Here is a 72089-nt window from a genome sequence, read left to right on the forward strand (position 1 = left end):
CGCCGAAGACAGCACGTGTGGATACTTCCGTCAGTGTGTGGTCAGACAGACAGGGAGATGACGTCAACGCGTTTCGTCCCGTCACAACTCGGGACTTCCTCAAGACTATCAGAAAATAGATGACAAAGTCCAACATGCAATGTAATTTGTAACATTTTGGTATTGGATGACCATTTTGGGGGTAGCGAAAACTTGGCCCCCGGGAATCATATGTCTACATGTGGCACATCCAATGCATTTAGTACATCCCGGTCACTGAGTTAGAAGCCAGGTATTCTCCTTCTGGACTTTCTGTTGTGGAGGGTGCATAAGAAACTGCTTCAGATTTTTACCCCTCATATAGGCCATCATAGGGGGTTTCTAAAATAAATCACAAATATTCTGGTCCGATTTCACAATAGACCAATGCTTCCTGATTAATTTGGCCACAGAGGTAGACATACCCTCATATTACGTAACAGACATCATATGATTTGTGCTTTACTGTGCTTAGCTGGCCATATTTTACAGGTACATGCTCTGGTGGGGCACCCTCTCAATGATCTTCCTGTTACAGCCATGTTGCAAAAACCAATCCTGCACTTCAAGCAATTGATGTTCAGCAACCAATGGATTGATGTTGTTATGTAACGCCTTCATAGATTGAGAAATCGTAAGATGGTCTTTCAACTTTAGAGGATGATTGCTAGTTGTATATCTCTTTATGAAATAATGAGGTGCCCAACTTGAATCCTTAATGCATTACAGTAATTTAAAGGAAATTGATAAACTCACGGCTACAGATACCAGTGAGACATACAGTGCAATCCAAATTATTCAGCTCAAAAAGCATCAAATTAAAATCTTCTTCGGTATCTTGCCAAATCAAAAACATATCATCAATGAACAGTTTATAGCAAACAATCTTTCCTCCATATCTTGGCATGATATTATTAGTAGACTCATATTCATGCATAGAGATACAAGCATAGGTTGGAGTTACATTTGAGCCCATTGCAGCACCTGATGCTTCAATATGATACACCAAAATCAGATCCATTAGCTCAAGTATAAATTCTGTCAGTGGACCAAAAATTCTCATACTGCACAAGAGCTTTCTTACTGAAGCAATGGCTAAATCATGAGGAATAATCATGTACAAAGATGAAACATCAAGGGTTGCATGCAACATATTATTAGATAGATCACCTACTTAATTTTATCAAAGAAATCTCCAGTATCTCTTAGAGATGAGCGGGTTCGGTTTCTTTGAATCCGAACCCGCACGAACTTCACTTTTTTTTTCACGGGTCCGAGCGACTCGGATCTTCCCGCCTTGCTCGGTTAACCCGAGCGCGCCCGAACGTCATCATGACGCTGTCGAATTCTCGCGAGACTCGGATTCTATATAAGGAGCCGCGCGTCGCCGCCATTTTCACACGTGCATTGAGATTGATAGGGAGAGGACGTGGCTGGCGTCCTCTCCATTTAGATTAGATTTAGAAGAGAGAGAGAGAGAGAGATTGCTGTGATACTGTAGATTAGAAGAGAGTGCAGACAGAGTTTAGTGACTGACGACCACAGTGACCAGTGACCACCAGAGACAGTGCAGTTGTTTGTTTTATTTAATATATCCGTTCTCTGCCTGAAAAAAACGATACACAGTCACACAGTGACTCAGTCTGTGTGCACTGCTCAGCCCAGTGTGCTGCACATCAATGTATTGTATATAAAGCTTACAATTGTGGGGGAGACTGGGGAGCACTGCAGGTTGTTATAGCAGGAGCCAGGAGTACATGATAAATAATATTATATTAAAATTAAACAGTGCACACTTTTGCTGCAGGAGTGCCACTGCCAGTGTGACTAGTGGTGACCAGTGCCTGACCACCAGTATATTAGTAGTATTGTATACTATCTCTTTATCAACCAGTCTATATTAGCAGCAGACACAGTACAGTGCGGTAGTTCACGGCTGTGGCTACCTCTGTGTCGGCACTCGGCAGGCAGTCCGTCCATCCATAATTGTATTATAATATATACCACCTAACCGTGGTTTTTTTTTCATTCTTTATACCGTCGTCATACTAGTTGTTACGAGTATACTACTATCTCTTTATCAACCAGTGTACAGTGCGGTAGTTCACGGCTGTGGCTACCTCTGTGTCGGCACTCGGCAGGCAGTCCGTCCAACCATAATTGCATTATATACCACCTAACCGTGGTTTTTTTTTCATTCTTTATACCGTCGTCATACTAGTTGTTACGAGTATACTACTATCTCTTTATCAACCAGTGTACAGTGCGGTAGTTCACGGCTGTGGCTACCTCTGTGTCGGCACTCGGCAGGCAGTCCGTCCATCCATAATTGTATTATAATATATACCACCTAACCGTGGTTTTTTTTTCATTCTTTATACCGTCGTCATACTAGTTGTTACGAGTATACTACTATCTCTTTATCAACCAGTGTACAGTGCGGTAGTTCACGGCTGTGGCTACCTCTGTGTCGGCACTCGGCAGGCAGTCCGTCCAACCATAATTGTATTATAATATATACCACCTAACCGTGGTTTTTTTTTCATTCTTTATACCGTCGTCATACTAGTTGTTACGAGTATACTACTATCTCTTTATCAACCAGTGTACAGTGCGGTAGTTCACGGCTGTGGCTACCTCTGTGTCGGCACTCGGCAGGCAGTCCGTCCAACCATAATTGTATTATATACCACCTAACCGTGGTTTTTTTTTCATTCTTTATACCGTCGTCATACTAGTTGTTACGAGTATACTACTATCTCTTTATCAACCAGTGTACAGTGCGGTAGTTCACGGCTGTGGCTACCTCTGTGTCGGCACTCGGCAGGCAGTCCGTCCAACCATAATTGTATTATATACCACCTAACCGTGGTTTTTTTTTCATTCTTTATACCGTCGTCATACTAGTTGTTACGAGTATACTACTATCTCTTTATCAACCAGTGTACAGTGCGGTAGTTCACGGCTGTGGCTACCTCTGTGTCGGCACTCGGCAGGCAGTCCGTCCATCCATAATTGTATTATAATATATACCACCTAACCGTGGTTTTTTTTTCATTCTTTATACCGTCGTCATACTAGTTGTTACGAGTATACTACTATCTCTTTATCAACCAGTGTACAGTGCGGTAGTTCACGGCTGTGGCTACCTCTGTGTCGGCACTCGGCAGGCAGTCCGTCCAACCATAATTGTATTATAATATATACCACCTAACCGTGGTTTTTTTTTCATTCTTTATACCGTCGTCATACTAGTTGTTACGAGTATACTACTATCTCTTTATCAACCAGTGTACAGTGCGGTAGTTCACGGCTGTGGCTACCTCTGTGTCGGCACTCGGCAGGCAGTCCGTCCAACCATAATTGTATTATAATATATACCACCTAACCGTGGTTTTTTTTTCATTCTTTATACCGTCGTCATACTAGTTGTTACGAGTATACTACTATCTCTTTATCAACCAGTGTACAGTGCGGTAGTTCACGGCTGTGGCTACCTCTGTGTCGGCACTCGGCAGGCAGTCCGTCCATCCATAATTGTATTATATACCACCTAACCGTGGTTTTTTTATACCACCTAACCGTGGCAGTCCGTCCATAATTGTATACTAGTATCCAATCCATCCATCTCCATTGTTTACCTGAGGTGCCTTTTAGTTCTGCCTATAAAATATGGAGAACAAAAAAGTTGAGGTTCCAAAATTAGGGAAAGATCAAGATCCACTTCCACCTCGTGCTGAAGCTGCTGCCACTAGTCATGGCCGAGACGATGAAATGCCAGCAACGTCGTCTGCCAAGGCCGATGCCCAATGTCATAGTACAGAGCATGTCAAATCCAAAACACCAAATATCAGAAAAAAAAGGACTCCAAAACCTAAAATAAAATTGTCGGAGGAGAAGCGTAAACTTGCCAATATGCCATTTACCACACGGAGTGGCAAGGAACGGCTGAGGCCCTGGCCTATGTTCATGGCTAGTGGTTCAGCTTCACATGAGGATGGAAGCACTCAGCCTCTCGCTAGAAAACTGAAAAGACTCAAGCTGGCAAAAGCACCGCAAAGAACTGTGCGTTCTTTGAAATCCCAAATCCACAAGGAGAGTCCAATTGTGTCGGTTGCGATGCCTGACCTTCCCAACACTGGACGTGAAGAGCATGCGCCTTCCACCATTTGCACGCCCCCTGCAAGTGCTGGAAGGAGCACCCGCAGTCCAGTTCCTGATAGTCAGATTGAAGATGTCAGTGTTGAAGTACACCAGGATGAGGAGGATATGGGTGTTGCTGGCGCTGGGGAGGAAATTGACCAGGAGGATTCTGATGGTGAGGTGGTTTGTTTAAGTCAGGCACCCGGGGAGACACCTGTTGTCCGTGGGAGGAATATGGCCGTTGACATGCCAGGTGAAAATACCAAAAAAATCAGCTCTTCGGTGTGGAGGTATTTCACCAGAAATGCGGACAACAGGTGTCAAGCCGTGTGTTCCCTTTGTCAAGCTGTAATAAGTAGGGGTAAGGACGTTAACCACCTCGGAACATCCTCCCTTATACGTCACCTGCAGCGCATTCATAATAAGTCAGTGACAAGTTCAAAAACTTTGGGTGACAGCGGAAGCAGTCCACTGACCAGTAAATCCCTTCCTCTTGTAACCAAGCTCACGCAAACCACCCCACCAACTCCCTCAGTGTCAATTTCCTCCTTCCCCAGGAATGCCAATAGTCCTGCAGGCCATGTCACTGGCAAGTCTGACGAGTCCTCTCCTGCCTGGGATTCCTCCGATGCATCCTTGCGTGTAACGCCTACTGCTGCTGGCGCTGCTGTTGTTGCCGCTGGGAGTCGATGGTCATCCCAGAGGGGAAGTCGTAAGCCCACTTGTACTACTTCCAGTAAGCAATTGACTGTTCAACAGTCCTTTGCGAGGAAGATGAAATATCACAGCAGTCATCCTACTGCAAAGCGGATAACTGAGGCCTTGGCATCCTGGGTGGTGAGAAACGTGGTTCCGGTATCCATCATTACTGCAGAGCCAACTAGAGACTTGTTGGAGGTACTGTGTCCCCGGTACCAAATACCATCTAGGTTCCATTTCTCTAGGCAGGCGATACCGAAAATGTACACAGACCTCAGAAAAATAGTCACCAGTGTCCTAAAAAATGCAGCTGTACCCAATGTCCACTTAACCACGGACATGTGGACAAGTGGAGCAGGGCAGGGTCAGGACTATATGACTGTGACAGCCCACTGGGTAGATGTATGGACTCCCGCCGCAAGAACAGCAGCGGCGGCACCAGTAGCAGCATCTCGCAAACGCCAACTCTTTCCTAGGCAGGCTACGCTTTGTATCACCGCTTTCCAGAATACGCACACAGCTGAAAACCTCTTACGGCAACTGAGGAAGATCATCGCGGAATGGCTTACCCCAATTGGACTCTCCTGTGGATTTGTGGCATCGGACAACGCCAGCAATATTGTGTGTGCATTAAATCTGGGCCAATTCCAGCACGTCCCATGTTTTGCACATACCTTGAATTTGGTGGTGCAGAATTTTTTAAAAAACGACAGGGGCGTGCAAGAGATGCTGTCGGTGGCCAGAAGAATTGCGGGACACTTTCGGCGTACAGGCACCACGTACAGAAAACTGGAGCACCACCAAAAACTACTGAACCTGCCCTGCCATCATCTGAAGCAAGAAGTGGTAACGAGGTGGAATTCAACCCTCTATATGCTTCAGAGGTTGGAGGAGCAGCAAAAGGCCATTCAAGCCTATACAATTGAGCACGATATAGTAGGTGGAATGCACCTGTCTCAAGTGCAGTGGAGAATGATTTCAACGTTGTGCAAGGTTCTGATGCCCTTTGAACTTGCCACACGTGAAGTCAGTTCAGACACTGCCAGCCTGAGTCAGGTCATTCCCCTCATCAGGCTTTTGCAGAAGAAGCTGGAGGCATTGAAGGAGGAGCTAACACGGAGCGATTCCGCTAGGCATGTGGGACTTGTGGATGCAGCCCTTAATTCGCTTAACAAGGATTCACGGGTGGTCAATCTGTTGAAATCAGAGCACTACATTTTGGCCACCGTGCTCGATCCTAGATTTAAAGCCTACCTTGGATCTCTCTTTCCGGCAGACACAGGTCTGCTGGGGTTGAAAGACCTGCTGGTGACAAAATTGTCAAGTCAAGCGGAACGCGACCTGTCAACATCTCCTCCTTCACATTCTCCCGCAACTGGGGGTGCGAGGAAAAGGCTCAGAATTCCGAGCCCACCCGCTGGCGGTGATGCAGGGCAGTCTGGAGCGACTGCTGATGCTGACATCTGGTCCGGACTGAAGGACCTGACAACGATTACGGACATGTCGTCTACTGTCACTGCATATGATTCTCTCAACATTGATAGAATGGTGGAGGATTATATGAGTGACCGCATCCAAGTAGGCACGTCACACAGTCCGTACTTATACTGGCAGGAAAAAGAGGCAATTTGGAGGCCCTTGCACAAACTGGCTTTATTCTACCTAAGTTGCCCTCCCACAAGTGTGTACTCCGAAAGAGTGTTTAGTGCCGCCGCTCACCTTGTCAGCAATCGGCGTACGAGGTTACATCCAGAAAATGTGGAGAAGATGATGTTCATTAAAATGAATTATAATCAATTCCTCCGCGGAGACATTGACCAGCAGCAATTGCCTCCACAAAGTACACAGGGAGCTGAGATGGTGGATTCCAGTGGGGACGAATTGATAATCTGTGAGGAGGGGGATGTACACGGTGATATATCGGAGGGTGAAGATGAGGTGGACATTTTGCCTCTGTAGAGCCAGTTTGTGCAAGGAGAGATTAATTGCTTCTTTTTTTGGGGGGGTCCAAACCAACCCGTCATATCAGTCACAGTCGTGTGGCAGACCCTGTCACTGAAATGATGGGTTGGTTAAAGTGTGCATGTCCTGTTTTGTTTATACAACATAAGGGTGGGTGGGAGGGCCCAAGGATAATTCCATCTTGCACCTCTTTTTTCTTTTCTTTTTCTTTGCATCATGTGCTGATTGGGGAGGGTTTTTTGGAAGGGACATCCTGCGTGACACTGCAGTGCCACTCCTAGATGGGCCCGGTGTTTGTGTCGGCCACTAGGGTCGCTAATCTTACTCACACAGCTACCTCATTGCGCCTCTTTTTTTCTTTGCGTCATGTGCTGTTTGGGGAGGGTTTTTTGGAAGGGACATCCTGCGTGACACTGCAGTGCCACTCCTAGATGGGCCCGGTGTTTGTGTCGGCCACTAGGGTCGCTAATCTTACTCACACAGCTACCTCATTGCGCCTCTTTTTTTCTTTGCGTCATGTGCTGTTTGGGGAGGGTTTTTTGGAAGGGACATCCTGCGTGACACTGCAGTGCCACTCCTAGATGTGCCCGGTGTTTGTGTCGGCCACTAGGGTCGCTAATCTTACTCACACAGTCAGCTACCTCATTGCGCCTCTTTTTTTCTTTGCGTCATGTGCTGTTTGGGGAGGGTTTTTTGGAAGGGCCATCCTGCGTGACACTGCAGTGCCACTCCTAGATGGGCCCGGTGTTTGTGTCGGCCACTAGGGTCGCTAATCTTACTCACACAGCTACCTCATTGCGCCTCTTTTTTTCTTTGCGTCATGTGCTGTTTGGGGAGGGTTTTTTGGAAGGGACATCCTGCGTGACACTGCAGTGCCACTCCTAGATGGGCCCGGTGTTTGTGTCGGCCACTAGGGTCGCTTATCTTACTCACACAGCGACCTCGGTGCAAATTTTAGGACTAAAAATAATATTGTGAGGTGTGAGGTATTCAGAATAGACTGAAAATGAGTGTAAATTATGGTTTTTGAGGTTAATAATACTTTGGGATCAAAATGACCCCCAAATTCTATGATTTAAGCTGTTTTTTAGTGTTTTTGGAAAAAAAACACCCGAATCCAAAACACACCCGAATCCGACAAAAATAATTCGGTGAGGTTTTGCCAAAACGCGTTCGAACCCAAAACACGGCCGCGGAACCGAACCCAAAACCAAAACACAAAACCCGAAAAATTTCAGGCGCTCATCTCTAGTACTATCTCTGAGATAACTAGGAATCAAGGGAACTCATTTTTGAAAAAAATTATCTGCAAACATTAACAGAGGCTGCAAAAGGGATCACCTGTCAAAAAGAATCTGCCTGCCAGGGGGATTAACCAAGGTCTTGAGAATGTTTTGTAAGTGTAAATGACTGAACACACTGGATGTTCAATCTTCAATAAGTGAGAGATCTGTTCAGTAAGCCAGCCACAGCTAACTGCTCTTTCTATAGTGCTGTCAATAACCCTTCTAATCTTAGGTATTGGGTCGCCATCGCATTGTGCATAAACCTGGGAATCAGAAAGTTGACACCTAATCTCAGCATCATAATTAATAAGATTGTATATACAAAACAAAAATTCCTTTATCTTGTGCTAATAAACAACATAAATCCCTGCACCTCTAGATAGACCCCTTGCTAGCAAAGATCAAATAAACAAAATACCAAGACACAAAATCAGAGGGTGTTTCCCACCAGTGACGTGCGGTGGGGTGAGGCAGAGCATTTCCTGTCATACTAACGCTTGTGCCAGAGTTTTGACTGTATAAAGTAGATGAAAGATATAAATAATTTGTTTGAAATATCTTCTTTGCATTATTCTAATCATTTTTATAGGCAAAACTCTGGAGTAAAAAGTCTATGGCAGGTGAGGCAGTGCCTCGCCTGTCTATCTTATCCACACATCTCTGATCAAAACTCAGCAAATTTCCAGGAGTTTATACTGCCATACCTGTGTATAATGCCCAGATGTACACTTTGGCTCATCTATTGCATGTAAATCTGGCTCTGGGGGTAGCCAGTGCCACCTGAGCCATTTAGCTAACCGCACGTCCCTGATTCCCACAATGCAGATTACAATCAAAAAACGGAGAAGGGTATCTTGCGCCCTAGTAGCAGCTTTGTACTATACTCTCAAGAGCACCACTTCTTGACAAATACATATATACAGAAACAAAGGAGTAAACCACAAGCGCTACTTAATAAAGAGCAGTCTCTAATCTCCACTATTTTCAGTTTGTTCTTCTATATACCATCAGGAACCGATTGAATTCTAATGCTTTAAAAATTATTTTGAATTCACGGACCATCTCCAGGGGGTGGTATTCATGTGACCGCCGGTCAGCTGACCGACAGTCACATGACCTTCTCCACCAGCCCAACGGGTCACTGTCCCGATGGTCGGCATGCCGACCAACAGGGACTATTTCCACTTGTGGGTGTACATGACACCCATAGAGTGGGAATAGAACCCGTGGTGACTGCAGGTCGCCACCGAGCCCGCAGCGTGGCGAGCGCAGTGAGCCCGCAAGGGGCTTGCTGCACTTGCCCCTCCCCGCCGGGATCCCGGCGTAGGTATGCTGCCGGGATCCCGGCGTCGGTAAGCTGACCGGCGGTCAGGAGACCGTCGGTCACCCGTACTACACCCTCTCCAGGGTTAAAGCAATTAAGAACAACTTACAGATAGGGAGTTAAAACAGGTACCAACGCGTTTCGGATTAACAATCCTTCCTCAGGGCATATCTCAGAACAAACCCAGTGGGCCTTTTATACCCACTGTCCCATTCTCATAATTCCAACAGCCAATCAGATTCCACACCATCGGATCTGTATTAGCTGCACCTCTCCAAACTGTCATAACAAATCTGTCTGGTCACTCTATTTATATAACCATAATTCAATATAAATAATATAAAAGACTTTACTAATCCATCAGAATTTAATTTATAAAGGTAAATTGGTATAACATATTCCCAGGCACGGATTACTGGAATCATCAGTAGTCCATAAAGTCCCTTATATTAAAATATATTCAGTCCAGATTGCAGTGCCTCCTTTTACTTTTTGCCGGTATGGCGCTAAGATACGTCCTCCGGAAGTGATGTACTCGGATTTGTCACCATTAACTCTTCCCCGGAGCAGGGTGTGTGCATGTCCTTAGTTCCTATACACTGCGTCCGCCCAGGTCCGCCCATTCGCGGCAGGAAGGGACGTTCATAAACATCCGGTCATTGGAACGCAAACACTGCCCAGTGTTGGAGTGCACCTCCATCTTTTCCATCTGGATTGTTAGAGATCTAATGAACTCGTATCCACAAGAACAGGAGTAAAAAAATGAACAATACAGAAAATTACTGAGCGTGATTAGCTTAATATTATGGTTAGACATATAAATGCATTGCGTTTTGTTCGTAAGGTGTGGCACTTGCATTATGTGTTCGGCATGTAGGAGTAAAGATAGTAAAATTACTCAATATACGTCTACACAGACGAAAAAGATCTACCCTATAAGGGACTTTATTACATGCAACACAAAGAACTGTGTTGACTTACTCGAATGCGCTTGTGGCTCTCAATATGTGGGGCGTACAACCCGCATGCTGAAACCAGACTGGCAGAACATGCCCGCAACATAAAAAAGGGCTTGGAAACCCACAATGTGTCACTTCATTTCAGCAAGGTTCACAAATGTAGTATAGACCAATTAATGAGTTTTTGTGGAATTAAAAGTCACCCCTAACTGGAGAACAAATGATGGTGAAATCCAGCTGGCTAAGGTTGAAATGAGAACCATATATGAATTGAGGACCCTTGATCCCAAGGGACTCAATATCAAGTTCGAAATGAAGTGGTTTTTGTGAATGATGAAATAATAATGTGAACATTAAGATCGCCCTTGGAGGACAAAAAAGCTACTATAGTTTGAATGTTTATTACCTTGGATGATTTGCCTTTATGAGCATCTGTACCTAATTAGATTTTATGATTACACTGTAAAGCGAACTAAACGCGATGCATTTATATGTCTAACCATAATATAAAGCTAATCACACTCAGTAATTTTCTGTATTGTTCATTTTTTTACTCCTGTTCCTGTGGATATGAGTTTATTAGATCTGTAACAATCCAGATGGGAAAGAAGGAGGTGCACTCCAACACCGGCCAGTGCTTGCGTTCCAATGACCGGATGTTTACGAACGTCCCTTCCGGCCGCGAATGGACGGACCTGGGCGGACGCAGTGTATAGGAACTAAGGATATGCACACACGCTGCTCCGGGGAAGAGTTAAGGGTGACACATCCGAGTACATCACTTCCGGAGGACGTATCCCAACGCCATACCGGCAAAAAGTAAAAAGAGGCACTGCAATCTGGACTGAATATATTTAATATAAGGGACTTTATGGACTACTGATGATTCCAGTAATCCGTGCCTTGGAATATGTTATACCAATTTACCTTTATAAATTAAATTCTGATGGATTAGTAAAGTCTTTTATATTATTTATATTGAATTATAGTTATATAAATAGAGTGACCAGACAGATTTGTTATGACCGTTTGGAGAGGTGCAGCTAATACAGATCCGATGGTGTGGAATCTGATTGGCTGTTGGAATTATGAGAATGGGACAGTGGGTATAAAAGGCCCACTGGGTTTGTTCTGATATATGCCCTGAGGAAGGATTGTTAATCCAAAACACGTTGGTACCTGTTTTAACTCCCTATCTGTAAATTGTTCTTAATTGCTTTAACCCTGGAGATAGTACGTGAATTCAAAATAATTTTTAAAGCATTAGAATTCAATCGGTTCCTGAGGGTATATAGCAGAACAAACTGAGAATAGTGGAGATTTTTTAAATGTTTGTAAATTGTTTTCTATCTGGATTTTTTTAATTTTATTGTGGAATAAAATACCTCTTTTGTGATCTAAAAATTCCTTTTGGAAAAATTCCTTTTCACTACCTGAGTTACCGTGCTCACTACAATATTTGCTAATGTGGCTGGTACTGGGAATCCGGATGAGACCAGGGTGGTGAGAAAGAAACCTTTCAAGGAACATAGGGAATTGACCAGAGGTGAGTGTCTCCCACGAGGGACGGGAAGGTGTCCACCTGATAATGTGAAATGGCGTGGAAGAATATCTAAAGATACCTTTTGATGTACATCCCATACTGAACGGAGGTCAGAGGTGCAAACCTAAGTGTGGAGGAAGAAAATTCCTGAACATTGGAGATTTCCATACCCAGATAGAGTTATCACCCTGGGAGGAAATCCATTAGAGACTGCTCTTTATTAAGTAGCGCTTGTGGACTACTTCGTTGTTTCTGTATATATGCTTCCCACAATGGTTTAACAATTTGATGTATATACCTGTATATTGAAACCAACTCAGCAATAAAGTCACATTGGAGGCTGAACTAATGACCCTTGTTATATTAAAAGATTCCTTTTTTCTCTAGGATCCCCACAATAATTGAAGATATTGATATTCCTAATGGATATACCTTCTCACCAGAAATTTACATAACACCAAAGGCCAAATAGCCAAATTAGTAAAAGAACAATGTTTTTATTCTGCATATTATTAAAAAAATATTTTCTTACAATATGAATAGGTAACAGAGTATCCAGGGGCGTAGGGAGGGTGGAACAAGTAAGAAATTGGTTACCCAGGGGTACTCGGGCACTCTGAGTATGGGATGCTACACCAAGCAGCTACCTTAGAGGTAAAGGGAAAGTCACTCCCACAAAGATATACAAAAAAACAACAAGTGGAGGCTGCGCTGAATTTGTTCAATATAACAACAATGCTGGTGTGTCTAATAATTCCACAATTTAATAATAAAAAAATAATACAGTAAAGTTTTAGGTAAATACACCATAAAAATGCATGCATCAATAATAAAAATTTAAGAAGCATGAATAGTGCAATTAATAAATTCAGGGTTACCCAAACCGCCAGGAATTGGAAGCAGTTGAATATGTAGGAAGTCCGTTCCAGTAATTATTCCCCTATAGTAGCAGTGTGCAGTTTTAAAAGTTTTTAGGAGGTAAGCATTGTCCAATGTGTTGGCAAATTACCGCTAGAGGATGTAGTACTCCAAGATTTTTGATGGTGAGCTCCTCATGCAATACGGTAGGTATGGTTCATCGGTTTAGCTTGCTATTAAAGATCCTCCAAATATAGATGATAATCTGGATTGAGTAGGGGATGGTCCGGTCTTCCGATAGTGAGTTCCTGGCGAGGGTCCCTGTACAACTGACGCGTTTCGCTGCAATCAGCTAGCAGCTTTTTCAAAGCTATCAGTGAATCAAGTATGTGGGGTTTATATACCCCTTTCAATATGGTAACTAATTAGCACCTGATGACAATTGTCACTGGCCTAGACTGAGGGTGTTGTGAACTCGGGGATTCTTCTGATGGTTGGGAAGAGGAACCACAACGGAGCTGGAAAAGGGGAGGCCTAATATAGGATTTCCTCATACAGGACGCTGACAGTGGAGTTTGATGAAATATTGAAGAATTTTATTGTAGGGAAACAACTTAAAGTCAAATGACAAAAAGGGGTAAATGAGGGAAATGTCCAGACCCACTGAAGGGTTTTATGAGCAGGATTAGAGATGCTGGTAACTGAAGAAACTGTGGGAGACGTTTAAAAGTCACTGATAACTTATAAATGATGTTAAAGACACGGATGGATAGAGAACTTGTGAGCGGTGACAGAGACGCTGATGATGTGAATAACTGAAGTGCAGGGGTTTTGGACGCTGTTAATTTGTAGAACTTGAGAATGGTGACTGAGATGCTGATGATATGAGGAACTGAAGTGCAGGGGTTTTAGACGCTGCTAAGTTGTAGAACTTGAGAACGGTGACTGAGACGCTGATGATGTGAGGAACTGAAGTGCAGGGGTTTTAGACGCTGTTAAGTTGTAGAACTTGAGAACGGTGACTGAGATGCTGATGATGTGAGGAACTGAAGTGCAGGGGTTTTGGACGCTGTTAATTTGTAGAACTTGAGAACGGTGACTGAGACGCTGGGAGATATACCGGCCGCTGAGTACACTGGAACCGGTGCAGCGAACTGGCAGACTGGAAATGCCGGAGACACTGGAGTACAAATGCAGGGATCCTTGTCGGGAACAAGAGTGCTGGCATCTACGTCAGGGAAAGACGATACTCAGGCACTGAGGCTCCGTCCGGCGTCTGACTTTGAATTCCCCGCCACTGCTGGATTGGTGGAGCAGTCTGATGACGTCACCCGCCCCCCTTCCACGTGAAGCCGGGTGTCATGGCGGCGCCCATGCCCCGGAGAACCGCCGGGAGCCGCGTCAGCCAGACGCCGGAGCCCGCGGCCCACCGAAGGCAGAGGCCGCAACACCGACCAGCAGACACGCAGGGGTAAGCGCGGCGAACGCCGCCTCTGGTGTGTGACAACAACGTTACATAATTATAGAGCATTTGCATATAAATACAATAAAATTATATAGAGGACAGACTTACCTCTCATATGATGGGAGAAATATAAACATAATTAAATTTTTATTATAATTAATTGATTTACAGAGCATATTTAGCTTTAGCAGCGAAGGATGAGCAGGAAGTATAGATATAGTCAATAGCCAATCATTACATTTGTTATGGCTAGTATCACTATGGAAACCTATTTTGGTGTAGTATTATTGGCTAGGGACAGAAATAGGAGTGACACAATATTTTCCTTCATAAGTGTCAAAGGCCCGATTACGTGACCACTACCGCGTCACGTGACCGGAACTTATGCAGCACCCACCAGTGTGGAGGGAGTGAATCGGAGGCCTGATCACGTGACCACTACTGCGTCACGTGATCGGAGCTTCGGTAGCACCTACCAATAGGGAGGGAATGAACTTGGAGCAGACGCCGCGTGAGGCACTTCCGCCCTCCAGCTGCGGCCGCTTGTAGATGTGGAGACAGCCATGGGCGGCGCCAAACATGGCGCATCCGCCCACTTGTGGGGATGCGGTCACGTGAGCCGATCATGATGTGATATGCTGAAACTAAATAAGAATCGGAGTCATGTGACCGTGTCATAATATCTATAGAAGCTTATATACAAGTTTTTGCTCTGGCACTCGGCTCAGCCCCTGCTATGGGGCTGACTTGCTCAGGTGCCCTCCTCCAGGGATAAAACCCTTTGCATAACACCAAACGATAATGATGAGGCGGCACTCAGAGTCTTGTGAAGTAACAACAAACTGTATTGGTGCAGAATCAATGTTTCGGGGTTTCCCCCTTCGTCAGGATAAGTGCAAAGCATACAACAGTGAGTTTAAATACAACTTACCCCCTCCTACAGTGCATACCCTTCTGTCCGGTGTCGCTTGCCGCGCCGTCCCGGGCCTCAGACTGACGTCACCGTCGTCTCACCGGAAGTGACGCGTCGGCGCCGGGAGGCGCATCCATAGCAACCCAGCTTAGAGTCTACAGAAAAAAACCATGGTTACCAGTGTAAACAAAGCGCCGTGAATACTACATCATACGACACGGCTTAAAAACAACATCAGTGCATATTCTATCTTATATTCTAAAAACATTTGTGAGTGTTAAAATGTCAAGTGCTTAATACAACAACGTAAAAACATTTTTCAGTGTATGCCAATAGTATACCTTGCTGTTTAAAAAAATGACATAATAATAAAAAACATAGTGATCAAACTCCTGCCCGTTCCCAAAGTGCCTCAATTTCAACTACAAGCTGCTCTTTTCTGATCTACATTACTTACTTGTCACTTTATCAGCTAAAATCGAAATATAAATATAATATAAATATAATATAATAGAAGCTTATATATATTATTCAAAACGTGGCTAAATTGTAATAGACACGGGGATGTGTAAGGCCCCTATGATAATTGTAATGGAAATCTATAAAATTGACAATAGAGGGCTACATAGAGGTACAGAATAGATAGACCCCATTAACATGGTGGGTTATTTACATGTAAATCAAAGTCATATGACCATAGCCCCACTCAATGATCATTAGTAATTGATTGTTTAACATAATGATATTATGATATTGAGATGTTATATATAAGATCCCTATAGCACACAACATAATTATAAATAAACTATAACCAAAAAAACAAAAAATATATTATAACATATGGTATATAGAACCAAATAACTTAATAACAATTATTAGGCCTAAAAGTATTTTTCAGGGGGCATACCAAACCATATTAGATCTATATTTTTTATAGTATTATTTATTATTTTTAATATTTATTTATTTATTCATTTCTTTGTTTTATACAAATATATCTTTTTATTTTCCTATTCTAGAAAAAAAAAAGGGGGGGAGAGGGGAATACTTCATATATGGAGTGTTTTATTAGATTATAGTATTAAGTTCAACAGCCTCATTCAGACCTCCCGGATAGATTGTGCCCATTCTAAACATCCAGTAGGCTTCCTGTTGACATAATTTTTTATACCTATCTCTCCTCTACTGGTCAGTGGAATATGTTCCACCCCAATAAGTCTTAGGTTTTTTGGGTTGCCATTATGGACCATATGAAAATGCTGAGAGACACTATGAGACTCAAACTTCTTGATGATATTTCTACGATGCTCGAGGAACCTAACTTTTAATTTCCTGGTTGTGCTTCCCACATATTTAAGGCCACATTCGCATATGAGAATATATATAACATACGTGGAATTACAATTAATAAAATGTTTAATGTCATATGATTCATCATTGCTTTCTGTTTTAACATATTTAATTTTATTCTCTATGCGGTTGCAAGAAATGCATCTACTCGCTCCGCATTTAAAAAACCCTTTGGTTTCTATTCGGAGCAAAGAATTGGTTTCGGGTGTTTTTAATTCCGGTTTCAAAAAACTAGGTGCAAGTGTATTTTTATCAGGGTGGAACAAGTGGAGCTTGAGCTACAGGCGCCACTGGGGACAGAAGGCACTGGTTCACTGCACAGCTGAGAGCCGTGATCTCGGGCAGGGGTAGGAGGAGATGACTAGAAGAGAGGGAAGGGGTGGCCACTACACTGCCTGCATGTTGCATATCACTGATTGCATAGTACAGAGGGTCCAGTGCAGTGCAGTTGTTGTAGTGTGTTGTTAGGGAAGAGGGGAGGTTTGGAGGCTTGTCAGAAGAACTTCCCTAGCTGTCAGGGATCTGCATTCAGTGATCTGGAACATGCAGGCAGTGTGGTGGAAACCCTTTCCCTTTCCTCAGTCCTTTCCTTCTACCCACAAGGTCCAGTCTGTCAATCACATAGAAGCTCCGCCCCCTCCATGCTGGAATGAGGAGCTGCTCTGCTGTTGCCCTCTTGGTCAGCATTAATGTGTGTATACTATGTGTTTATGTCTGTGTATACTGTGTAGTTATGTTTATATGTCTGTGTTTGTGTGTAAATGTGTTTGTGTGTATATTGTATGTCTGTGTGCTAATGTGTATACGTGTGTGTGTGTGTGTGTGTATGTGTGTATATATATATATATATATATATATATCTTTGTTTACAGTATGTGTGGGTATATGTGTGTGTGTGTATATATATATATATATATATATATATATATGTGTATTTCTTTGTATATCTGTGTATGTGTGTGTATATATTTGTGTGTTTATGTATGTCTGTGCCTAAATGTGTGTGAATCTATGTATGTATGTATGCATGCATGCATGCATGCATGCATGTGTGGTGGGAGGTAGGGGCACCGTGACATGACCCTGCTCCGGGTGTCATGTCTCCACGCTACGCCTCTGAGAGTATCCACAACCGACATAGAAGATGATGGTAAATTCTGCTTGCACCGATAACCCTACGTGTTTCATCCGAAAGACTTCTTCAGGGGGTGAAATAATCTTCATAGCAATGGATTAGTACATATTTACATTAGAAATGAATATTACAAACTTGAAAAATCAATTTACAAAAATATTTGGAGATAATGGACACAATCTATAGGAATGATGTACACAGTAAATTCAGAAAAATAGTCCTAGACGAAAAAATTAATTTCCAAATAGTCTGCAAGACCTGTTGTGGGGATATCGGGGGGCTAATACTGTATTTGTGGTGTTTCAATCTTCATAGCGTTTAATGTACTTTTTATTCCTTCTGTTTCCATGTCTCTCTGGCTTGTGTCCCTATTACCCCATGTGTGTGTTCATCCATTAGCCTATATATTCTGTACTATAATCTTACCCAGGTAAATACAGGTGTGCTGTGACCTGGCACATAGTGCTGTCATGTTATGTTATTGTAGGAGGATGCCAGTCCGGTATGAGGTTATTACAGGTTATCATTGCTATGCCTATTGAGTCCATCCTGTGATCCTTATATGGTCACACAGGAAATACATTTGAGGACCAGGTAATGTCTCTTTGAAGCTTCTCCTCCACAGGGGACAATCAGGACTTAAACCAATTTCCCTGTCATTGTTCCTTCTGTTTACTTTCCTCTGTTCCATCCTGGTCCCTCACAGACAATGCGGAGCCTGACCCAGCATGTGGTCAGCAGGAGAAGGCCAGCTGTGGGAGGGAGTAGGGAAATACCTGAGGTGGGATACCACCAATCAGGAACCTGCGTCTCCTCCACAGGTGAGCGCGGCATGATGGGCATTTGGAAGGTTTTAAAAGAGGTTGCGCAGGTCAGCTCTGCATGTTAGTCGCAGGACTCTGGCTAAGGGGTGATTCTCTGCCAGGGAACCTTGTGGAACGCATCACCATATGTACTTACTACCGCATGGACTAATCTGCTATCACTGCTGTGTGGACTCGGTGATAGTTCTGCTGTGTGGACCTGTTTATCTGGAACTTCTGCACGGAATTGCTGTGGACCTAAATCCTCTACTGGGACTTACTATCTGGACTGCTACCTGTATACTGTTTCTGGGCTATATATTTACTTCTGCTTCCTGTGAATTATCTATTCCTGTGTGCTGTGAGAAATAAACCATCACTTTGGTTTCATCGGCTCTGTGTCTGAGTGATTAGAAGAACCCCGTATCTTCACACCTGTTAAAAAAAAAAAATTCTAAAACTATCCTCCAAGGAAGTGTTACTCCTCTAACAATGTGGAGTATTTACTATTAACACTATTAAGCCACATCTCTACACTATTGAGCAGCAAAATTATACATACTTGTATGTCTGAAGTCTAGCTGGAACAAATACAACTATTTTTGAGTGGGACACATTTTGAGAAACAGCCAATTCAAAATTTTTAATGAGCAATAACAACAGCATCATATTTAGTCTGTGCAATGTGAGTGTGCTCTACATTATTATTGCATCTATGACACATTCAGCAGAGCACAAAAAAATGTGTTGAAGGTGTTTTTTTGTTTCATTAAACCTCTGATCCTTTTTTTCGGGCACTGTGAACCAAGATGGCATCCACAAAATAATTGATGAAGCTTGATTCAAGAAAGTCAAACACGTTCCACGTTGCTCTAGCTGGTTTGAACATACAGTAGTCAAGCTTGTTCCAGGCAAAACTCTTGTGAGCAAGCTGGTGTCTTCATGTGCAACAGGCTTCATACTTTGTTAAGCTTACATTTACACTATTACATGATTTTTAATTGTGAATGGCAAACCTCAAGAGTGAACACCCATCTTCAAACTACAAATTTAAATTGGTGCCAATAGACTATTGCAACAATGTAACAGCACTTTTTGAAGAAAAAGGTGTATTTTATTTATACACAAAGTTTATAAAAAATATACATATACAACATCAAATGATGACACTATAAAGCCGGTGTCAGAGTAAAAAGATAGTTATTAAAAAACAGTCCATATCCAGTCAGCTACTGGTAATTCAAAAGGTTAGTACTTAGAAAGCTTATCTTTATGCCTCAGCTTAATTTAGTCAGTGTTAGTAAGCATAATTTCCACAGCGCTATTTGGTTAGTATACTGTAGCACTAATTATAGGCATGCAGTCACTTGTGAAATGGTTAGAGGCTAGCAGAAATAGTTCATCACAGCTTGATCACCCGTTTTGATGGTTTAAAATTGGTTACCGAATATTAACGTAATGGTTTCTCCCGGCTCCTGGTGCTTTCAACCAAATGTTGGTGCCATATCTGGAATGTAGGTATTTAAAAAATGGGGAATACCTGCAGGGTTTTTTTGCTGTGGATTAGTGGACCGGTACCGGATGCCTCTGTAGTGTTTTCTTACGCATTTCTCCACCTGTCTGTGTGGCAGCTGCTTCCTCAGAGAAGATAGAGTTGTCTCTCCGCGTTTCTGTTTGAGTACCAGACTCTTCTGGTGTGCACACGCGTGGTGCATCCACTTTTCAAGCCTCATTCTGAGGTGGAATGCACGTGCTTGAGCCCTGGAGTATTTCCGCGTATCAGCTGCCCTATATGTGTTCCAAAATTATTGGGTCCTGCAGGATCATCAGTAGTTCATGTCCCAGCGCTATTTCTTTGCCAAGGTGATGATTTTATAGTAATAAATTTCCTTGTTCTTAGGTTAGCTAATACTAATTTAGCCAGAGATACATATTTAAAAATACCAATCAACAATATTTGTATGCATATATAATATAGTCGCCACTGAGGTGTCTAATATTAATTATATCTAGATTATAATGCCCTTTATTCAGTATTTGGGAATACCCTTTTCATATTTTATTCATATGATATTAATTATCATTCCCAATTCAACAGTATTTTAAATAAAGCATTATTTCAAATGCAGCATTATTATAAAAAAGAGATCAATTAATTTAGCTTATGCAGAAATTCACATATTTAGAGACACATTACTTTATGGGACACTAATATAAAAACACATATATTTAGTGCTTTCTATATATGTCATGTAATATTCATAGTATAAAAAAAAACAGGAGGGGAGGAGAAAAAGGGGGAAGTAGGTATAGGGCGAGAATGCGCAATATAGGGTTAGATGGGAATATATGGACATCAGTCATAGTCTAAAGGGTCTTTTGGTCCTATGACCGGACGTCCATACCCCAAACCACAACAACATCCAAGTCTAATAGAATTAGGGGTAGGGAGAAGGAAAAGAAGAAGGAGAAGAAGAAGAAGAAGAAGGAGAAGAAGGAGAAGATGGTGGAAACAACACGGAAATGGTGTCAGCCATCTGGCTTCAGAAAGGGACACAGCTGTTCAAAGATATGTGTGTGTGTGTGTGTGTGTGTGTGTGTGTGTGTGTGTGTGTGATGGGGACTTTACACATTGTTCAATTCCGCTGAATCATTAAGCCTTCCGGGGGCTAGGGTCCCCAAAATATAGATCCAAATTAGTTTAATGCAGTATAAATTGAGTGGGAGGAAGAAGAAGTGCTTTGATCTGCATTCTAATCAGTGGCGGTTTTAGGTGCGGGATAGTAGGGCAGACATCCAGGGCGCTGCTGCCTGAGGGGGTGGCTGCAGTCACCCCACCAGTGCCCAACCGCTACCGGCTTCACTCTGAGCAGAAAAACTGCTGCAGCTGGACCCAGCACACAGAGCTGGTGGCTGGTGAGTAACAGGACACACTCACATACTCTCTCTAGACAGAGAGCTGGTGGCTAGTGAGTGACAGGACACACACACACACACACACACACACACACACACACACACACTCTCTCTCACCTCTGCACCAGGTAGATCCCCTCTATATAGAGGGGGTCTACCTGGCACAATGTGCATAAGAGGCTCTACCTGGCGCAACGTGCATAAGAGGCTCTATCCGGCGCAATGTGTATGAAGGGCTCTACCTGCCGAAACATGTATAAGAGGCTCTATCTGGAGCAACGTGTGTAAGGGGCTCTACTTTGCATAATGTGTGTAAGGGGCTCTAGCTGGCATAACGTGTGTAAGAGGCTCTACCTGGCATAAGGTGTGTAAGGGGCTCTAGCTGGTATAACGTGTGTAAGGGGCTCTATCTGGCATAATGTGTGTAAGCGTCTCTACCTGGCGTAACGTGTGTAAGGGGCTCCACCTGGTGTTACATGCATAAAAGGGGTTCTACCTGGCATAATGTGTATAAAGGGCTCGGCTCTACTGTGGTGTAACGTGTATAAGGGGTACTACTGTGTGGTATAATGTGACTGATGGACACTACTGTGAGGTGTAATGTGAATTGGTACTATTCTGTGGCCACGCCTTCCCCATGAAGCCACACCCCTATATTTTTGCTATGTGCCTCCAGCGCACACTGCCTCTGTTTTTTAATGGGGTTGGGGGATGTCAAAGGAAACATTCACCCTGGGTGCCACAAGAGCTCTAGAATTGGCCCTGGTTCTAATATCACATAAAAAATTATGCATGCTACAAATCAGCTATTAAATAATACATTACAAATTAATAGATAAAATAATGCCATCTTTATAATGTACCCATAGGCTATAGCAAAGATTATAACTGGGATTATATGAGGTCACATAAAAAGGAGAATGTCATAAAATAAAGTGAAGTCTTTGAAAAAAATGTATTTAGATTTGTATAACAAGTGAATGCAAAGAATATATGTTCTGTCCATGCCGACACAATAAAACAGATGTATATCTGGTTCATTATTAGCTATACACATGCATAAGTACAGTCATATTTTAAATATGAATATAGTAACAATGCCAGGGTCTGACCTTCTAGTCATGTTTTTTTTAAATTTGTTTATTTTAATGTAATCTTCTTGAAACAGGCAAATCAATTCTACTAAGACAAGACACTACCCTTTTATAAATGCTGTGAGTATCTTCAGAAGATGTTTGTGATGTACAACAGTGGTTTAGCCCAAGAATCTGATGAGAATTGAGTTCTTATTAAACGTAGTGTGTGTGTGTGTATAGTGGCACTCTGTGGAACAAATGAATATTGCAAGTCTTTAGATACTGTAGATAGCACAAAGGCAACACTATAACAACATAACAAACATGTTCTGTTCTCTCATTGATGGAACTCCAAAATGTTACTGTTTTGAGTACAAATATGGCTCCAAATTAACAACAATAGAATTCAGACTAAGTGGTTACTAAGCAACTTGTTGCTGGGTAACGGATGTACTCAGTATTGGTTATGTATCCGGGTTTGATGAGCTGCATCATGTGTATATATGACGTATGTGCCTTGTAAGGTTACCGGAAGTCACTTGTACATTGACAGACGGACAACGTGATATGTCACGTGAGTGCATTCCAAACGTTGTCGCGGCCACGTCCACTTCCGCTGGCGTGCGGTTCACCCGCGGTAGCTGATGGCGGCGGGAATGAGAGAGTCGGTTTGTGCTTAGCTAATGCATGGGATGGATGAGACGATCCAGGTACACTGCAGCATGAATGGGTCTTTTAAGATATATGTGTTTATGTGTTATTGTTCCATGTCATGTATGTTCCTTATTGGGTTTTCTGTTTAACATTGTAATTGATGTGATGGCTATATATGGGTGAACTCTGTTTGTATCATTTGAACCTTGACAAAGGTCCAGTAAGGACCGAAACGTCGGTATGTTGATTTACCCTATGCCCTTTGCTGACTTCATGAACCGTCTGGTGAGTGCACTCTATACAAGACTTATGTACTCATGGAGAAAGGACTATGCCTTTTGACCTATGATATTTGAGTGACACCCCAGCAAATTCATTTGGAATTGAGAGTGCAGACAACTCTTGCTTATATATACATATATATATATATATATCCATCCAATGGTAACCGGCACTCGGGAAAAAAAAATAGTGAGAAAAATGATTTTATCCAAAGTCAACGTTTTGGAGCCCGTAGCACCATCGTCAGGACCAACAACAATACAGGTACATACTTGAAACAAATACTTACCCACTTAAATAGCCCACACACATAAGTGTCACTGCTCACTGATCCCCGCGTCTCATCCCGCTCTCCAGGCCGACTTCCGGTCATAGAGAAGCCTGTTGCCACGGGAACCGCTTGTATGCGTTCCACTTGGCAGCATCTTGCGTTCCAGGGCTGTGTACAGTCTGGGTAAAGCCACAGGGGCGGGAGAGCTAACCGGAAAAGAGCAAAGTAGTTACCATCAAAAATACTAATAAAACCCCACCTAAAGTAATGGAGAGCATCACATACTTCACATAACAAATACTAATATATCACTCTAATATCAGAGACTAAAATGCTAAGAATATAGAATCACAAATATCTATAACTTGTTAAGGTGCACCTAACCTCTACTGAAGCGCGTAAACTTAATAGCTTAAACCAATGTATTCCAATTATTTTTTTCATTTAGACCCTTAGGATGTGTGGTACCCAACCTAGTAATCCAACGAGCTTCCTTCAGTAATAAAGTCTTAGCTCTATCATCCCCCCTAAGTGATTACGGAACATGGTCAAACATAAAGTAACGCAGTGAATCCAAGGTATGGCCAGCTTGTTTAAAATGTTTGGCCATTGGTTGGTCTACTGGTTTGCCTTCAAGAATTAGTTTAATGGCCGATCTATGTCCCGCCATTCTTTCTGAAAACTTACGAGTTTTCTGCGCAATAAAATATAGGCCACAAGGGCACACAATAGTATAAACCACAAACTGGGTAGAACAGGTAAGTACAAACCGAATATTAAATTTCTTGGCAACATGGGAATGTTTAAAGGCTTTACACAAAAACATATACTTGCAGGTGGTACAACCACTACAGCAATAACAGCCTGGAGGTTTGTAATAAACATTCGGGGTCCTAGGGATCCCCATACCCATGATGTCAGTCTTGACAACCCTATCACGTAAATTTCTACCTCTACGGAATGACATAAGAGGGATAGAATGATGTAATACCTTCAGGTCAGGGTCAGAAAATACTATAGGCCATAAAGCTTTAGTGGCACGATTCATAATAGGGCTAGAGGAGGAGAACTCACTAGGAAAAGGAATACATTTCCCCAAACAGCTTTTAATCGGATCTAATAGATTCTGCCGTGACATTTTCAAAACCTCCTCTTTTTGAGCCCTAAGGGTACTCGGATTGTAACCCCGAGTCATAAAGTTAACAATAAGTGCATCAAGGTCATCAGGTAATTTAGATTTATCACTGGCTATGCATGCAATGTGCATCATTTAAGAGCAGGGCAAACCCCTTTTAAGGGATTCTGGATGATGGCTAGAGGCCATCAAAAAGGTATTGCGATCCGTCGGCTTGTGGTACACCTCAGTAGATAAATGCCCATTAAGCAGGTTGATGTTGACATCAAGGAAGTGGATTTCAGAACTACTATACGTATAGGTAAATTTAATGGGAGAATCCAATAAATTAATCTTATCAATAAGATTCACCAGGGAATCCTGTTCCCCCACTCCACAGCATAAAAATATTGTCGATATATTGACAATACATCAGGATCTTATTACTGATCTCATAGTCCCTAAAGAACATCTCCCGTTCTTGAGCGAACATATAAATATTGGCATACGATGGGGCCACTGGGGACCCCATTGCACAACCCCTTTGCTGGATGAAGAAATGTCCATCAAATAAAAAATTATTTCTATTAAGGGTCAATTCCAGTAAAGACAAAAATAGTTGGGGATCAAATAATGATGGAGAAAGTTCTAATTCCAAAAACTCCTTCATAGCCAGCAAACCCCCACAATGGGGAATCACTGTATACAAACTGCATACATCTAGACAAACTAATAAAGTCCCATGTGGCAAATCTGTGAAGGCTTCAATTTTCTTCAAGAACGAGGTAGTGTCTTTAAGGAAAGACTCTTGAAGCAATAACCGTGGTTGAAGAATAGAGTCCAACAATTGAGCTACAGGACGGTAGATGGAATTAGGAGCAGAAATGATCGGGCGGTCAGGTGGTTTAGATGGATGCTTATGTAATTTGGGCAATGTATACAGCATCGGTACTGTTGGATGTTTAACCCATAATGCTTTGGCTATTTTGTCCGGTAATTTGCCCGATAATTTGGCAGAGTTCAAGATTTCTTCTAATTCTCTTTGAAACCTACTCGTGGGATCAGAGGACAATTTTAGGTATACTTCCTTATCTGCCAATTGTAGGTAGATTTCATCTCTATAGTATTGTAAGTCCATAATTACTATGGCTACACCTTTGTCGGCAGGCCTAATAATAATGTCTTTATATGCTGTTAATGAATTCAAAGCATGGGTTTCTGCTTTAGACAAATTCAATTTAATTTTAGCCGGAGCCGCTGTAAATTTCATAATAGAATCATCCAATAATCGATTAAACAATTTCAAAGACAGGTTTGTCGATATAGAGTCATAAGCAGACTTCGATGATTTCTTAAGGAAGTTGGCAAAAATTGACGAGTCTGTATTGGCTGATGAATTCTGAAAATGTTTTTTAAGTCGTAAACTCTGTGAAAATAAATGTAGATCTTTAGTCCAGTTGAATTGGTCATGAAGATTCGTAGGGACAAAGCTGGGACCTTTGCTCAGGACAGCAATCTCCGCTTTATCAAACATATGGGTGGATAAATTGAATATCAACGATTCTTCCTCTGGGTGACAGCTCTGACCACTTTTGTTCTGGCCACCCCGGGGGGTGGCAAAGTGTTTACCAAACTGACAGTGTCTCGTGCAGTGCCCTCTAAAGGGCCAGCTGATGCCCCAGAGACCTCATCAATTTCTGACATAGCAAACTCACTATCTGAGCTAGACTTATATGTATTGCGATTAGAGGTAGCAGATTTTTTGTGCCATGGTCTCCTCATTCGTGGATGTCTTCTATTGGAATTAGACGAATCACCGCCAGATAACCATCTGTATACTTGATTGTCTTCATAGTCAGTGTCTACTGTGATTTTTTTACTTTTCTTAAATTTAAGCAGATCACGTTTATATTGAAGACATTGAGATTCCAATTTCAGCATCCAATTCTGGGCAGAGTCATCCTGCAGAGTGGAGAGATGTACTTTCTCGAACGTCTCAATTTTAGATCTAGTGTGTACCAATTTTTTATTTGACCAATATCATCAGGTCAAAAGCACATTTATTCAAAATGGCAATGCATTTACGGACAAAGTCAGGATTATTTTGTTCGATTGTGGGGACATTCTGAATACTAAATCCGCGAGGGATTTTATGCTCACGGAAATATTCCGATAATGAGACCTCATGAAGTAAAAAATCTATTTCTCGTCGCTTCAATCTCCAAATCTGGTGAAACAAATCTTCCACATTAGAAGTCTCATCCAATGCAGCAGCAGGTTCTTTAAACAGGATCTGGTTAATCTCTGCTTCAGAGAAGCTAAATGTCTCACCCACATCGGTAATTCTTGTAATCCGGCAGCCTGGGATATCCGGCACGGATGATGTGGAGCTCTCCATTAGATAGGATGGTTAAAAGCGAAGCAAAAAATAAAAAACAAATACCAGGATAGAGGATAATTGGTGAGGTCCCAGTAGACCAAAAAAAGGAATACAAGTATTCAAAAAAATTCAGCAGGGTGCCATGCAACTTGTGCTTAACAAAGCACCTACACACCACTACAGCAGCAGCCGACACTCACATAAACCTTGGTTTATGTGAGTGCCGGCTGCTGCTGTAGTGGTGTGTGTGTATATATATATATATATATATATACACACACACACACACACACACACACACACACATAAACACACACATACAGAGAGCCCAGCACTCTCCTCAATAACTTCATTCACTTCAAATCTTTAATACATAACCAGATAAATAAATAATGGGGTTTTAGTTCATGAATTATACAATGCATTCAAGCTTGCAGCCCACTTCACGGGACTCCATTTCACTGCAAGTCCTACTCTATCACATACATTTTATCACATAGATTTATTGGAAACCTGTCCACTGCTATCCGATAGGTGAAAATGTGCTTACCTGGTTTAAAGCTCACCTGCCAACCTGTGTGCAACAGGAAAGCAGAAGAGCAGAACTACAGATGTGAACAAATTTGTTGGTACCCTTCCATGAAAAAATAATATACCACGTTTTTCAGATATAATATAAAAAAGTGTCATATTTAATAGAAATCATACTTTACATTTTATTTTTGATTCGACAGAATATGTTAAATAATTAAACAAATTAAACTAGCATGGACAAAAATGATGAGATCCTTAACCTAATATTTTGTTGTACAATCTTTAGAGGCAATTACTGCAATTAAGATCAGACAATAGCTGTAGTTCTACATTGTCAGAACTCTGGTATTTTGTGAATTCAAGTTTGGATATGTTAGTGGTTCTGTAGGAGATACTGTATGGAGGAAACTAGTTGGGCGTAGGTACAGATGGAGCCACGTTTATCTTGGCTTCTTTGCTGCGCCTAGGCACACCATGGTTTATTAACATAAACCCTTCATTTATTGTTCTCAGCTGCAATACAATACAGAGAGAACAATACATCAGGGGATTAAGTCATTACAGCAGGGGATTAAGTACGACTGCCCTAGCTCAATTAATCCTATTAAAGGCCAAGATAAAGATGGCTCTATCTGTAAGTCTTGCGTATGAGGTGCACAGGCTAGAGAGGGCGATATCTCAGGAATGCTTTATTAAATAATATGAGAAGAAGTTCTGGAACTTGAATCAGCTTGAAATCGGACTTGTTGGGACCAGATTGGAAACAGTGAACTGTAACTGGAGTCAGTATAGGATCTGATTTGCTTGGACCGAACTGGGACCTGTGAACTGGAGCTAAAGTCAGTTTAGGATCTGACTTGCTTGTGCTGGACTGGAACTGGTGAGCTGAAACCAGCAATACACACTATTGCACACTGTATAGTTTGCACTTGAACTGGGTTGAACTGGGAGCAAGTGTAGCAGTACACTCAATGACTCACTGGAGGCATTGTAGCTACTGGAATCACAGCACAGGTTTTACTACTATGAGCTGGAATCACAGTGCAAGCAGTGCTTCTGAGAGGTGGAGTCACAGTGCTGGTAATACTGCTAAGAGCTGGAATCACAGTTGTGGAAATACTGCTGTAGCAGAGGATTCGCTGGTAATAAACAGAGCTCAAGCAACAGGAACTGAACCCAGAACTCTATCTTTGACGCAGCTGAGATAGTGACGTTGTTCTGGGCAATTTGCTAGAGCTCTGGTTACTCCTTTTATCCCGTTTGTTGGACAGGAATTGGTCAGTAGAATCTGGTTATCGAACCGGCATTTGTGGTTGGTGGAGTGGTGGCACCCAGAACCAGTGGCTAAAGAGAAAGAAAGTGGGGAGCCTGGGCAGCATTCAGTGGTGCCTGAGCCAGTACAATGGGAGGAAGCATAGGGAGTTAGCATAGTACCCGCGGGGCCCCTGGAGCCGGACTAGACTGTGTACTGGTAAGATGGGGAATGCAAAGTTCTTTTTCTTGACATAAAATGAGACTGTCAACAGGTAGTCTGGCCCACTGTTCCTTAGCAAACTGCTCCAGCAGTCTCAAGTTTGATGGATGCCTTCTCCAGCCTGAATGTTGCAGATCTTTCCTTAGATGTTCAATAGGATCCAGATCACTCACTCTAACACACACACACACACACACACACACACACACACACACACACACACACACACACACACACACACTGCATGCTACTGTTACTATGTATTTAGAGCTAGGTAATTAGAGCAGCATTTGTTAGGTAATTGCAATGTTGCTGACCATACTCCTACAGCCATGCCACCAAAGGGCCCAAACCCTACCTAAATTGTCTCCTTCCTGCACCTCATTTGATGAGTATTCCAAAACTTTGTGGAGCCTGAATAGAATGCTATGTGCATATCAATGTGCAGGTCTGCTCCCCACACTTGAAAGTTTTCTCTGCAATCCAGAAGTGCACCTTAGTGTGCAGAGAGGTGGCATAATTTGAAAGCACATTGCACAAAAGAGCAAACATCACATAAAAGCCCAACCTCCTTCCACCACAGTATTACAGCTTGCATTAACTTATAATCAGGACCATTTCTGGATTGAGAGGCAGATAATGTTGGGACATGTCCGCTGGGGGGGAAAGTACACTTATATTGGACACTTATATCTAATTGGGTCTTGCGACATGTTTGAGAACAGATATCTGCTGGGTCTGGGTCGTGTATACTATACCACCAATAATATGGCCTCAACCAGTCCCAGCAACACAAATGTAATAGCCTAATGATTGGCGGAAGTGCTAATGTGTTAGCATTTAACTTCTTGAATTAAGGTGGATTGCCAAGAAGCTTTAGCAAAATCATTATTCTGGTTGTTTAACATTTTGCAGTTGGCCCAGTATGTGAAGTAGATTGCAAGATGTATTGTTACACATCATATTGTACCTAAGGGTCTTAGGATAGACAAAAAAAGCATCATTATCCACATCTTTTGAGTCTTTCAAAGAAGAGTGGTGAAAAATCCCAAGGAATTGCTCATTCACTTTGATGAATCTCACCATAGAGGAGCAAAAAAAAGAATTAGCTAGATTAGATGAGGAAGCAGCCGTGTATAGAGGACTAACTGTCCCATTTGCAGATATGGCTGAATATAAAGTTTTAGAAAGGAGGATAGAACAAAACATCAAAAAGAATGAGAAAATACTAGTAGATAGAAAGATTTGAAAATTTATCAGAGACAAAAAAGAAGCTAGAGAGGAAGTAGAACTGGTTGAGGAGGCTATAGAGGAAGATGAGGATGAGTATGTGCCTGATTTAGAGACCACGAAGATGAGTAACCATCGGGCAAAAAAGTGTAATCCTGAATGGAGAGAGAAACAGCGTCAGGAAGATAGACAATGGTACCCCAAGAGAGAACCAAATCATGATAGATCTCGCCAGAATAGGAAGTATGATAATTATCTGGGAAGGGACAATTTCTATAGACCCCACTATAACACAAAGCATGAGGAAGGAATGATTATAGGAGAAGTAATATAGGAAGATTAAATAGAACAACATGGGATAGTGAAAGACGTCCCTATAGAGAGGTAGATCAAAGGGATGGATATTGTACACTAGAGCAATCCCGAAATAGATTTACAACCCTAACTCATAACACCAACAACTCAGCTTTTTTACGGATGAGAACCAAGAATTACCCTTTGAGGTAATGCACAGACCCACACATAGGGGAAAATGGGAGGGATAAAAAATAAATGAAAATAAAAAGAAAAGAAAAATTCCAGAACAACATATAGCCATGCCTCATGAAAATGAGATGAACAAACAAATATTAAATGTAGGCCTGGCAAAGGGTAAGATTTTTAACATTAGTTCCCATGTTCTTACACAGTAGGAAACTAGCGTTTTAGAAAAAAGCTTAAAATATGCCCATACTGCCACCATGAATACATTTTCTATGTTCATCGATGTAAATAAATTTGTTCGCAAGTTATGTTTAAAAAGATTTTTTTTGACTAAGGAAGAACCTTTGGAAACCGTAGAAATAACAGGAACCCCCTTTAGACCAAAATCCATTTTTTGTCCATTGCATAGGAAAGGATACCTTCTCTGCTCTGGTACAAGATGATATTAATAAAATCGAAACAAAGGGGTGAAATTTTATTTAACATATAAGGAGAGAAAGGCTCTAAATGAACTAAGGGAGAATTCAGAAATCGTGATAAAACTCGCCGATAAGGGCGGGGAAGTGGTGATGATGGACAGTAAATGGTATGAAGGAGACTTTTTAGGCAGTTAGGGGGTAAGAAAACTCATCAGAAGTTTAGATCGGACCCCACCAAAAAGATTATGGATAATTTGAAGATCCTTTTGGATAGATTTAAATCACAGGGCGTTTTGGAAGACAAGGACTATAAATTCCTATGGAATCCAGAACCAGTGACACCCGTGATTTATGTTCTACCAAAGATACATAAAAACCCAGTCCAACCACCAGGAAGACCAATAGTGGCCAGCATTGATTCGGTCACGGCTAATCTCTTGTAAAAATAAGTCTCATCTGAAGGATACTAAAGACTTGCTTAAAATCCTACCCACGGACACATGGGAGGAAGGCTTCCTGCTAGTCAATGCAGATCTCAAGTCTTTATACACCATAAATGACCATCAAGCTGGTGTAGAGGCTACTAGGAAGTTTTTATCTGCTAGTGCTATAGATGAGAATATGAAACAGTTCCTAGTGGAAGGAGTATCATTTATTCTTGCAAACAATTATTTTATGTTTAATGGAGACTATTATATACAAAAGGTAGGAACAGGTTCACTCCTAGTTATGCCAATATATTTATGGGCCAATGGGAGTTGGATCAAATATGGGGTAGTGATAACCGGTGTCCTGGAAAAGATACATCGATGATGTTTTATTTTTATGGAAAGATGGAAGAGAGATTTTAGATGAGTTTTGCACATATCTTAATACAAATACACTGAATATTGAGTTTTCTTTTACGATCAGTGAATTCAGTGTAGACTTTTTAGATATCACTATTTATATAGAAAGTGGGGTTTTAAAACAAAAACTTTTACAAAACCGACAAACTCGCAGGCCTACATACATTCGACGAGTTGTCACCACGTGAATTGGTGGAATTCTATACCTGGAGGCCAATTTAAAAGCCTTAAAAGAAATTGTACAGATGAAATTGTTTTCAACAACAGGCTAACCAAATGTTAGACAAATTTACTTCTAGTGGCTGTTCTTTGAGTAATGTAAAAAAAAGCTATGGAAGAGGTGTCTTGTTTGGATAGGGAGATGTTACTTCAAGATAACAAGGTAGATGAACACCAGAAATCAGCTAAATTTGAATGGCCATTTGTAACTGATTTTAATGTACAACACAAACTTATTGAAAAATCCTTTAATAAGCATTGGGGGATCTTAAAAAAAGACCCCACTATAGGATCTAAGATTCCAAATAAGCTGGTGTTCATATATACGAAAGCCCCAAATTTGGGAAATAATTTGACTGGAAGCATTTATCCTGCCAAAAAAGTAAGGAGAGCTATACGTACAACAGGTTGTCATTGTTGCAGGGGGTGTGTAGCGTGTAGAAGTATAAATAGTACTGTGAGGAAAATAGAAAAAATTTACGTTAATTGGGTTTTCCCATGAGATCAAGGATTTTATCACATTGTGTACTGTACCTCATTGAATGCACATGCAACCTATGTTATATAGGACGCACAACTCGACCATTCAAGGTGCGTTTGGGGGAGCACCTGAGGAATATAAAAGAAATGCTCTAGAGACGCATTCACTTTCACAGCACTTTAAACTTCACCACAAAAGTTCTATTACACACATCAAACAATTTTTAGGAATTAAATTAGGGGAGGGAACTTGTCGGAGAAGAGATATGGAGGCACAATTGGCACAGACAGAGATGAAAACTATTTTTGAACTGAATACCTTGAAACCGAATGGCTTGAACTCGGATTTCGAGCTCAAGTGGTTTTTATGAATTTTTATATTTATATTATTTTTAAAAGTTTCTGCTTTGCAATCTTATTTATATGTACTAGAGTATATTTTATATTTATATATATTTGATATCATATATGTATATGCAGTTTTAGGCTATTTATGATGCAAGATTAATTATTAATGGGTGTGGAATTGTTGATATATATTGTGTCTATTGCTCTAGATTCAATGGTAACTGATTGGAGGAATCTCAAGCGCAGCTGTTGGTGTTTTATCTTGTATAGATTTTGTCAGGGTTTGGATACCCTACATATTTAAAGATTGAATGGAGGTTATATAGGCACTCAGAAACCTTGAGAAAGATTCCAGAAGGGATTGAAAAGCGTTGGTAGGACAGGGGACGTGGAGGCTGTGGAGCGGACAGTTGCGGAGAGGAGCAGCAGACCAGGAGGCTAACCTGGAAGACCCCCTGATGATTTGATCTCTCATGCTCTTAAGGAACTGCTTCAACTCCAGTTCAAAAGAATTCGGGAAATTGTCCTATCCACACTCCCTGTGAACCTGAATACAATTTGAGTGTTTGCTGCATTTGTGTTTTAAAAGTTTCATGTTATGTGTGTGCATTATTAAAAGACGTACTATGCTATGGTTCTTCTCTCTTGTTCTTATTCACATATGCTGGAGGAAATTGCATGGGAGTGGATAAATGTCATATTTACATATGCATAGCTGTGAATAGACTGGAATCTGGAACTTTAGCCCTGGTGTTGATCTCGTAAGGAATAGGAGAACATTCCCCTGTCAAAAGGAAAGTGACTTTTGTGTTTTGTGAGCGATGGGAAAAAGGCCACTTACCTTTTTTTGTGTTGTAGTTCATATTTCTTGGGGTATTGAGGATCCTTCTTTAAGTGTGTGTTTATCCTGGTTGCCACTGAGGTAGCGGATTGTGAATTTCCTTTTTTTTTTGTCTTGTGAAATGTTTGAGAACAGATATCTGCTGGGTCTATACCACCAATAACATGGCCTCCTCCAGTCCTAGCAACACAAATGTAATAGCCTAATGATCGGCGAAAGTGCCAATGTTTTAGCATTTAACTTCTCCAATTAAGGTGGCTACATGAAAAGCATTTGCCAGGAAGCTTTAGCAAAATCATTATGCTGGTTGTTTAACATTTTTCAGTTGGCACAGTATGATAGGACCGCAACATCAAAGGACAAGACTGCAGCATAGCCAGCCAACTGGACTTACACTCTGGGATTCAGAATTACAAACCACTGATTGTGTACGGAATCTTGGCGTTGTCCTGGATGGTGGCTTGACATTTAAACATCAGATATCAGCCACAATCAAATCCTCATTCTTTCACCTGAGGAACATAGCCAGAATCAAGCACTTAATTCCTTCAGATGATCTGCCAAAAGTCATCCACGCATTTGTATCATCTCAATTAGACTACTGTAATGCCCTCTACCTTGGTCTCCCAGCAAAAGAATTGCACCGCTTACAGCTGGTGCAAAACACAGCTGCCATGCTGTTAACAAACCAGCCCCGTTCTAGCCACATAACACCCATCATCTACTCCCTTCACTGGCTACCTGTAAGATGGCGAATCATCTTCAAGATTGGCTTACTGAGTTTCAAAGCACTACATGACCAGGGCCCAAAGTACCTGAAGCAGCTTCTGATCCCACACTGCCCCACTCGATTACTGCGATCTGTAGATAAGGACTTTTAGCAGTACCTAGAATCTCCCGTAATTCATCTGAGGGTCAAGAATTTAGTCATGCGAACTCACTTCACCGCACAGAGGTGCGAGAGGCCCCAACTATAGAATCCTTCAAAAGTAGACTCAAGACTTTCCTGTTTACTCAAGCATTTCCATAATGTCCCTTTAGTATCTTCATGCTTCTGTATTTTATGAAAAGCTGTTCTGTACTTCACTATTTTCTGTACTATATTATGCTATGTATCTGTTAAGTGCCTTGAGTCCTATTGGAGAAAGAGCGCTATATAAATAAAATTATTATTATTATTATTAATAATCCCTTTTCCAGAGAAACTTCTGTATTCACTAGAAGTTTGTCTTATCTATCTGTCCTTGGTAAGTAGATTTCCAATTGAAGAATAAGAATATTTAGCAAGGCACTGAAAATTTTGTTAATGTGTAACAGTGCCCCTAGTGGACAAAATAATATGGAGGCGATAGGGGCGTTCCCATGCAATAACTTGATAATGCATATCTTTCAGGACAGGACTGCTATTAGGACACTGTCCCACCCGCAATCGGGGAGCGCTGAGCACACTTCCAAAATGACAAAAGCTGGGGTTGTGAAATGAGGTCACGAGCCTCCGCATGAGGTCCCAACCCTTTTAAAGGTGCGGGCACGCATCCAGTGTGCCAGGTCCCACCTCAATGTATTCTAAAGTTGGGAGGTACAGCATGATTATGTATTATCGAACAACCCATTGCAAAAATATAATTGTTAAAATATATAAACAAGTGGTTCCCACATTTTTTTGTATCACCGTGCCTTAGAGTAACAGCAATTTAGTTCATGGTGCCCCTAGGCCAAAGCTTTCTTTTTTAGGAAATTCTGCACAATTATGAAAATTGTCATCCTTCGGTTCAGTTTTGTGGTGGTGGACAGTGTTGCTTTGCCTGCTCTGGATTTGCCAGTAATATGGATCATAAATAATTTGATATGGTCCTGGAAAACCCACCATTGTAAGTGCCCCACACAGGTCATGATTAAGGGTTCCCAGTGGCCCTAGGATAATACTCTTGTAGCGAACCAAACCCTTCAAATGTTTGTATTATTTTCAGGCCTCTATTTATGTGCAGTTTGTATTGTCTCCTTGTATTTGCATGGGGTTCCTCCCACACTCCAAAAACATACTGTATTGGTGGGATAATTGGACTCTGCTGACTAAAGTGTGTGTACATACTGTATACTTGTGTGGTAGGGAAATTAGGCTATCTGCACCAATGGGGCAGGGACTAATGTGGATGAGAAATATCCTCTGTATAATGCTGAGTAATTGAGTTGGCACAATATCTATAATTGCTAATAATATCCCTCAGTTCCACCTGAACATTTGGCCAGGCTGCTCTGAAAGTGGCAGATTTCCTCCCCCACCCCTCTTTTCTTTATTATGTTAGAGGAGACATCAGCTGCTACTCTGGCCCCCAGAAGCCACTTCCCCATGTTCAGCCTCAGATCAGAAGGCAGGAAATATGTTCACTACCTACCTGAGTTAGGGATGTCCATCGGTGTGTTCGCCATTGATGGCAAAAATGTGATTGCCATCGATGATCACCAAATGTGCCATTGGAGACCATCGATGGTTTCACTCATTGATGGACATCCATGTTCCTTCAGTGAAGGACCCGCGGGCCAATCACATCCCGGGGGTAGGGCTTCACAGGTGTCAGGGGTGGAGCTATGCTCTGAGTCTCGACACCTTGCAAAAAAAAAATTATGTTGTGCCATCGATGGATGAAAACCATCTGGTTCTTTTCCATCGATGGCAAAAGCATTCGACATCGGCCATAAACCATTGATGATTAGGAATCATTGGTGGTCGATGGCCATCCCTATCCGGACGATGTGAGCAACTGTAGAGGATGCCGGACGGAGTGCGGAGCAGCAACAGTAGCCTGCTGCAGCAAAACAGAGCCTGCTGGGTAAGGTGGACATGAGACAGGTATGAGGGACAGATTTGGGAGGAGAGCTTTGGAGGCAATGTTACTGCGTTAGGGGGAGACAGACATGGAGAAAGTGGGGTTGTCAGGGGGTTAGACTTGTTTTTGGGGGTAACCCGAAAATCAGATGGCCCTCCCGACCACTCAGAAGAAAAATGGGCAAGTCTCTGGCTGCCCCCACCACTTACCCCAGCAATGCCGCAATTCGTGCTGAATTGCATCATTGAAGTCACGCCCCTTGCTGTGCAATTCCAGTGATCTTGGTATTGTATAGTGGGGGATGGGGGTGGCCTCACGGAATCCACGCACAATTACACCCTCCATTGGCTTACCACACCATGAGCCCACCCACACTGCTCCCTGCTGTGCCGACATGGCTACACACTCCTGGAAGGGGCAGCCAGAAAGTCAGCAACTATACTGCTGCGGGTGACAGATTTGGAGAGTTGGGCTCAGGGGGCAATGTAACTGCAATGGGGGGGTGGGGTGGACAACAGAAATATTTGGAAAGAAGGGTACTCATGGAGTGTGTGCGGGATGTACTAACTTCTCCCGCTGCGGTATATGGCTTTTCTCTGAAATCCCTGTGTGTTCTCCGCGGTTACTGGTCTCTCTGCTGCCTGGCGCTACCCGTTGCAGCCCTCCCCCCCGCGCTCCCCATTGTTTTCTTCTCTCACTGCAGTCTGCCTCATCACTGCCGCTGCCACTGAGTCCTACGCTCTCCGAAGGGTTTGGTCTGCACTGCGCTCTCCCTGTCAGTTGCGCATGTGACACGGGAACTACGGGATGCATGCCAGGAAGCTGAGACAAGTCCGCATGCGCAACTGACAGGGGGAGCGCAGCACACCAAGCGCTACGGAGAGCGCAGGACTGAGCAGTGATGAGGCGGACCGCAGTAAGAGGAGAAAATGTGGAGCGTGGGGGAGCAACGGGTAGCATCAGGCAGCGGAGAGGAGACCAGTAACCGCAAAGAACACACAGGGAGCACAGAGAAAAGCCATATACCACAGCGTGAGAGGTTAGTACATCCCGCCCTCAATGTAACCGCTGTCGGGTAATAATGATACGGAGGAAAGGGGGGTCAGGGGGCAATGTGACTATTGTGGGGGAATACAGATATGGAGGAAATGGAACTCGGTGGCCAATGTGACTGCTGTGGGGTGTGTGCTTGACAGAACTTTAGAGAGAGGGGCATTCAGGGAGCAATGTGACAGTGACATGAACAAAAATATCACACCGACTGAAATATGTAGAGTGGGGACAGACCCACTATCACCATCTATTCGCTGAAAACATTTAGCACTCATTGCCCCACCAACTTCCCCTTATGATAGAGACCATCCCATATAGACTTTAAATACCATTGAGGAACAGACGGGGTCCTCTTGTTCCGACAATTCCTCTTGGTCCGACGGGGTCCTCTTGATCCGACGGGGTCCTCTTGATCCGACGGGGTCCTCTTGGGTCCAATGGGTCCTCTTGGTCCGACAGGTCTTCTTGGTCCGACGGATCCTCTTGATCCGACAGGGTCCTCTTGATCCGACGGGTCCTCTTGATAAGACGGGGTCCTCTTGATCCGACATAGTCCTCTTGATCCAACGGGGTCCTCTTGATCCGACGGGGTCCTCTTGATCCGACGGGGTCCTCTTGATCCGACGGTGTCCTCTTGATCCGACGGGTCCTCTTGGTCCTCTTGATCCGACGGGTCCTCTTGATCCGACGGGTCGCCTTGATCCGACGGGTCCTCTTGATCTGATGGGTACTCTTGATCCGACAGGGTCCTCTTGATCCGACGGGGTCCCCTTGATCCAACGGGTTCTCTTGATCCGACGGGTCCTCTTGGTCCTCTTGATTTGACGGGGTCCTCTTGATCTGACGGGGTCCTCTTGATCCGACGGGTCCTCTTGATCCGACGGGTCCTCTTGGTCCTCTTTATCTGACGGGTCCTCTTGATCCGACAGGGTCCTCTTGATCCGACGGGTCCTCTTGATCTGACGGGGTCCTCTTGATCTGACGGGGTCCTCTTGATCCGATGGGTCCTCTTGATCCGACGGGTCCTCTTGGTCCGCTTGATCCGAAGGGTCCTCTTGATCCGACGGGGTCTTCTTGATCCGACGGTGTCCTCTTGATCCGACGGGGTCCTCTTGGTCTGACGGGTCCTCTTGATCCGACGGTGTCCTCTTGATCCGATGGGACCTCTTGATCCGACGGGTCCTCTTGATCCGACGGGTCCTCTTGATCCGACGGGGTCCTCGACGGGGTCCTCTTGGTCCTCTTGATCCGACGGGGTCCTCTTGATCCGACGGGTCCTCTCGGTCTGACGGGTCCTCTAGATCCAATGGGGTCCACTTGATCAGACGGGGTCCTCTTGATCCGACGGGGTCCTCTTGATCCGACGGTGTCCTCTTGATCTGACGGGTCCTCTTGGTCCTCTTGATCTGATGGGGTCCTCTTGATCCGATGGGGTCCTCTTGATCTGACGGCTCCTCTTGGTCTGACGGGTCCTCTTGGTCTGACGGGTCCTCTTGATCCTCTTGGTCCTCTTGATCCGACGGGGTCCTCTTGATCCGAAGAGTCCTCTTGATCTGACAGGGTCCTCTTGATCTGACGGGGTCCTCTTGATCCGATGGGGTCCTCTCTATCCGACAGGTCCTCTTGATCTGACGGGGTCCTCTTGATCCGATGGATCCTCTTGGTCCTCTTTATCTGACGGGTCCTCTTGATCCGACGGGGTTGTCTTGATCTGATGGGTCCTCTTGATCCGATGGGGTCCTCTTGATCCGACGGGTCCTCTTGAGCCGATGGGTCCTCTTGATCCGATGGGTTGTCTTGGTCCTCTTAATCCGATGGGGTCCTCTTGATCTGATGGGGTCCTCTTGATCCGACGGGTCCTTTTGATCCGACAGGGTCCTCTTGATCCGACTGGGTCCTCTTGGTCCTCTTGTTCCGACGGGGTCCTCTTGGTCCTCTTGATCCGACAGGGTCCTCTTGATCCGACAGGGTCCTCTTGATCCGACGGTGTCCTCTTGATCTGACGGGTCCTCTTGATCCGATGGGGTCCTCTTGATCCGACGGGGTCCTCTTAATATGACAGGGTCCTCTTGATCCGACGGGTCCTCTTGGTCTGACGGGTCCTCTTGATCCGAAGGGGTCCTCTTGATCCGATGGGTCCTCTTGATCCGATGGGTCCTCTTGGTCCGACGGGGTCCTCTTGATCCAACAGGGTCCTCTCTATCCGACGGGTCCTCTTGATCCGATGGGTCGTCTTGGTCCTCTTGATCCGACTTGGTCCTCTTGATCCGACGGGGTCCTCTTGGTCCTCCTGATCCGACGGGGACCTCTTGATCCGACGGGTCCTTTAGATCCGACTGGGTCCTCTTGATCCGACTGGGTCCTCTTGGTCCTCTTGATCCGACAGGGTCCTCTTGGTCCTCTTTATCCGATGGGTCCTCTTGATCCGACAGGGTCCTCTTGATCCGACGGTGTCCTCTTGATCTGACGGGTCCTCTTGATCCGATGGGGTCCTCTTGATCCGACGGGGTCCTCTTGATCTGACGGGGTCCTCTTAATATGACAGGGTCCTCTTGATCCAACGGGTCCTCTTGATCCGAAGGGGTACTCTTGATCCGATGGGTCCTCTTGATCCGATGGGACCTCCTGATCCGATGGGTCCTCTTGGTCCGACGGGGTCCTCTTGATCCAACAGGGTCCTCTCTATCCGACGGGTCCTCTTGATCCGATGGGTCCTCTTGGTCCTCTTGATCCAACTTGGTCATCTTGATCCGACGGGGTCCTCTTGATCCAACGGGGTCCTCTTGATCCGACGGGGTCCTCTTGATCCGATGGGGTCCTCTTGATCTGATGGGGTCCTCTTGATCCGACAGGTCCTCTTGACCCGACAGGGTCCTCTTGATCAAACGATGTCCTCTTGATCCGTTGGGGTCCTCTTAAACCGACGGGTCATCTTAATCCATTGGGGTCCTCTGATCTGACGGGTCCTCTTGATCCGACGGGGTTCTCTTGATCCGACGGGGTCCTCTTGATCCTCCTGATCCAACGAGGTCCTCTTGATCCGACGGTGTCCTCTTGATCCGACGGGTCCTCTTGGTCCGACGGGTCCTCTTGGTCCTCTTGATCCGACGGGTCCTCTTGATCCGACGGGTCCTCTTGATCTGATGGGTCCTCTTGATCCGACAGGGTCCTCTTGATCCGACGGGGTCCCCTTGATCCAACGGGTTCTCTTGATCCGACGGGTCCTCTTGGTCCTCTTGATTTGACGGGGTCCTCTTGATCCGATGGGGTCCACTTGATCCGACGGAGTCCTCTTGATCTAACAGGGTCCTCTTGATCTGACGTGGTCCTCTTGATCCGATGGGGTCCTCTCTATCCGACGGGTCCTCTTGGTTCTTTTGATCCAACGCGGTCCTCTTGATTCGACGGGGTCCTCTTGATCCGACGGTGTCCTCTTGATCTGACGGGGACCTCTTGGTCCGACGGGTCCTCTTGATCCGACGGTGTCCTCTTGATCCGACGGGACCTCTTGATCCGACGGGTCCTCTTGATCCGACGGGTCCTCTTGATCCGACGGGTCCTCTTGATCTGATGGGGTCCTCTTGATCCGATGGGGTCCTCTTGATCTGACGGCTCCTCTTGGTCTGACGGGTCCTCTTGGTCTGATGGGTCCTCTTGATCCTCTTGGTCCTCTTGATCCGACGGGGTCCTCTTGATCCGACGGGTCCTCTTGATCCGACGGGTCCTCTTGATCTGACAGGGTCCTCTTGATCTGACGGGGTCCTCTTAATCCGATGGGGTCCTCTCTATCCGACAGGTCCTCTTGATCCGACGGGGTCCTCTTGATCTGACGGGCCCTCTTGATCCAGCAGGGTCGTCTTGATCCGACGGGGTCCTCTTGATCTGACGGGTCCTCTTGGTCCTCTTGATCTGACGGGCCCTCTTGATCCAGCAGGGTCGTCTTGATCCGACGGGGTCCTATTGATCTGACGGGTCCTCTTGGTCCTCTTTATCTGATGGGTCCCCTTGATCCGACGGGGTCCTCTTGATCCGACGGGGTCCTCTTGATCCGACTGCGTCCTCTTGATCCGAAGGGTCCTCTTGATCCGACGGGTCCTCTTGATCCGACGGGGTCCTCTTGATCCGACGGGGTCCTCTTGATTCGACGGGGTCCTCTTGATCTGACGGATCCTCTTGATCCGACGGGTACTCTTGATCCGACGGGTCCTCTTGATTCGACGGGTTCTCTCTATCCAACGGGTCCTCTTGATCTGATGGGGTCCTCTTGATCTGACGGGGACCTCTTGGTCCTCTATATCTAACAGGTCCTCTTAATCCGATGGGATCCTCTTGATCCAATGGGTCCTCTTAATCCGACGGGTCCTCTTGATCCGACAAGTCCTCTTGGTCCTCTTGATCCGACGGGTCCTTTTGATCCGACGGGGTCCTCTTGATCCGATGGGGTCCTCTTGATCCGACGGCTCTTCTTGATCCGACGGGTTCCTCTTGATCCGACGGAGTCCTCTTGATCCGACGGGTCCTCTTGATCTGATGGGTCCTCTTGGTCCGACGGGGTCCTCTTGACCCGCCAGGGTCCTCTTGGTCCAACGGGGTCCTCTTGATCCGACGGTGTCCTCTCTATCCAATGGGTCCTCTTGATCCAACGGGGTCCTCTTGATACGATGGGTCCTCTTGAGCTGACGGGTCCTCTTGATCTGACGGGGTCCTCTTGATCCAACGGGGTCCTCTTGATCCTACGGGGTCCTCTTGATCCGACGGCGTCTTCTTGATCCGACGTTGTCCTCTTGATCCGACTGGGTCCTCTTGATCCGACTGGGTCCTCTTGATACAACGTGGTCCTCTTGATACAACGTGGTCCTCTTGATCTGATGTGGTCCTCTTGATCCGACACGGTTCTTTTGATCCGACAGGGTCCTCTTGATCCGACGGGTCCTCTTGATCCGACAGGGTCCTCTTGATCCGACAGGGTCGTCTTGATCCGACGGGGTCCTCTTGATCCGAAGGTGGCCTCTTGATCCGATTGGTCCTCGGACCCATCGGATCCTCTTGATCCGATGGATCCTCTTGGTCCTCTTGATCCGACGGGGTCCTCTTGATCTGACGGGTCTCCTTGGTCCTCTTGATCCGACGGGTCCCCTTGATCTGACGGGTCCTCTTGATCCGACGGGGTCCTCTTGATCCTACGGGGTCCTCTTGATCCTACGGCGTCTTCTTGATCTGAAGTGGTCCTCTTGATCCGACGGGGTCCTCTTGATCCGACGGGGTCCTCTTGATACAACGTGGTCCTCTTGATCTGACGGGTCCTCTTGGTCCGACGGGTTCCTCTTGATCCAACGGTGTCCTCTCTATCCGACGGGTACTCTTGATCAAGTGGGTCCTCTTGATCCGATGGGGTCCTCTTGATCCGACTGGGTCCTCTTGATCCGACTGGGTCCTCTTGATCCGAAGGGTCCTCTTGATCCGACGGGTCCTCTTGATCCGACGGGGTCCTCTTGATCCGACGGGGTCCTCTTGATTCGACGGGGTCCTCTTGATCTGACGGATCCTCTTGATCCGACGGGTACTCTTGATCCGACGGGTCCTCTTGATTCGACGGGTTCTCTCTATCCAACGGGTCCTCTTGATCTGATGGGGTCCTCTTGATCTGACGGGGACCTCTTGGTCCTCTATATCTAACAGGTCCTCTTAATCCGATGGGATCCTCTTGATCCAATGGGTCCTCTTAATCCGACGGGTCCTCTTGATCCGACAAGTCCTCTTGGTCCTCTTGATCCGACGGGTCCTTTTGATCCGACGGGGTCCTCTTGATCCGATGGGGTCCTCTTGATCCGACGGCTCTTCTTGATCCGACGGGTTCCTCTTGATCCGACGGAGTCCTCTTGATCCGACGGGTCCTCTTGATCTGATGGGTCCTCTTGGTCCGACGGGGTCCTCTTGACCCGCCAGGGTCCTCTTGGTCCAACGGGGTCCTCTTGATCCGACGGTGTCCTCTCTATCCAATGGGTCCTCTTGATCCAACGGGGTCCTCTTGATACGATGGGTCCTCTTGAGCTGACGGGTCCTCTTGATCTGACGGGGTCCTCTTGATCCAACGGGGTCCTCTTGATCCTACGGGGTCCTCTTGATCCGACGGCGTCTTCTTGATCCGACGTTGTCCTCTTGATCCGACTGGGTCCTCTTGATCCGACTGGGTCCTCTTGATACAACGTGGTCCTCTTGATACAACGTGGTCCTCTTGATCTGATGTGGTCCTCTTGATCCGACACGGTTCTTTTGATCCGACAGGGTCCTCTTGATCCGACGGGTCCTCTTGATCCGACAGGGTCCTCTTGATCCGACAGGGTCGTCTTGATCCGACGGGGTCCTCTTGATCCGAAGGTGGCCTCTTGATCCGATTGGTCCTCGGACCCATCGGATCCTCTTGATCCGATGGATCCTCTTGGTCCTCTTGATCCGACGGGGTCCTCTTGATCTGACGGGTCTCCTTGGTCCTCTTGATCCGACGGGTCCCCTTGATCTGACGGGTCCTCTTGATCCGACGGGGTCCTCTTGATCCTACGGGGTCCTCTTGATCCTACGGCGTCTTCTTGATCTGAAGTGGTCCTCTTGATCCGACGGGGTCCTCTTGATCCGACGGGGTCCTCTTGATACAACGTGGTCCTCTTGATCTGACGGGTCCTCTTGGTCCGACGGGTTCCTCTTGATCCAACGGTGTCCTCTCTATCCGACGGGTACTCTTGATCAAGTGGGTCCTCTTGATCCGATGGGGTCCTCTTGATCCGACTGGGTCCTCTTGATCCGACTGGGTCCTCTTGATCCAATGGGGTCCTCTTGATCCGACAGGGTCCTCTTGATCTGACTAGTCCTCTTGGTCCTCTTGATCTGATGGGGTCCTCTTGATTTGACGGGGTCCTCTTGATACGACGGGGTCCAATTGGTCCTCTTTATCTGACGGGGTCCTCTTGATCTGACGGGGTCCTCTTGGTCTGACGGGTCCTCTTGTTCTGACTGGTCCTCTTGATCCGACGGGTCCTCTTGGTCCTCTTGATCTGACGAGCACTCTTGATCCAGCAGGGTCGTCTTGATCCGACGGGGTCCTCTTGATCTGACGGGTCCTCTTGGTCCTCTTTATCTGATGGGTCCCCTTGATCCGACGGGGTCCTCTTGATCCGACGGGGTCCTCTTGATCCGACGGGGTCCTCTTGATCCGACTGCGTCCTCTTGATCCGAAGGGTCCTCTCGATCCGACAGGTCCTCTTGATCCGACGGGGTCCTCTTGATCCGACGGGGTCCACTTGATCCGACTGCGTCCTCTTGATCCGAAGGGTCCTCTCGATCCGACGGGTCCTCTTGATCCGACGGGGTCCTCTTGATCCGATGGGGTCCTCTTGATCAGACGGATCCTCTTGATCCGATGGGTACTCTTGATCCGACGGGTCCTCTTGATTCGACGGGTTCTCTCTATCCAACGGGTCCTCTTGATCTGATGGGGTCCTCTTGATCTGACGGGGACCTCTTGGTCCTCTATATCTAACAGGTCCTCTTAATCCGATGGGATCCTCTTGATCCAACGGGTCCTCTTGATCCGACGGGTCCTCTTGATCCGACAAGTCCTCTTGGTCCTCTTGATCTGACGGGTCCTTTTGATCCGACGGGGTCCTCTTGATCCGATGGGGTCCTCTTGATCCGACGGCTCTTCTTGATCCGACGGGGTCCTCTTGATCCGACGGGATCCTCTTGATCCGACGGGTCCTCTTGATCTGATGGGTCCTCTTGGTCCGACGGGGTCCTCTTGATCCGCCAGGGTCCTCTTGGTCCAACGGGGTCCTCTTGATCCGACGGTGTCCTCTCTATCCAATGGGTCCTCTTGATCCAACGGGGTCCTCTTGATACGACGGGTCCTCTTGATCTGACGGGGTCCTCTTGATCCAACGGGGTCCTCTTGATCCTACGGGGTCCTCTTGATCCGACGGCGTCTTCTTGATCTGACGTGGTCCTCTTGATCCGACGGGGTCCTCTTGATCCGACGGGGTCCTCTTGATCTGATGTGGTCCTCTTGATCCGACACGGATCTTTTGATCCGACAGGGTATTCTTGATCCGACAGGGTCCTCTTGATCCGACGGGTCCTCTTGATCCGACAGGGTCCTCTTGATCCGACAGGGTCGTCTTGATCCGACGGGGTCCTCTTGATCCGAAGGTGGCCTCTTGATCCGATGGGTCCTCGGACCCATCGGATCCTCTTGATCCGATGGATCCTCTTGGTCCTCTTGATCCGACGGGGTCCTCTTGATCTGACGGGTCTCCTTGGTCCTCTTGATCCGACGGGTCCCCTTGATCTGACGGGTCCTCTTGATCCGACGAGTCATCTTGGTCCTCTTGATCCGATGGGTCCTTTTGATCTGTCAGGGTCCTCTTGATCCGATGGGGTTCTCTTGATCTGACAGGTCTCCTTGATGCGATGGGTCCTCTTGATCCGACGGGGTCCTCTTGATCTGACGGGGTCCTCTAGATCCGACGGGGTCCTCTTTATCCAGCGGGGTCCTCTTGATCTGACGGAGTCCTCTTGATCCGACAGGTCCTCTTGATCTGACTGGTCCTCTTGGTCTGACGGGTCCTCTTGATCATACGGGGTCCTCTTGATCCGACGGGGTCCTCTTGATCCGACGGGTCCTCTTGGTCCGATGGGGTACTCTTGGTCAGATGGGGTACTCTTGATCCGACGGGGTCCTCTCTATCCGACGGGTCCTCTCTATCCGACGGGGTCCTCTTGATCCGACGGATCTTCTTGGTCCTCTTTATCTAACAGGTCCTCTTAATTCGATGGGGTCCTCTTGATCCGACGGGTCCTCTTGGTCCTCTTTATCTGATGGGTCCTCTTGATCCGACGGGGTCCTCTTGATCCGAGGACCCTTGATCCGACGGGGTCCTCTTGATCTGACGGGGTCCTCTTAACCCGACGGGGTCCTCTTGATCCGATGGGTCCTCTTGGTCCGACAGGTCCTCTTGATCCGACGGGTCCTCTTGGTCCTCTTGATCCGACGGGGTCCTCTTGATCCAATGGGGTTTTCTTGATCCGATGAAGTCCTCTTGATCCGACGGGTCCTCTTGGTCCTCTTTATCTAACGGGTCCTCTTAATCCGATGGGGTCCTCTTGATCCGACGGGTCCTCTTGGTCCTCTTTAACTGATGAGTCCTCTTGATCCGACGGGGTCCTCTTGATCCGACGGGGTCTTCTTGATCCGACGGGTCCTCTTGATCCAACGGGGTCCTCTTGATCCGACGGGGACCTCTTGGTCCTCTTTATCTGATGGGTTCTCTTGATCCGACAGGGTCCACTCGATCCGACGGGGTCCCCTTGATTCGACGGGGTCCTCTAGATCCAACGGGGTCCTCTTGATCCAACGGGTCCTCTTGGTCCTCTTGATCCGATGGGTCCTCTTGATCCGACAGGTCCTCTTGGTCCTCTTAATCCGATGGGTCCTCTTGATCCGACGGGTCCTCTTGGTCCTCTTGATCTGACGGGGTCCTCTTGATCTGACGGGGTCCTCTTGATCCGACTGGTCCTCTTGAGCCGACAAGTCCTCTTGATCCGACGGGGTCCTCTTGATCCGACGGGTCCTCTTGATCCAACAGGTCCTCTTGATCCGACGGGTTCTCTTGATCCGACAGGTTCTCTTGATCCGACGGGTCCTCTTGATTTGACGGGGTCCTCTTGATCCGACGGGGTCCTCTTGATCCGACGGAGTCCTCTTGATCTGACAGGGTCCTCTTGATCTGACGTGGTCCTCTTGATCTGACGTGGTCCTCTTGATCCGACGGGACCCTCTCTATCCGACGGGTCTTCTTGTCCTCTTGATCCGACGCGGTCCTGTTGACCCGACGCAGTCCTCTCTATCCGACGGGGTCCTCTTGATCCAACGGATCTTCTTGGTCCTCTTTATCTAACAGGTCCTCTTAATTCGATGGGGTCCTCTTGATCCGACGGGTCCTCTTGGTCCTCTTTATCTGATGGGTCCTCTTGATCCGACGGGGTCCTCTTGATCCGAGGACCCTTGATCCGACGGGGTCCTCTCGATCCGACGGGGTCCTCTCGATCTGACGGGGTCCTCTTGATACGACGGGTCCTTTTGATCAGATGGGTCCTCTTTGTCCTCTTGATCCGACGGGGTTCTCTTAACCCGACGGGGTCCTTTTAACCTGACGGGGTCCTCTTGATCCGATGGGTCCTCTTGGTCCGACAGGTCCTCTTGATCCGACGGGTCCTCTTGATCCGACGGGGTCCTCTTGATTCAATGGGGTTTTCTTGATCCGATGAAGTCCTTTTGATCCGACGGGTCCTCTTGGTCCTCTTTATCTAACGGGTCCTCTTAATCCGATGGGGTCCTCTTGATCCGACGGGGTCCTCTTGATCCGACGGGGTCTTCTTGATTCGACGGGGTCCTCTAGATCCAACGGGGTCCTCTTGATCCAACGGGTCCTCTTGGTCCGATGGGTCCTCTTGATCCGACGGGTCCTCTTGGTCCTCTTCATCCGACGGGGTCCTCTTGATCAGACGGGGTCCTCTTGATCCGACTGGTCCTCTTGGTCCTCTTGAGCCGACAGGTCCTCTTGATCCGACGGGGTCCTCTTGATCCGACGGGTCCTCTTGATCCAACAGGTCCTCTTGATTCGATGGGTTTTCTTGATCCGATGGGTCCTCTTGATCCGACAGGTCCTCTTGGTCCTCTTAATCCAATGGGTCCTCTTGATCCAACGGGGTCCTCTTGATACGATGGGTCCTCTTGAGCTGACGGGTCCTCTTGATCTGACGGGGTCCTCTTGATCCAACGGGGTCCTCTTGATCCTACGGGGTCCTCTTGATCCGTCGGCGTCTTCTTGATCGGACGTGGTCCTCTTGATCCGATGGGGTCCTCTTGATCCGACGGGGTCCTCTTGATACAACGTGGTCCTCTTGATCTGATGTGGTCCTCTTGATCCGACACGGATCTTTTGATCCGACAGGGTATTCTTGATCCGACAGGGTCCTCTTGATCCAGCGGGTCCTCTTGATCCGACAGGGTCCTCATGATCCGACAGGGTCGTCTTGATCCGACGGGGTCCTCTTGATCCGAAGGTGGCCTCTTGATCCGATGGGTCCACGGACCCATCGGATCCTCTTGATCCGATGGATCCTCTTGGTCCTCTTGATCCGACGGGGTCCTCTTGATCTGACGGGTCTCCTTGGTCCTCTTGATCCGACGGGTCCCCTTGATCTGACGGGTCCTCTTGATCCGACGGGGTCCTCTTGATCCTACGGGGTCCTCTTGATCCTACGGGGTCCTCTTGATCCGACGGCGTCTTCTTGATCTGAAGTGGTCCTCTTGATCCGACAGGGTCGTCTTGATCCGACGGGGTCCTCTTGATCCGAAGGTGGCCTCTTGATCCGATGGATCCTCTTGGTCCTCTTAATCCGACGGGGTCCTCTTGATCTGACGGGTCTCCTTGGTCCTCTTGATCCGACGGGTCCCCTTGATCTGACGGGTCCTCTTGATCCGACGAGTCATCTTGGTCCTCTTGATCCGATGGGTCCTTTTGATCTGTCAGGGTCCTCTTGATCCGATGGGGTTCTCTTGATCTGACAGGTCCCCTTGATGCGATGGGTCCTCTTGATCCGACGGGGTCCTCTTGATCTGACGGGGTCCTCTAGATCCGACGGGGTCCTCTTGATCCAGCGGGGTCCTCTTGATCTGACGGAGTCCTCTTGATCCGACGGGTCCTCTTGATCTGACGGGTCCTCTTGGTCTGACGGGTCCTCTTGATCCTACGGGGTCCTCTTGATCCGACGGGGTCCTCTTGATCCGACGGGTCCTCTTGGTCCGATGGGGTACTCTTGGTCAGATGGGGTACTCTTGATCCGACGGGGTCCTCTCTATCCGACGGGTCCTCTCTATCCGACGGGGTCCTCTTGATCCGACGGATCTTCTTGGTCCTCTTTATCTAACAGGTCCTCTTAATTCGATGGGGTCCTCTTGATCCGACGGGTCCTCTTGGTCCTCTTTATCTGATGGGTCCTCTTGATCCGACGGAGTCCTCTTGATCCGAGGACCCTTGATCCGACGGGGTCCTCTTGATCTGACGGGGTCCTCTTAACCCGACGGGGTCCTCTTGATCCGATGGGTCCTCTTGGTCCGACAGGTCCTCTTGATCCGACGGGTCCTCTTGGTCCACTTGATCCGACGGGGTCCTCTTGATCCAATGGGGTTTTCTTGATCCGATGAAGTCCTCTTGATCCGACGGGTCCTCTTGGTCCTCTTTATCTAACGGGTCCTCTTAATCCGATGGGGTCCTCTTGATCCGACGGGTCCTCTTGGTCCTCTTTAACTGATGAGTCCTCTTGATCCGACGGGGTCCTCTTGATCCGACAGGGTCTTCTTGATCCGACGCGTCCTCTTGATCCAACGGGGTCCTCTTGATCCGACGGGGACCTCTTGGTCCTCTTTATCTGATGGGTTCTCTTGATCCGACAGGGTCCACTCGATTCGACGGGGTCCTCTAGATCCAACGGGGTCCTCTTGATCCAACGGGTCCTCTTGGTCCTCTTGATCCGATGGGTCCTCTTGATCCGACAGGTCCTCTTGGTCCTCTTAATCCGATGGGTCCTCTTGATCCGACGGGTCCTCTTGGTCCTCTTGATCTGACGGGGTCCTCTTGATCTGACGGGGTCCTCTTGATCCGACTGGTCCTCTTGAGCCGACAAGTCCTCTTGATCCGACGGGGTCCTCTTGATCCGACGGGTCCTCTTGATCCAACAGGTCCTCTTGATCCGACGGGTTCTCTTGATCCGACAGGTTCTCTTGATCCGACGGGTCCTCTTGATTTGACGGGGTCCTCTTGATCCGACGGGGTCCTCTTGATCCGACGGAGTCCTCTTGATCTGACAGGGTCCTCTTGATCTGACGTGGTCCTCTTGATCTGACGTGGTCTTCTTGATCCGACGGGACCCTCTCTATCCGACGGGTCTTCTTGTCCTCTTGATCCGACGCGGTCCTGTTGACCCGACGCAGTCCTCTCTATCCGACGGGGTCCTCTTGATCCGACGGATCTTCTTGGTCCTCTTTATCTAACAGGTCCTCTTAATTCGATGGGGTCCTCTTGATCCGACGGGTCCTCTTGGTCCTCTTTATCTGATGGGTCCTCTTGATCCGACGGGGTCCTCTTGATCCGAGGACCCTTGATCCGACGGGGTCCTCTCGATCCGACGGGGTCCTCTCGATCTGACGGGGTCCTCTTGATACGACGGGTCCTTTTGATCAGATGGGTCCTCTTTGTCCTCTTGATCCGACGGGGTCCTCTTAACCCGACGGGGTCCTTTTAACCCGACGGGGTCCTCTTGATCCGATAGGTCCTCTTGGTCCGACAGGTCCTCTTGATCCGACGGGTCCTCTTGATCCGACGGGGTCCTCTTGATCCAATGGGGTTTTCTTGATCCGATGAAGTCCTTTTGATCCGACGGGTCCTCTTGGTCCTCTTTATCTAACGGGTCCTCTTAATCCGATGGGGTCCTCTTGATCCGACGGGTCCTCTTGGTCCTCTTTAACTGATGAGTCCTCTTGATCCGACGGGGTCTTCTTGATTCGACGGGGTCCTCTAGATCCAACGGGGTCCTCTTGATCCAACGGGTCCTCTTGGTCCGATGGGTCCTCTTGATCTGACAGGTCCTCTTGGTCCTCTTAATCCGATGGGTCCTCTTGATCCGACGGGTCCTCTTGGTCCTCTTGATCCGACGGGGTCCTCTTGATCAGACGGGGTCCTCTTGATCCGACTGGTCCGACAGGTCCTCTTGAGCCGACAGGTCCTCTTGATCCGACGGGGTCCTCTTGATCCGACGGGTCCTCTTGATCCAACAGGTCCTCTTGATCCGATGGGTTTTCTTGATCCGATGGGTCCTCTTGATCCGACAGGTCCTCTTGGTCCTCTTAATCCAATGGGTCCTCTTGATCCAACGGGGTCCTCTTGATACGATGGGTCCACTTGAGCTGACGGGTCCTCTTGATCCTACGGGGTCCTCTTGATCCTACGGGGTCCTCTTGATCCTACGGGTCCTCTTGGTCCTCTTTAACTGATGAGTCCTCTTGATCCGACGGGGTCCTCTTGATCCGACGGGGTCTTCTTGATCCGACGCGTCCTCTTGATCCAACGGGGTCCTCTTGATCCGACGGGGACCTCTTGGTCCTCTTTATCTGATGGGTTCTCTTGATCCGACAGGGTCCACTCGATCCGACGGGGTCCCCTTGATTCGACGGGGTCCTCTAGATCCAACGGGGTCCTCTTGATCCAACGGGTCCTCTTGGTCCTCTTGATCCGATGGGTCCTCTTGATCCGACAGGTCCTCTTGGTCCTCTTAATCCGATGGGTCCTCTTGATCCGACGGGTCCTCTTGGTCCTCTTGATCTGACGGGGTCCTCTTGATCTGACGGGGTCCTCTTGATCCGACTGGTCCTCTTGAGCCGACAAGTCCTCTTGATCCGACGGGGTCCTCTTGATCCGATGGGTCCTCTTGATCCAACAGGTCCTCTTGATCCGACGGGTTCTCTTGATCCGACAGGTTCTCTTGATCCGACGGGTCCTCTTGATTTGACGGGGTCCTCTTGATCCGACGGGGTCCTCTTGATCCGACGGAGTCCTCTTGATCTGACAGGGTCCTCTTGATCTGACGTGGTCCTCTTGATCTGACGTGGTCTTCTTGATCCGACGGGACCCTCTCTATCCGACGGGTCTTCTTGTCCTCTTGATCCGACGCGGTCCTGTTGACCCGACGCAGTCCTCTCTATCCGACGGGGTCCTCTTGATCCGACGGATCTTCTTGGTCCTCTTTATCTAACAGGTCCTCTTAATTCGATGGGGTCCTCTTGATCCGACGGGTCCTCTTGGTCCTCTTAATCCGATGGGTCCTCTTGATCCGACGGGTCCTCTTGGTCCTCTTGATCCGACGGGGTCCTCTTGATCAGACGGGTCCTCTTGATCCGACTGGTCCGACAGGTCCTCTTGAGCCGACAGGTCCTCTTGATCCGACGGGGTCCTCTTGATCCGACGGGTCCTCTTGATCCAACAGGTCCTCTTGATCCGATGGGTTTTCTTGATCCGATGGGTCCTCTTGATCCGACAGGTCCTCTTGGTCCTCTTAATCCAATGGGTCCTCTTGATCCAACGGGGTCCTCTTGATACGATGGGTCCTCTTGAGCTGACGGGTCCTCTTGATCCTACGGGGTCCTCTTGATCCTACGGGGTCCTCTTGATCCTACGGGGTCCTCTTGATCCGACGGCGTCTTCTTGATCTGACATGGTCCTCTTGATCCGATGGGGTCCTCTTGATCCGACGGGGTCCTCTTGATACAACGTGGTCCTCTTGATCTGATGTGGTCCTCTTGATCCGACACGGATCTTTTGATCCGACAGGGTATTCTTGATCCGACAGGGTCCTCTTGATCCGACGGGTCCTCTTGATCCGACAGGGTCCTCTTGATCCGACAGGGTCGTCTTGATCCGACGGGGTCCTCTTGATCCGAAGGTGGCCTCTTGATCCGATGGGTCCTCGGACCCATCGGATCCTCTTGATCCGATGGATCCTCTTGGTCCTCTTGATCCGACGGGGTCCTCTTGATCTGACGGGTCTCCTTGGTCCTCTTGATCCGACGGGTCCCCTTGATCTGACGGGTCCTCTTGATCCGACGGGGTCCTCTTGATCCTACGGGGTCCTCTTGATCCTACGGCGTCTTCTTGATCTGAAGTGGTCCTCTTGATCTGACGGGGTCCTCTTGATCCGACGGGGTCCTCTTGATACAACGTGGTCCTCTTGATCTGACGGGTTCCTCTTGATCCAACGGTGTCCTCTCTATCCGACGGGTACTCTTGATCAAGTGGGTCCTCTTGATCCGATGGGGTCATCTTGATCCGACTGGGTCCTCTTGATCCGACTGGGTCCTCTTGATCCAATGGGGTCCTCTTGATCCGACAGGGTCCTCTTGATCTGACTAGTCCTCTTGGTCCTCTTGATCTGATAAGGTCCTCTTGATTTGACGGGGTCCTCTTGATACGACGGGGTCCAATTGGTCCTCTTTATCTGACGGGGTCCTCTTGATCTGACGGGGTCCTCTTGGTCTGACTGGTCCTCTTGATCCGACGGGTCCTCTTGGTACTCTTGATCTGACGGGCCCTCTTGATCCAGCAGGGTGGTCTTGATCCGACGGGGTCCTCTTGATCTGACGGGTCCTCTTGGTCCTCTTTATCTGATGGGTCCCCTTGATCCGACGGGGTCCTCTTGATCCGACGGGGTCCTCTTGATTTGACTGCGTCCTCTTGATCCGAAGGGTCCTCTCGATCCGACGGGTCCTCTTGATCCGACGGGGTCCTCTTGATCCGACGGGGTCCTCTTGATCAGACGGATCCTCTTGATCCGACGGGTACTCTTGATCCGACGGGTCCTCTTGATTCGACGGGTTCTCTCTATCCAACGGGTCCTCTTGATCTGATGGGGTCCTCTTGATCTGACGGGGACCTCTTGGTCCTCTATATCTAACAGGTCCTCTTAATCCGATGGGATCCTCTTGATCCAACGGGTCCTCTTGATCCGACAAGTCCTCTTGGTCCTCTTGATCCGACGGGTCCTTTTGATCCGACGGGGTCCTCTTGATCCGATGGGGTCCTCTTGATCCGACGGCTCTTCTTGATCCGACGGGGTCCTCTTGATCCGACGGGGTCCTCTTGATCCGACGGGTCCTCTTGATCTGATGGGTCCTCTTGGTCCGACGGGGTCCTCTTGATCCGCCAGGGTCCTCTTGGTCCAACGGGGTCCTCTTGATCCGACGGTGTCCTCTCTATCCAATGGGTCCTCTTGATCCAACGGGGTCCTCTTGATACGATGGGTCCTCTTGAGCTGACGGGTCCTCTTGATCTGACGGGGTCCTCTTGATCCAACGGGGTCCTCTTGATCATACGGGGTCCTCTTGATCCGACGGCGTCTTCTTGATCTGACGTGGTCCTCTTGATCTGACGGGGTCCTCTTGATCCGACGGGGTCCTCTTGATACAATGTGGTCCTCTTGATCTGATGTGGTCCTCTTGATCCGACACGGTTCTTTTGATCCGACAGGGTATTCTTGATCCGACAGGGTATTCTTGATCCGACAGGGTCCTCTTGATCCGACGGGTCCTCTTGATCCGACAGGGTCCTCTTGATCCGACAGGGTCGTCTTGATCCGACGGGGTCCTCTTGATCCGAAGGTGGCCTCTTGATCCGATGGGTCCTCGGACCCATCGGATCCTCTTGATCCGATGGATCCTCTTGGTCCTCTTGATCCGACGGGGTCCTCTTGATCTGACGGGTCTCCTTGGTCCTCTTGATCCGACGGGTCCCCTTGATCTGACGGGTCCTCTTGATCCGACGAGTCATCTTGGTCCTCTTGATCCGATGGGTCCTTTTGATCTGTCAGGGTCCTCTTGATCCGATGGGGTTCTCTTGATCTGACAGGTCCCCTTGATGCGATGGGTCCTCTTGATCCGACAGGGTCCTCTTGATCTGACGGGGTCCTCTAGATCTGACGGGGTCCTCTAGATCCGACGGGGTCCTCTTGATCCAGCGGGGTCCTCTTGATCTGACGGAGTCCTCTTGATCCGACGGGTCCTCTTGATCTGACGGGTCCTCTTGGTCTGATGGGTCCTCTTGATCCTACGGGGTCCTCTTGATCCGACGGGGTCCTCTTGATCCGACGGGTCCTCTTGGTCCGATGGGGTACTCTTGGTCAGATGGGGTACTCTTGATCCGACGGGGTCCTCTCTATCCGACGGGTCCTCTCTATCCGACGGGGTCCTCTTGATCCGACGGATCTTCTTGGTCCTCTTTATCTAACAGGTCCTCTTAATTCGATGGGGTCCTCTTGATCCGACGGGTCCTCTTGGTCCTCTTTATCTGATGGGTCCTCTTGATCCGAGGACCCTTGATCCGACGGGGTTCTCTCGATCCGACGGGGTCCTCTCGATCTGACGGGGTCCTCTTGATACGACGGGTCCTTTTGATCCGACGGGTCCTCTTTGTCCTCTTGATCCGACGGGGTCCTCTTGATCTGACGGGGTCCTCTTGATCCGATGGGTCCTCTTGGTCCGACAGGTCCTCTTGATCCGATGGGTCCTCTTGGTCCGACAGGTCCTCTTGATCCGACGGGTCCTCTTGGTCCTCTTGATCCGACGGGGTCCTCTTGATCCAATGGGGTTTTCTTGATCCGATGAAGTCCTCTTGATCCGACGGGTCCTCTTGGTCCTCTTTATCTAACGGGTCCTCTTAATCCGATGGGGTCCTCTTGATCCGACGGGTCCTCTTGGTCCTCTTTAACTGATGAGTCCTCTTGATCCGACGGGGTCCTCTTGATCCGACGGGGTCTTCTTGATTCGACGGGGTCCTCTTGATCCGACAGGTCCTCTTGGTCCTCTTAATCCGATGGGTCCTCTTGATCCGACGGGTCCTCTTGGTCCTCTTGATCCGACGGGGTCCTCTTGATCTGACGTGGTCCTCTTGATCTGACGTGGCCCTCTTGATCCGACGGGGCCCTCTCTATCCGACGGGTCTTCTTGTCCTCTTGATCCGACGCGGTCCTGTTGACCCGACGCAGTCCTCTCTATCCGACGGGGTCCTCTTTATCCGACGGATCTTCTTGGTCCTCTTTATCTAACAGGTCCTCTTAATTCGATGGGGTCCTCTTGATCCGACGGGTCCTCTTGGTCCTCTTTATCTGATGGGTCCTCTTAATCCGACGGGGTCCTCTTGATCCGAGGACCCTTGATCCGACGGGGTCCTCTCGATCCGACGGGGTCCTTTTGATCCGACGGGTCCTCTTTGTCCTCTTGATCCGACGGGGTCCTCTTGATCTGACGGGGTCCTCTTAACCCGACGGGGTCCTCTTGATCCGATGGGTCCTCTTGGTCCGACAGGTCCTCTTTATCCGACGGGTCCTCTTGGTCCTCTTGATCCGACGGGGTCCTCTTGATCCAATGGGGTTTTCTTGATCCAATGAAGTCCTCTTGATCCGACGGGTCCTCTTGGTCCTCTTTATCTAACGGGTACTCTTAATCCGATGGGGTCCTCTTGATCCGACGGGTCCTCTTGGTCCTCTTTAACTGATGAGTCCTCTTGATCCGACGGGGTCCTCTTGATCCGACGGGGTCTTCTTGATTCGACGGGGTCCTCTAGATCCAACGGGGTCCTCTTGATCCAACGGGTCCTCTTGGTCCGATGGGTCCTCTTGATCCGACAGGTCCTCTTGGTCCTCTTAATCCGATGGGTCCTCTTGATCCGACGGGTCCTCTTGGTCCTCTTGATCCGACGGGGTCCTCTTGATCTGACGGGGTCCTCTTGATCCGACTGGTCCTCTTGGTCCTCTTGATCCGACGGGGTCCTCTTGATCCGACGGGGTCCTCTTGATCCAACAGGTCCTCTTGATCCGACGGATTCTCTTGATCCGACAGGTTCTCTTGATCCGACAGGTCCTCTTGGTCCTCTTGATTTGACGGGGTCCTCTTGATCCGACGGGGTCCTCTTGATCCGACTGAGTCCTCTTGATCTGACAGGGTCCTCTTGATCTGACGTGGTCCTCTTGATCTGACGTGGTCCTCTTGATCCGACGGGGCCCTCTCTATCCGACGGGTCTTCTTGTCCTCTTGATCCGACGCGGTCCTGTTGACCCGACGCAGTCCTCTCTATCCGACGGGGTCCTCTTGATCCGACGGATCTTCTTGGTCCTCTTTATCTAACAGGTCCTCTTAATTCGATGGGGTCCTCTTGATCCGACGGGTCCTCTTGGTCCTCTTTATCTGATGGGTCCTCTTGATCCGACGGGGTCCTCTTGATCCGAGGACCCTTGATCCGACGGGGTCCTCTCGATCCGACGGGGTCCTCTCAATCTGAAGGGGTCCTCTTGATACGACGGGTCCTTTTAATCCGACGGGTCCTCTTTGTCCTCTTGATCCGACGGGGTCCTCTTGATCTGACGGGGTCCTTTTAACCCGACGGGGTCCTCTTGATCCGATGGGTCCTCTTGGTCCGACTGGTCCTCTTTATCTGACGGGTCCTCTTGGTCCTCTTGATCCGACGGGGTTCTCTTGATCCAATGGGGTTTTCTTGATCCGATGAAGTCCTCTTGATCCGACGGGTCCTCTTGGTCCTCTTTATCTAACGGGTACTCTTAATCCGATGGGGTCCTCTTGATCCGACGGGTCCTCTTGGTCCTCTTTAACTGATGAGTCCTCTTGATCCGACGGGGTCCTCTTGATCCGACGGGGTCTTCTTGATTCGACGGGGTCCTCTAGATCCAACGAGGTCCTCTTGATCCAACGGGTCCTCTTGGTCCGATGGGTCCTCTTGATCCAACAGGTCCTCTTGGTCCTCTTAATCCGATGGGTCCTCTTGATCCGACGGGTCCTCTTGGTCCTCTTGATCCGACGGGGTCCTCTTGATCTGACGGGGTCCTCTTGATCCGACAGGGTCCTCTTGATCTGACGTGGTCCTCTTGATCTGACGTGGTCCTCTTGATCCGACGGGGCCCTCTTTATCCGACGGGTCTTCTTGTCCTCTTGATCCGACGCGGTCCTGTTGACCCGACGCAGTCCTCTTGATCCAACGGGGACCTCTTGATACGATGGGTCCTCTTGATCTGACGGGGTCCTCTTGATCCGACGGGGTCTTCTTGATTCGACGGGGTCCTCTTGATCCAACGGGGTCCTCTTGATCCAACGGGTCCTCTTGGTCCGATGGGTCCTCTTGGTCCGACAGGTCCTCTTGGTCCTCTTAATCCGATGGGTCCTCTTGATCCGACGGGTCCTCTTGGTCCTCTTGATACGACGGGGTCCTCTTGATCTGACGGGGTCCTCTTGATCCGACTGGTCCTCTTGGTCCTCTTGAGCCGACAGGTCCTCTTGATCCGACGGGGTCCTCTTAATCCGATGGGTCCTCTTGATCCAACAGGTCCTCTTGATCCGACGGGTTCTCTTGATCCGACAGGTTCTCTTGATCCGACAGGTCCTCTTGGTCCTCTTGATTTGACGGGGTCCTCTTGATCCGACGGGGTCCTCTTGATCCGACGGAGTCCTCTTGATCTGACAGGGTCCTCTTGATCTGACGTGGTCCTCTTGATCTGACGTGGTCCTCTTGATCCGACGGGGCCCTCTCTATCCGGCGGGTCTTCTTGTCCTCTTGATCCGACGCGGTCCTGTTGACCCGACGCAGTCCTCTCTATCCGACGGGGTCCTCTTGATCCGACGGATCTTCTTGGTCCTCTTTATCTAACAGGTCCTCTTAATTCGATGGGGTCCTCTTGATCCGACGGGTCCTCTTGGTCCTCTTTATCTGATGGGTCCTCTTGATCCGACGGGGTCCTCTTGATCCGAGGACCCTTGATCCAACGGGGTCCTCTCGATCCGACGGGGTCCTCTCAATCTGACGGGGTCCTCTTGATACGACGTGTCCTCTTGATCCGACGGGGTCCTCTTGATCTGACGGGGTCCTTTTAACCCGACGGGGTCCTCTTGATCCGATGGGTCCTCTTGGTCCGACAGGTCCTCTTTATCCGACGGGTCCTCTTGGTCCTCTTGATCCGACGGGGTTCTCTTGATCCAATGGGGTTTTCTTGATCCGATGAAGTCCTCTTGATCCGACGGGTCCTCTTGGTCCTCTTTATCTAACGGGTACTCTTAATCCGATGGGGTCCTCTTGATCCGACGGGTCCTCTTGGTCCTCTTTAACTGATGAGTCCTCTTGATCCGACGGGGTCCTCTTGATCCGACGGGGTCTTCTTGATTCGACGGGGTCCTCTAGATCCAACGGGGTCCTCTTGATCCAACGGGTCCTCTTGGTCCGATGGGTCCTCTTGATCCGACAGGTCCTCTTGGTCCTCTTAATCCGATGGGTCCTCTTGATCCGACGGGTCCTCTTGGTCCTCTTGATCCGACGGGGTCCTCTTGATCTGACGGGGTCCTCTTGATCCGACAGGGTCCTCTTGATCTGACGTGGTCCTCTTGATCTGACGTGGTCCTCTTGATCCGACGGGGCCCTCTTTATCCAACGGGTCTTCTTGTCCTCTTGATCCGACGCGGTCCTGTTGACCCGACGCAGTCCTCTTGATCCAACAGGGACCTCTTGATACGATGGGTCCTCTTGAGCTGACGGGGTCCTCTTGATCTGACGGGGTCCTCTTGATCCAACGGGGTCCTCTTGATCCTATGGGGTCCTCTTGATCCTACGGGGTCCTCTTGATCCGAGGACCCTTGATCCGACGGGGTCCTCTCGATCCGACGGGGTCCTCTCGATCTGACGGGGTCCTCTTGATCCGTCACGGCCCTTTTGATCCGACGGGTCCTCTTTGTCCTCTTGATCCGACGGGGTCCTCTTGATCTGACGGGGTCCTCTTGATCCGATGGGTCCTCTTGGTCCGACAGGTCCTCTTGATCCGATGGGTCCTCTTGGTCCGACAGGTCCTCTTGATCCGACGGGTCCTCTTGGTCCTCTTGATCCGACGGGGTCCTCTTGATCCAATGGGGTTTTCTTGATCCGATGAAGTCCTCTTGATCCGACGGGTCCTCTTGGTCCTCTTTATCTAACGGGTCCTCTTAATCCGATGGGGTCCTCTTGATCCGACGGGTCCTCTTGGGGTCCTCTTTAACTGATGAGTCCTCTTGATCCGACGGGGTCCTCTTGATCCGACGGGGTCTTCTTGATTCGACGGGGTCCTCTTGATCCAACGGGGTCCTCTTGATCCAACGGGTCCTCTTGGTCCGATGGGTCCTCTTGGTCCGACAGGTCCTCTTGGTCCTCTTAATCCGATGGGTCCTCTTGATCCGACGGGTCCTCTTGGTCCTCTTGATCCGACGGGGTCCTCTTGATTTGACGGGGTCCTCTTGATCCGACTGGTCCTCTTGGTCCTCTTGAGCCGACATGTCCTCTTGATCCGACGGGGTCCTCTTGATCCGACGGGTCCTCTTGATCCAACAGGACCTCTTGATCCGACGGGTTCTCTTGATCCGACAGGTCCTCTTGGTCCTCTTGATTTGACGGGGTCCTCTTGATCCGACGGGGTCCTCTTGATCCGACGTGGTCCTCTTGATCTGACGTGGTCCTCTTGATCCGACGGGGCCCTCTCTATCCGGCGGGTCTTCTTGTCCTCTTGATCCGACGCGGTCCTGTTGACCCGACGCAGTCCTCTCTATCCGACGGGGTCCTCTTGATCCGACGGATCTTCTTGGTCCTCTTTATCTAACAGGTCCTCTTAATTCGATGGGGTCCTCTTGATCCGACGGGTCCTCTTGGTCCTCTTTATCTGATGGGTCCTCTTGATCCGACGGGGTCCTCTTGATCCGAGGACCCTTAATCCGACGGGGTCCTCTCGATCCGACGGGGTCCTCTCGATCTGACGGGGTCCTCTTGATACGACGGGTCCTTTTGATCCGACGGGTCCTCTTTGTCCTCTTGATCCGACGGGGTCCTCTTGATCTGACGGGGTCCTCTTAACCCGACGGGGTCCTCTTGATCCGATGGGTCCTCTTGGTCCGACAGGTCCTCTTTATCCGACGGGTCCTCTTGATCCGACGGGGTCCTCTTGATCCAATGGGGTTTTCTTGATCCGATGAAGTCCTCTTGATCCGACGGGTCCTCTTGGTCCTCTTTATCTAACGGGTACTCTTAATCCGATGGGGTCCTCTTGATCCGACGGGTCCTCTTGGTCCTCTTTAACTGATAAGTCCTCTTGATCCGACGGGGTCCTCTTGATCCGACGGGGTCTTCTTGATTCGACGGGGTCCTCTAGATCCAAAGGGGTCCTCTTGATCCAACGGGTCCTCTTGGTCCGATGGGTCCTCTTGATCCGACAGGTCCTCTTGGTCCTCTTAATCCGATGGGTCCTCTTGATCCGACGGGTCCTCTTGGTCCTCTTGATCCAACGGGGTCCTCTTGATCTGACGGGGTCCTCTTGATCCGACTGGTCCTCTTGAGCCGACAGGTCCTCTTGATCCGACGGGGTCCTCTTGATCCGACGGGTCCTCTTGATCCAACAGGTCCTCTTGATCCGACGGTTTCTCTTGATCCGACAGGTTCTCTTAATCCGACAGGTCCTCTTGGTCCTCTTGATTTGACGGGGTCCTCTTGATCCGACGGGGTCCTCTTGATCCGACGGAGTCCTCTTGATCTGACAGGGTCCTCTTGATCTGACGTGGTCCTCTTGATCTGACGTGGTTCTCTTGATCCGACGGGGCCCTCTCTATCTGACGGGTCTTCTTGTCCTCTTGATCCGACGCGGTCCTGTTGACCCAACGCAGTCCTCTCTATCCGACGGGGTCCTCTTGATCCGACGGATCTTCTTGGTCCTCTTTATCTAACAGGTCCTCTTAATTCGATGGGGTCCTCTTGATCTGACGGGTCCTCTTGGTCCTCTTTATCTGATGGGTCCTCTTGATCCGACGGGGTCCTCTTGATCCGAGGACCCTTGATCCGACGGGGTCCTCTCGATCCGACGGGGTCCTCTCGATCTGACGGGGTCCTCTTGATACGACGGGTCCTTTTGATCCGACGGGTCCTCTTTGTCCTCTTGATCCGATGGGGTCCTCTTGATCTGACGGGGTCCTCTTAACCCGACGGGGTCCTCTTGATCCGATGGGTCCTCTTGGTCCGACAGGTCCTCTTTATCCGACGGGTCCTCTTGGTCCTCTTGATCCGACGGGGTTCTCTTGATCCAATGGGGTTTTTTTGATCCGATGAAGTCCTCTTGATCCGACGGGTCCTCTTGGTCCTCTTTATCTAACGGGTACTCTTAATCCGATGGGGTCCTCTTGATCCGACGGGTCCTCTTGGTCCTCTTTAACTGATGAGTCCTCTTGATCCGACGCGGTCCTCTTGATCCGACGGGGTCTTCTTGATTCGACGGGGTCCTCTAGATCCAACAGGGTCCTCTTGATCCAACGGGTCCTCTTGGTCCGATGGGTCCTCTTGATCCGACAGGTCCTCTTGGTCCTCTTAATCCGATGGGTCCTCTTGATCCGACGGGTCCTCTTGGTCCTCTTGATCCGACGGGGTCCTCTTGATCTGACGGGGTCCTCTTGATCCGACTGGTCCTCTTGGTCCTCTTGAGCCGACAGGTCCTCTTGATCCGACGGGGTCCTCTTGATCCGACGGGTCCTCTTGATCCAACAGGTCCTCTTGATCCGACGGGTTCTCTTGATCCAACAGGTCCTCTTGATCCGACGGGTCCTCTTGGTCCTCTTGATTTGACGGGGTCCTCTTGATCCGACGGGGTCCTCTTGATCCGACGGGTCCTCTTGATCCAACAGGTCCTCTTGATCCGACGGGTCCTCTTGGTCCTCTTGATTTGACGGGGTCCTCTTGATCCGACGGGATCCTCTTGATCCGACGGAGTCCTCTTGATCTGACGTGGTCCTCTTGATCTGACGTGGTCCTCTTGATCTGACGTGGTCCTCTTGATCCGACGGGGCCCTCTCTATCCGACGGGTCTTGTCCTCTTGATCCGACGCGGTCCTGTTGACCCGACGCAGTCCTCTCTATCCGACGGGGTCCTCTTGATCCGATGGATCTTCTTGGTCCTCTTTATCTAACAGGTCCTCTTAATTCGATGGGGTCCTCTTGATCCGACGGGTCCTCTTGGTCCTCTTTATCTGATGGGTCCTTTTGATCCGACGGGGTCCTCATGATCCGAGGACCCTTGATCCAACGGGGTCCTCTCGATCCGACGGGGTCCTCTCGATCTGACGGGGTCCTCTTGATACGACGGGTCCTTTTGATCCGACGGGTCCTCTTTGTCCTCTTGATCCGACGGGGTCCTCTTGATCTGACGGGGTCCTCTTAACCCGACGGGGTCCTCTTGATCCGATGGGTCCTCTTGGTCCGACAGGTCCTCTTGATCCGACGGGTCCTCTTGGTCCTCTTGATCCGACGGGGTCCTCTTGATCCAATGGGGTTTTCTTGATCCGATGAAGTCCTCTTGATCCGACGGGTCCTCTTGGTCCTCTTTATCTAACGGGTCCTCTTAATCCGATGGGGTCCTCTTGATCCGACGGGTCCTCTTGGTCCTCTTTATCTAATGGGTCCTTTTGATCCGACGGGGTCCTCATGATCCGAGGACCCTTGATCCAACGGGGTCCTCTCGATCCGACGGGGTCCTCTCGATCTGACGGGGTCCTCTTGATACGACGGGTCCTTTTGATCCGACGGGTCCTCTTTGTCCTCTTGATCCGACGGGGTCCTCTTGATCTGACGGGGTCCTCTTAACCCGGCGGGGTCCTCTTGATCCGATGGGTCCTCTTGGTCCGACAGGTCCTCTTGATCCGACGGGTCCTCTTGGTCCTCTTGATCCGACGGGGTCCTCTTGATCCAATGGGGTTTTCTTGATCCGATGAAGTCCTCTTGATCCGACGGGTCCTCTTGGTCCTCTTTATCTAACGGGTCCTCTTAATCCGATGGGGTCCTCTTGATCCGACGGGTCCTCTTGGTCCTCTTTAACTGATGAGTCCTCTTGATCCGACGGGGTCCTCTTGATCCGACGGGGTCTTCTTGATTCGACGGGGTCCTCTAGATCCAACGGGGTCCTCTTGATCCAACGGGTCCTCTTGGTCCGATGGGTCCTCTTGATCCGACAGGTCCTCTTGGTCCTCTTAATCCGATGGGTCCTCTTGATCCGACGGGTCCTCTTGGTCCTCTTTATCTGATGGGTCCTCTTGATCCGACGGGGTCCTCTTGATCCGAGGACCCTTGATCCGACGGGGTCCTCTCGATCCGACGGGGTCCTCTCGATCTGACGGGGTCCTCTTGATACGACGGGTCCTTTTGATCCGACGGGTCCTCTTTGTCCTTTTGATCCGACGGGGTCCTCTTGATCTGACGGGGTCCTCTTGATCCGATGGGTCCTCTTGGTCCGACAGGTCCTCTTGATCCGATGGGTCCTCTTGGTCCGACAGGTCCTCTTGATCCGACGGGTCCTCTTGGTCCTCTTGATCCGACGGGGTCCTCTTGATCCAATGGGGTTTTCTTGATCCGATGAAGTCCTCTTGATCCGACGGGTCCTCTTGGTCCTCTTTATCTAACGGGTCCTCTTAATCCGATGGGGTCCTCTTGATCCGACGGGTCCTCTTGGTCCTCTTTAACTGATGAGTCCTCTTGATCCGACGGGGTCCTCTTGATCCGACGGGGTCTTCTTGATTCGACGGGGTCCTCTTGATCCAACGGGGTCCTCTTGATCCAACGGGTCCTCTTGGTCCGATGGGTCCTCTTGATCCGACAGGTCCTCTTGGTCCTCTTAATCCGACGGGTCCTCTTGGTCCTCTTGATCCGACGGGTCCTCTTGGTCCTCGTGATCCGACGGGGTCCTCTTGATCTGACGGGGTCCTCTTGATCCGACTGGTCCTCTTGGTCCTCTTGAGCCGACAGGTCCTCTTGATCCGACGGGGTCCTCTTGATCCGACGGGTCCTCTTGATCCAACAGGTCCTCTTGATCCGACGGGTTCTCTTGATCCGACAGGTTCTCTTGATCCGACAGGTCCTCTTGGTCCTCTTGATTTGACGGGGTCCTCTTGATCCGACGGGGTCCTCTTGATCCGACGGGGTCCTCTTGATCCGACGGAGTCCTCTTGATCCGACGGAGTCCTCTTGATCTGACAGGGTCCTCTTGATCTGACAGGGTCCTCTTGATCTGACGTGGTCCTCTTGATCTGACGTGGTCCTCTTGATCCGACGGGGCCCTCTCTATCCGGTGGGTCTTCTTGTCCTCTTGATCCGACGCGGTCCTGTTGACCCGACGCAGTCCTCTCTATCCGACGGGGTCCTCTTGATCCGACGGATCTTCTTGGTCCTCTTTATCTAACAGGTCCTCTTAATTCGATGGGGTCCTCTTGATCCGACGGGTCCTCTTGGTCCTCTTTATCAGATGGGTCCTCTTGATCCGACGGGGTCCTCTTGATCCGAGGACCCTTGATCCGACGGGGTCCTCTCGATCCGACGGGGTCCTTTTGATCCGACGGGTCCTCTTTGTCCTCTTGATCTGACGGGGACCTCTTGATCTGACGGGGTCCTCTTAACCCGACGGGGTCCTCTTGATCCGATGGGTCCTCTTGGTCCGACAGGTCCTCTTTATCCGACGGGTCCTCTTGGTCCTCTTGATCCGACGGGGTCCTCTTGATCCAATGGGGTTTTCTTGATCCGATGAAGTCCTCTTGATCCGACGGGTCCTCTTGGTCCTCTTTATCTAACGGGTACTCTTAATCCGATGGGGTCCTCTTGATCCGACGGGTCCTCTTGGTCCTCTTTAACTGATGAGTCCTCTTGATCCGACGGGGTCCTTTTGATCCGACGGGGTCTTCTTGATTCGACGGGGTCCTCTAGATCCAATGGGGTCCTCTTGATCCAACGGGTCCTCTTGGTCCGATGGGTCCTCTTGATCCGACAGGTCCTCTTGGTCCTCTTAATCCGATGGGTCCTCTTGATCCGACGGGTCCTCTTGGTCCTCTTGATCCGACTGGGTCCTCTTGATCTGACGGGGTCCTCTTGATCCGACTGGTCCTCTTGGTCCTCTTGAGCCGACAGGTCCTCTTGATCCGACGGGGTCCTCTTGATCCGACGGGGTCCTCTTGATCCAACAGGTCCTCTTGATCCGACGGGTTCTCTTGATCCGACAGGTTCTCTTGATCCGACAGGTCCTCTTGGTCCTCTTGATTTGACGGGGTCCTCTTGATCCGACGGGGTCCTCTTGATCCGACGGAGTCCTCTTGATCTGACAGGGTCCTCTTGATCTGACGTGGTCCTCTTGATCTGACGTGGTCCTCTTGATCCGACGGGGCCCTCTCTATCCGACGGGTCTTCTTGTCCTCTTGATCCGACGCGGTCCTGTTGACCCGACGCAGTCCTCTCTATCCGACGGGGTCCTCTTGATCCGACGGATCTTCTTGGTCCTCTTTATCTAACAGGTCCTCTTAATTCGATGGGGTCCTCTTGATCCGACGGGTCCTCTTGGTCCTCTTTATCTGATGGGTCCTCTTGATCCGACGGGGTCCTCTTGATCCGAGGACCCTTGATCCGACGGGGTCCTCTCGATCCGACGGGGTCCTCTCAATCTGACGGGGTCCTCTTGATACGACGGGTCCTTTTAATCCGACGGGTCCTCTTTGTCCTCTTGATCCGACGGGGTCCTCTTGATCTGACGGGGTCCTTTTAACCCGACGGGGTCCTCTTGATCCGATGGGTCCTCTTGGTCCGACAGGTCCTCTTTATCCGACGGGTCCTCTTGGTCCTCTTGATCCGACGGGGTTCTCTTGATCCAATGGGGTTTTCTTGATCCGATGAAGTCCTCTTGATCCGACGGGTCCTCTTGGTCCTCTTTATCTAACGGGTACTCTTAATCCGATGGGGTCCTCTTGATCCGACGGGTCCTCTTGGTCCTCTTTAACTGATGAGTCCTCTTGATCCGACGGGGTCCTCTTGATCCGACGGGGTCTTCTTGATTCGACGGGGTCCTCTAGATCCAACGGGGTCCTCTTGATCCAACGGGTCCTCTTGGTCCGATGGGTCCTCTTGATCCGACAGGTCCTCTTGGTCCTCTTAATCCGATGGGTCCTCTTGATCCGACGGGTCCTCTTGGTCCTCTTGATCCGACGGGGTCCTCTTGATCTGACGGGGTCCTCTTGATCCGACAGGGTCCTCTTGATCTGACGTGGTCCTCTTGATCTGACGTGGTCCTCTTGATCCGACGGGGCCCTCTTTATCCGACGGGTCTTCTTGATCCGAGGACCCTTGATCCGACGGGGTCCTCTCGATCCGACGGGGTCCTCTCGATCTGACGGGGTCCTCTTGATCCGACACGGTCCTTTTGATCTGACGAGTCCTCTTTGTCCTCTTGATCCGACGGGGTCCTCTTGATCTGACGGGGTCCTCTTGATCCGATGGGTCCTCTTGGTCCGACAGGTCCTCTTGATCCGATGGGTCCTCTTGGTCCGACAAGTCCTCTTGATCCGACGGGTCCTCTTGGTCCTCTTGATCCGACGGGGTCCTCTTGATCCAATGGGGTTTTCTTGATCCGATGAAGTCCTCTTGATCCGACGGGTCCTCTTGGTCCTCTTGATCCGACGGGGTCCTCTTGATCTGACGGGGTCCTCTTGATCCGACTGGTCCTCTTGGTCCTCTTAAGCCGACAGGTCCTCTTGATCCGACGGGGTCCTCTTGATCCGACGGGTCCTCTTGATCCAACAGGTCCTCTTGATCCGACGGGTTCTCTTGATCCGACAGGTTCTCTTGATCCGACAGGTCCTCTTGGTCCTCTTGATTTGACGGGGTCCTCTTGATCCGACGGAGTCCTCTTGATCTGACAGGGTCCTCTTGATCTGACGTGGTCCTCTTGATCTGACGTGGTCCTCTTGATCCGACGGGGCCCTCTCTATCCGGCGGGTCTTCTTGTCCTCTTGATCCGACGCGGTCCTGTTGACCCGACGCAGTCCTCTCTATCCGACGGGGTCCTCTTGATCCGACGGATCTTCTTGGTCCTCTTTATCTAACAGGTCCTCTTAATTCGATGGGGTCCTCTTGATCCGACGGGTCCTCTTGGTCCTCTTTATCTGATGGGTCCTCTTGATCCGACGGGGTCCTCTTGATCCGAGGACCCTTGATCCGACGGGGTCCTCTCGATCCGACGGGGTCCTCTCAATCTGACGGGGTCCTCTTGATACGACGTGTCCTCTTGATCCGACGGGGTCCTCTTGATCTGATGGGGTCCTTTTAACCCGACGGGGTCCTCTTGATCCGATGGGTCCTCTTGGTCCGACAGGTCCTCTTTATCCGACGGGTCCTCTTGGTCCTCTTGATCCGACGGTGTTCTCTTGATCCAATGGGGTTTTCTTGATCCGATGAAGTCCTCTTGATCCGACGGGTCCTCTTGGTCCTCTTTATCTAACGGGTACTCTTAATCCGATGGGGTCCTCTTGATCCGACGGGTCCTCTTGGTCCTCTTTAACTGATGAGTCCTCTTGATCCGACGGGGTCCTCTTGATCCGACGGGGTCTTCTTGATTCGACGGGGTCCTCTAGATCCAACGGGGTCCTCTTGATCCAACGGGTCCTCTTGGTCCGATGGGTCCTCTTGATCCGACAGGTCCTCTTGGTCCTCTTAATCCGATGGGTCCTCTTGATCCGACGGGTCCTCTTGGTCCTCTTGATCCGACGGGGTCCTCTTGATCCGACGGGGTCCTCTTGATCCGACAGGGTCCTCTTGATCTGACGTGGTCCTCTTGATCTGACGTGGTCCTCTTGATCCGACGGGGCCCTCTTTATCCGACGGGTCTTCTTGTCCTCTTGATCCGACGCGGTCCTGTTGACCCGACGCAGTCCTCTTGATCCAACGGGGACCTCTTGATACGATGGGTCCTCTTGAGCTGACGGGGTCCTCTTGATCTGACGGGGTCCTCTTGATCCAACGGGGTCCTCTTGATCCTACGGGGTCCTCTTGATCCGAGGACCCTTGATCCGACGGGGTCCTCTCGATCCGACGGGGTCCTCTCGATCTGACGGGGTCCTCTTGATCCGACACGGTCCTTTTGATCCGACGGGTCCTCTTTGTCCTCTTGATCCGACGGGGTCCTCTTGATCTGACGGGGTCCTCTTGATCCGATGGGTCCTCTTGGTCCGACAGGTCCTCTTGATCCGATGGGTCCTCTTGGTCCGACAGGTCCTCTTGATCCGACGGGTCCTCTTGGTCCTCTTGATCCGAAGGGGTCCTCTTGATCCAATGGGGTTTTCTTGATCCGATGAAGTCCTCTTGATCCGACGGGTCCTCTTGGTCCTCTTTATCTAACGGGTCCTCTTAATCCGATGGGGTCCTCTTGATCCGACGGGTCCTCTTGGTCCTCTTTAACTGATGAGTCCTCTTGATCCGACGGGGTCCTCTTGATCCGACGGGGTCTTCTTGATTCGACGGGGTCCTCTTGATCCAACGGGGTCCTCTTGATCCAACGGGTCCTCTTGGTCCGATGGGTCCTCTTGGTCCGACAGGTCCTCTTGGTCCTCTTAATCCGATGGGTCCTCTTGATCCGACGGGTCCTCTTGGTCCTCTTGATCCGACGGGGTCCTCTTGATTTCACGGGGTCCTCTTGATCCGACTGGTCCTCTTGGTCCTCTTGAGCCGACAGGTCCTCTTGATCCGACGGGGTCCTCTTGATCCGACGGGTCCTCTTGATCCAACAGGTCCTCTTGATCCGACGGGTTCTCTTGATCCGACAGGTTCTCTTGATCCGACAGGTCCTCTTGGTCCTCTTGATTTGACGGGGTCCTCTTGATCCGACGGGGTCCTCTTGATCCGACGGAGTCCTCTTGATCTGACAGGGTCCTCTTGATCTGACGTGGTCCCCTTGATCTGACGTGGTCCTCTTGATCCGACGGGCCCTCTCTATCCGGCGGGTCTTCTTGTCCTCTTGATCCGACGCAGTCCTGTTGACCCGACACAGTCCTCTCTATCCGACGGGGTCCTCTTGATCCGACGGATCTTCTTGGTCCTCTTTATCTAACAGGTCCTCTTAATTCGATGGGGTCCTCTTGATCCGACGGGTCCTCTTGGTCCTCTTTATCTGATGGGTCCTCTTGATCCGACGGGGTCCTCTTGATCCGAGGACCCTTGATCCGACGGGGTCCTCTCGATCCGACGGGTCCTCTCGATCTGACGGGGTCCTCTTGATACGACGGGTCCTTTTGATCCGACGGGTCCTCTTTGTCCTCTTGATCCGATGGGGTCCTCTTGATCTGACGGGGTCCTCTTGATCTGACGGGGTCCTCTTAACCCGACGGGGTCCTCTTGATCCGATGGGTCCTCTTGGTCCGACAGGTCATTTTTATCCGACGGGTCCTCTTGATCCGACGGGGTCCTCTTGATCCAATGGGGTTTTCTTGATCCGATGAAGTCCTCTTGATCCGACGGGTCCTCTTGGTCCTCTTTATCTAACGGGTACTCTTAATCCGATGGGGTCCTCTTGATCCGACGGGTCCTCTTGGTCCTCTTTAACTGATGAGTCCTCTTGATCCGACGGGGTCCTCTTGATCCGACGGGGTCTTCTTGATTCGACGGGGTCCTCTAGATCCAAAGGGGTCCTCTTGATCAAACGGGTCCTCTTGGTCCGATGGGTCCTCTTGATCCGACAGGTCCTCTTGGTCCTCTTAATGCGATGGGTCCTCTTGATCCGACGGGTCCTCTTGGTCCTCTTGATCCGACGGGGTCCTCTTGATCTGACGGGGTCCTCTTGATCCGACTGGTCCTCTTGGTCCTCTTGAGCCGACAGGTCCTCTTGATCCGACGGGGTCCTCTTGATCCGACGGGTCCTCTTGATCCAACAGGTCCTCTTGATCCGACGGGTTCTCTTGATCCGACAGGTTCTCTTGATCCGACAGGTCCTCTTGGTCCTCTTGATTTGACGGGGTCCTCTTGATCCGACGGGGTCCTCTTGATCCGACGGGGTCCTCTTGATCCGACGGAGTCCTCTTGATCTGACAGGGTCCTCTTGATCTGACGTGGTCCTCTTGATCTGACGTGGTCCTCTTGATCCGACGGGGCCCTCTCTATCCGACGGGTCTTCTTGTCCTCTTGATCCGACGCGGTCCTGTTGACCCAACGCAGTCCTCTCTATCCGACGGGGTCCTCTTGATCCGACGGATCTTCTTGGTCCTCTTTATCTAACAGGTCCTCTTAATTCGATGGGGTCCTCTTGATCCGACGGGTCCTCTTGGTCCTCTTTATCTGATGGGTCCTCTTGATCCGACGGGGTCCTCTTGATCCGAGGACCCTTGATCCGACGGGGTCCTCTCGATCCGACGGGGTCCTCTCGATCTGACGGGGTCCTCTTGATACGACGGGTCCTTTTGATCCGACGGGTCCTCTTTGTCCTCTTGATCCGATGGGGTCCTCTTGATCTGACGGGGTCCTCTTAACCCGACGGGGTCCTCTTGATCCGATGGGTCCTCTTGGTCCGACAGGTCCACTTTATCCGACGGGTCCTCTTGGTCCTCTTGATCCGACGGGGTTCTCTTGATCCAATGGGGTTTTTTTGATCCGATGAAGTCCTCTTGATCCGACGGGTCCTCTTGGTCCTCTTTATCTAACGGGTACTCTTAATCCGATGGGGTCCTCTTGATCCGA

This window comes from Pseudophryne corroboree, chromosome 11 (genome assembly GCF_028390025.1).
Source record: "Pseudophryne corroboree isolate aPseCor3 chromosome 11, aPseCor3.hap2, whole genome shotgun sequence".
NCBI lineage: Eukaryota > Metazoa > Chordata > Amphibia > Anura > Myobatrachidae > Pseudophryne > Pseudophryne corroboree.